This window comes from Salmo salar, chromosome ssa27 (assembly GCF_905237065.1).
Source record: "Salmo salar chromosome ssa27, Ssal_v3.1, whole genome shotgun sequence".
NCBI classification, from domain to species: Eukaryota; Metazoa; Chordata; class Actinopteri; order Salmoniformes; family Salmonidae; genus Salmo; species Salmo salar.
The window spans coordinates 13,439,290-13,511,378 of NC_059468.1; the positions used below are offsets into that span (position 1 = coordinate 13,439,290).

General features: G+C 41.2%; 2 protein-coding genes and 2 gene segments (V, D, J or C); 1 reads left to right on the plus strand and 3 right to left on the minus strand.

Moving 5' to 3' along the window:
• Positions 1 to 11,359: 11,359 nt before the first annotated feature.
• Positions 11,360 to 16,583, minus strand: LOC123730948 (uncharacterized). Its single transcript, XM_045709656.1, has 2 exons — positions 14,388 to 16,583; positions 11,360 to 14,290 (listed from the first exon to the last, which is right to left on the minus strand). The coding sequence occupies exon 1, from the start codon at positions 15,882 to 15,884 to the stop codon at positions 14,418 to 14,420; it is 1,467 nt and encodes a 488-aa protein (XP_045565612.1). The 5' UTR covers positions 15,885 to 16,583; the 3' UTR covers positions 11,360 to 14,290; positions 14,388 to 14,417.
• A 1,202-nt stretch (positions 16,584 to 17,785) lies between these two features.
• On the minus strand, positions 17,786 to 23,571 carry LOC106588301 (uncharacterized). The gene is made up of 3 exons (XM_014177136.2): positions 22,634 to 23,571; positions 22,199 to 22,261; positions 17,786 to 19,676 (listed from the first exon to the last, which is right to left on the minus strand). Exons 2-3 carry the CDS (start codon positions 22,222 to 22,224, stop codon positions 18,095 to 18,097), a joined length of 1,608 nt encoding a protein of 535 aa, XP_014032611.2. The 5' UTR covers positions 22,225 to 22,261; positions 22,634 to 23,571; the 3' UTR covers positions 17,786 to 18,094.
• Positions 23,572 to 28,859: 5,288 nt separating this feature from the next.
• Positions 28,860 to 42,766, minus strand: LOC106588303 (Ig kappa chain V-III region MOPC 321-like). The segment is given in 4 exon segments: positions 28,860 to 29,409; positions 30,762 to 30,799; positions 42,220 to 42,523; positions 42,690 to 42,766. Coding segments are annotated over 4 exon segments (723 nt in total).
• Positions 42,767 to 65,097: 22,331 nt separating this feature from the next.
• LOC106588257 (Ig kappa chain V region GOM-like) overlaps positions 65,098 to 72,089 on the plus strand; it is an 11,855-nt gene continuing 4,863 nt past the window's right edge. Inside the window, 2 exon segments of the V gene segment in view lie at positions 65,098 to 65,408; positions 71,239 to 71,279. Coding sequence covers positions 65,113 to 65,408; positions 71,239 to 71,279 — 337 coding nt within the window.

The window sequence follows — 72,089 nt, forward strand, 5'->3', positions numbered from 1 at the left end:
AGCCTATGCTGAAGTAAATTCCAGTTGACTAACCATTCTACAATAATATTACATTTAAAGATGCACTATGCAGAAATGACTGTCATTTCCTGGTTGCTAAAATTGTAGTTTGACTAATTTCAGCAGATTTGGCAAAACAAGCAAGTATAGTGAATCATTGTACCATCTAAACTGCTGTGAAATATATTTTCCATAACAAAAAATATTGTATTTTTAGCTGTTCGAAGCTGGTGTACAAAACCTAAAGTAAAAGATGCAAAAATTAAACTTAAGGATGGGAAGCATATAAATAGCTCACAGAATAATCTACTGCTTCTTAGACTTGCTTTCAATAAGAATTACAGATCTATAACATGTGAATTTGGTCTTGTTGCTGAAAAAGGTACATATTGCAGCTTGAATTTAAAATATATAATCTTTTAATGTTTTCATGATTATTAAAAGAAAAAAGTTAGAATGTCTCATAAATTACAGTATATCACAAGTTGAAACCAAAAGTATATTCCTCAGGAGGTTGGAGGCACCTTATTTGGGGATGACAGGCTAGTGGTTATGGCTGGAGCAGAATAAGTGGAATGGTATCAAACATGCTATCTCCTCCCCTCAGCAGCCTCCACTGGTGTATTAATAAGAACAGTAGGAGTTTAAGATAGCAACACTTAGCAAAATATAGCAAATACAACTGCAAAATAAGATAAAGATGGCAAAATAGCAAAACTAAGGATCATTTTTTTTAATGAGAAATTATATGTAGATAAACTTACTTCCAACATACAGTCTAGTGCCTCCACCAGAAGTGCACCACAGTGATACAAAACTCGAGTCCTTCTGCTCACCCGACCAAGAATTCCTTACAATCAAATGCTGGCCATTTTACATCAAGGGAATTCTCGTCAGTTATATTCACAGTTGTGTACATTCCCCCTCAAGCAGACACCAAGACGGTGCTCAATGAACTTCGCTGGACTCTGTAAACTGGAAACCATATCCAAAGCCTGCATTTATTGTAGCTGGGGATTTTAACAAAGGAAATTTGAGAACAAGGCTACCTAAATTCAATCAGCACATTGATTGCACTACGTGCAGGGCTAATACACTCGATTGAAGAGGCGCGACAACTTACATACACTAACACAACATTAAACAAAACTATAGACACATACAGTACAAAAAACTGAAATACCTTATTTACATAAGTATTCAGACCCTTTGCTATGAGACTCAAAATTGAGCTCAGGTCCATCCTGTTTCCATTGATCATCCTTGAGATGTTTCTACAACTTGATTGGAATCCACCTGTGGTAAATTCAATTGATTGGACATGATTTGGAAAGGCACACATTTGTCTATATAAGGTCCCACAGTTGACAGTGCATGTCAGAGCAAAAGGGGTCTAAGGAATTGTCCATAGAGCTCCAAGACAGGATTGTTTACCAAAACATTTCTGTAGCATTGAAGGTCCCCAAGAACAGTGGCCTCCATCAGTCATAAATGGAATAAGTTTGGAACCACCAAGACCCATCCTAGAGCTGGCCTTCTGGCCGAACTGAGCAATCGGTGGGAGAAGGGCCTTAGTCAGGGAGGTGACCAAGAACCCAATGGTCACTCTGACAGAGCTACAGAGTTCCTCTGTGGAGATGGGAGAACCTTCCAGAAGGACAACCATCTCAGCAGCACTCCACCAATTAGGCCTTTATGGTTCCGTGGCCAGATGGAAGCCACTCCTCATTAAAAGGCAAACCTGGCACCATCCCTACGGTGAAGCATGGTGGTGGCAGCATCATGCTGTGTGGATGTTTTTCAGCGGCAGGAACTGGGAGACTAGTCAGGATTGAGGGATAGATGAACGGAGCAAAGTACAGAGAGATCCTTGATGAAAAACTGCTCAGGACCTCACACTGGGGCGAAGGTTCACCTTCCAACAGGACTACTACCCTAAGCACACAGCCTAGACAACACAGGAATGGCGTTGGGACAAGTCTCTGAATGTCCTTGAGTGGCCAAGCCAGAGCCCGGACTTGAACCCGATCGAACATCTCTGGAGATACCTGAAAATAGCTGTGCAGCAATGCTCCCCATCCAACCTGACAGAGCTTGAGACGATCTGCAGGGATGAATGGGAGAAAAATCCCCAAATAAAGGTGTGCCAAGCTTGTAGCGTCATACCCAAGAAGACCCAAAGCTGTAAACGCTGCCAAAGGTGCTTCAGCAAAGTACTGAGTAAAGCATCTGAATACTTATGTAATGTGATATTTTTTTCATTTTTATAAATGTGCAAAAATTTCTATGTTACGCACGCCTCTAGTAAGAGGGAACGCAACACCCTGCTACAACTCAACTCTCCGTGGTGTGAAAGAGGTATGGACTGTAGGTGTGAGTAAGGATGACAAAAGGCAGAGAATTACCATTTACAGGGTCACACGGTAATTTTGGGGACAAGGGGCTGGACGGAACCAAAGCAAAAAAGTAAATATCAAAGCCCCCTCTCCTACCTTACCTCCCTATTTACCTAACTAGCACCACCTGGTGCACTAACCAAATTACAGGGGGTGGTCCGCCCAGGTCTTACCTAGTGTGCATAGCCAGAGTACATACTACGGGTATATGTATGCCCGCGGGCCTCTTGCCTAAGCACTCACTAGGTGCCTTCCCCTTCCCCCCTGGGAACAAATTAACCTGTTAGGGCTAGGGGGCAGTATTGACACGGCTGGATAAAAAACATACCCGATTTAATCTGGTTACCACTCCTACCCAGTAACTAGAATATGCATATACTTATTACATATGGATAGAAAACACCCTAAATTTTCTAAAACTGTTTGAATGGTGTCTGTGAGTATAACAGAACTCAAATGGCAGGTCAAAACCTGAGAGATTCCTTTACAGGAAGTGGCCTGTCTGACCATTTCTTGAACTTCTTTTCCATCTCTATCATTTACTAAGGATCTCTGCTCTAACGTGACACTTCCCACGTCGTCCATAGGCGCTCAGAGCCCGGGAAAAAACAGAATGTCGTCATTCCAGCCCCAGGCTGAAACACATTATCGCCTTTCTCAAGTGGCCGATCAAGGGACACTGGCTTATGCGCATGACCCCGACCGCCCCCGCCTTTGGGATTTTTTTCCTCTGTTTGCCGAAAAGGAGATTCCCTGTCGGAATATTATCGCTTTTATACGAGAAAAATGTCGTAAAAATTGATTTTAAACAGCGGTTGACATGCTTCGAAGTACGGTAATGGAATATTTAGAATTTTATTGTCACGAATTGCGCCATGCGCGCGACACTTCTTTACTATTTCGGATAGTGTCTGGAACGCATACGAACAAAACGCCGCTATTCGGATATAACGATGGATTATTTTGGACCAAACCAACATTTGTTATTGAAGTAGCAGTCCTGGGTGTGCATTCTGACGAAGACAACAAAAGGTAATCAAACTTTTATAATAGTAAATATGATTATGGTGAGTGCTAAACTTGCCGGGTGTCTAAATAGCGAGCCCGTGATGCCTGGGCTATGTACTTAGAATATTGCAAAATGTGCTTTCACCAAAAAGCTATTTTAAAATCGGACATATCGAGTGCATAGAGGAGGTCTGTATCTATAATTCTTAAAATAATTGTTATGCTTTTTGTGAACGTTTATCGTGAGTAATTTAGTAAAATGTTAGCGAATTCCCCGGAAGTTTGGGGGTTGCTAGTTCTGAACGTCACATGCTAATGTAAAAAGCTGGTTTTTGATATAAATATGAACTTGATTGAACAAAACATGCTTATATAACATAATGTCCTAGGGTTGTCATCTGATGAAGATCAAAGGTGAGTGCTGCATTTAGCTGTCTTCTGGGTTTTGGTGACATTATATGCTGGCTTGAAAAATGGGTGTCTGATTATTTCTGGCTTGGTACTCTGCTGACATAATCTAATGTTTTGCTTTCGTTGTAAAGCCTTTTTGAAATCGGACAGTGTGGTTAGATTAACGAGAGTCTTGTCTTTAAATGGCTGTAAAATAGTCATATGTTTGAGAAATTGAAGTAATAGGATTTTTAACGTTTTGAAAATCGCGCCACAGGCTGGCAGTGGCTGTTACGTTACGCAAGCGTCCCACCTAGCCCATAGAGGTTAAACAGAATAACACAAACAATTTCAATAATGAAAACACAGCATCCTATTGACACACAACAGACATAACCAATCAGTTCCCTCAGCAACAACTAACATAGTACATACCAAATCTCTTAGTAACAACCAACATGCTATAACCCTCAGCAATCCTCTCTTCTGAGCAACAGAACACTGGCTTATAAAGCTTCAGAAGGAGTTGGTAATTGGAGAAAGCTGCGTCCTGACGAGGGGCGGGGTCAGCTCTCCAATTAGCAATGGGGCTGACCTAACTAGGCGCTGAAAAGTAGCAGGTGCATTACACATTCAAAAGGGCATCAGTGTATTGTACGAAGTTATCTGGCGTAATGAAAGCTGAGATGTCAGAAGCTCGAGAGGTCAGAGGCACCTGCCAATAACCTTTTAGCAAATCTTCCTTACTAATGTAAGCAGCAGAGCCAATTCTATCAATGCAGTCACCTAAGCGAGGTAGAGGAAAAGACTCATACTTTGTAACGGCATTTACTTGACAATAGTCCGTACATAAGCGAGACGTACCGTCAGGCTTAGGAACAAGAATACACGGGGAACTCCAGGAACTGTTACTGGGTTTTGCCATGTCATTCTGTAATAAATAAGTGACCTCACTTTTCATTACCTCCCTTTTCTTTGCATTAACCCGGTACGGATGCTGACTTATAGGAGCAGTGTTCCCCACATCCACGTCATGTTCCAAGATGGACGTGCGACTTGAAACGTCCTGAAACGCAGAGAAAATTGTTTATTAATAGGATAAGATCCTTAGTTTGATCGTTATCCAAATGTTCCATTTGAGAGGGTAACTTTTTCAGCATCTCTGAATTACATAAGCATTCACACTGCTGTAACGTATGGCGTAACTTCAACCTGTCCTCCTTATTCTCTAGGTCCCAGCCAGGCTTCAGCACCACCGCAGCCACACTGGAGACGGCGGGCTGGACCGGCTTACCTGAGGAACTGTTGGGAGAATCACGCACATAATATGCTTTCAGCATGTTAACATGACACACTCGGGAAGAACGCCTCCGATCTGGGGTCTTTATCACATAATTGGTGTCACCGAGTTTCTTTTCCACAAGATATGGTCCAGACAAATGTGCTGACAGATGAGCCAGGGATTGGCAACAAAACTAAAACTTGATCCCCTGGTGCAAAAGAACGGCCAACAGCCTTTTTGTCATAATGCAACTTCATGCATTTTTGAGTAGAGGAGAGAGACTTTTGGGCTAACGCACATGCGGCGTGCAGTCTCTCCCGCATCTTACTGACATAATCCAACACATTTTTAGGGGCGCTACTGTGTGTAGGAGATAAGATATGCTCCTTCAAAACTTTTAGCAGACCCCGTGGGTTGTGCCCAAATACAAGGTCAGCAGGGCTGAACCCTAAGGACTCTTGTATTGTTTCCCTAATAGCAAATAGGACAAAGGGCACCCCCTCATCCCAATCGGTACTGGTATCCATGCAATACTTGCGTAGCATTGCCTTCAGCATCTGATGCCAGCGTTCGAGAGCCCCTTGACTCTCCGGATGATACGGACTGGAGACCTGATGGGAAATACACAGCGTCTTTAACACATTAGAGAACAGCTTTGACATAGTTGGATCCCTGATCACTTTGGATTACTTTAGGGACTCCAAACGTAGAGAAGAACGTCACCAGTGCTTTCACCAAAGTCTTAGCCGTTATAGTACGGAGAGGAATAGCCTCTGGGTATCGAGTAGCACTGCACATTGTTAGTAAGAACTGGTTACCTGACCTGGTTTTCGGCAACAGACCTACACAATCAATTATCACTTTTCCAAACGGCTCCCCCACCACAGGAATCAGGCAGAGGGGCGCACGAGGAACTGTTTGATTCGCTTTCCCAGCGAGTTGACATACGTGGCATGTTTTACAAAATTGGACAACGTCATACTGCAAACCTAGCCAAAAAAAATAAAAAATGTTGAAGGACTTGGTTATAAGTCTGATCCCCAAGTGTCCGGATCACGCCTGGTCATGGGCGAGTGACAACAGCTGCTGTCGGAACGGTGTAGGAACAACCACTTGACACACTTCACTCCAGTCACTAACGGTGTCATGTGCTGCCCATTTACACATCAAAACTCCTGCTTCCATAAAGTAGGCGGTCTCCTCAGTTTTAGCTTCCTCAGTGGAAATTACCAAAGCAAAACACTTGCGAAGACTGGTGTCTCCTGTTTGACATTCAATCACCTTCTTTGGGGGTGACAGACAAAAGAATGTCATGTAATTGGGGCGCCATTTCGCTTTCCCCTGCCTTAGTTTTTACGGGGGTAAAAACTGTCGGCATTGCAGAAGGAATACTCGGTGCATTGTCTTCTACCTCAACCTTCTCAAAAATGGAACTAGCCAAATCCACATCTCCTAGCTTGTGAGATTTTCCAGCTTGTGTGTTAACGAGGGCACACACACGTGGAAATGCTTGAACCAATTAACCATCTAATTCTGATTTCAGGGTTGTCTACTACCTCTAACACAGGAGTGACGTTACCACCAGCGATATCATTCCCTAGTAACAATGGGACTCCTTTTACTGGCAGTGTAGACACTACACCAACACGGAAACGTCCTGATACCAAGTCTGACACTAAGTGGACCCAGTGTAATGGTGCAGGTACTGTTTTTGTCTCTATCCCCTGTAATATGACATGTATGCCACAATATGTTTCAGGAGACCAGGGTAAAGCATCAGTAACGATTACTGACTGCGCCACCCCGGTGTCTCGTAAGATTCGTATAGGCTTTTGATCAGCTTGTTCTCCAGTTAAGGAAACAACTGGCAGATAAACAGAGCATAGTCAGGATCCGGTTTCTCAAATGCTGAATCAATAACTCGGTCCAACGGACGAGCCATAGACTTGACTAAAGCCACACTTCATTTTTGGGGACGGTGACAGGGACTGTTTATTTTTCAAAACCGGGTAGTCTGCAATCACATGACCCTTTTGGTGACAGTAAAAATAGTCACGGATTTCATGAAAAGGCTTAGGGTTGTCAGAGGAAAAGCGACCTGAACGAGGCACCGATGCCGTAATCGTTCGGCCTTCAAAACGAGGTGCACCAAAGACAGACTTGTGTGTCAAAGCGTACTCATCAGCCAACACTGCTGCCTGGGCCAAGGTCGCCACTTTCTGTTCATTTAAATGAACTACAATGCTATCAGGGAGGTTGCTTTTAAAATCCTCCAACAGTATCAACTCCCGAATATCAGCAAAGGTGTTAGCTTTGCTGTCTGAACACCAGCGATTAAACAGAGACTTTGTCCATAGCAAACTCAACAAAAGTACATGAGATGTTTTTTTTGTGGTTACTGAAGCGCTGTCTATAAGCTTCAGGCACCAACTCATAAGCCCGCAACAGTAGTTTTAACTGCACCATACTTTAAACTGTCTTCCAGGGAGAGAGCAGATACTACTTCCTGGGCTTTCCCAGACAATTTACATTGTCACAGGAGCGGCCAAACCTCGAGTGGCCAATGCAGCGCAGCGGCCACACGCTCAAATGCAGAGAAATAGGAATCAACTTCCGACTCTCGGAATGGAGGGAATAAAGCTATATTTTTACTTACATCAATGTGGGCTTAATGATAAGCAGCTTGTGGAGTCGCACTGGAGTCAGCGTCTAGCTCCAGTTGTTGGATCCTCACCTCCTTGTCAATTTCCATTCTCCTAATTTAAAGATCGAAATTAATCTGTCTCTCTCTTTTTGCTGCATTTCTAAACGGGCCAGCCTCACCTTCAGCCTTGCGGTCCCGTCTGAATGACCTGAAGCAGAAGATAAAGGATCGAATCGGGGCAATGTAAAGGGGGTACGAGCAACCCCTTCCTCCGCCCTGTCCTCCGACTTGGCACCGGAAGGTCTACTCGTCTCCTCTCCTGAAGCCTCCCGAGCCTCATCTTGAAATGAGAGAATTCGTTCTCTCACTAAACCCTCCCTGACTAGCACCAAAAGCTCAGCCTTTTGGTCTTTCTCAGGGACGAAGAGTCCATAATGGTCAGCTATAGCGAAAAGGTCTACTTTCCGCAACCTCACCAAACTATCAATAGAGGGCGCTTCAAAAAACTTGGAGATGGCTGTGGCAGCCATCTTGTACACAGAAGTCTACCGAACATACAAACTACACAAGTCATCCAAACTCACAACCTACCATCACACCTCAATCACTAATCACAGAGAGCTCAGTGCAGCAGGGTCCGGTGTGTTTAATGGAATCCCGGATGAGCCCCCATTATGTTACGCATGCCTCAACGCAACACCCTGCTACAACTTAACGTGGTGTGAAAGAGGTATGGATTGTAGGTATGAGTAAGGATGACAAGGCAGAGAATTACCATTTACAGGGAATTTATTCCATCGCACAGTAATTTTGGGGAAAAGGGGCTGGACGTAACCAAAGCAAAGAAAGTAAATATCAAAGCCCCCTCTCCTACCTTACCTCCCTACTTACCTAACTACACCACCTGCTGCACTAACCAAAATACAGGGGGTGGTCTGCCCAGGTCTTACCTAGTGTGCATAGACAGTAAACTACTACGGGTATATGTATGCCAGCGGACCTCTTTCCTAAGCACTCCCTAGGTGCCTTCCCCTTCCCCCTGGGAACAAATGAAACAGAATAACACAAACAACTTCAATAATGAAAACACGGCGTCCTATTGACACACAACAGACATAACCAATCAGCTCCCTCAGCAACAACTAACATAGTTTAAATACCAAATCTCTTAGCAACAACCAACATGCTATAACCCTCAGCCATTAGCCTCCTCTCTCTCAGCAATCATCTCTCTTCTGAGCAACAGAACACTGGCTTATAAAGCTTCAGAAGGAGTTGGTAATTGGAGACAGCTGCGTCCTGACGAGGGGCGGGGTCAGCTCTCCAATTAGCAATGGGGCTGACCAATCAGCTGCTTGGAGAGAATTTCAGGAAGCCATTTCCTGAAATACATACAAGAAAATACACAAATCACAACACAGAAACTGGGGAACGTAACAGTCTAAAAAAATGGTTTCTGCTAAGTCATTATGGGGTGTTGTGTGTAGATTGATGAGATTTTGTTTTTATTTCATCCATTTTAGAATAAGGCTGTAACGTAACAAAACGTGGAAAAAGTCAAGGGTTCTGAATAATTTCAGAATGCACTGTAGGTAGAAATTTTAAGATAAATCGGCATTGCTCATGAAAAAGTTTGCCGACTCCTTTGTAGCCTATTACCGGTAATTCAGGAGAGTAATGGCAGAATATGCGAAAGCCAACAGTAGGAAGATGGTCGGGTCAGGTTAAGGTTTTTTCTTCTGGTTATCTTGATCTCTGCCTCCCTCTTGAGTCTTTTGTGTCTTATTTAATCAAACAGTGTGCTGAAAGCATCGGACAAGCTCAAAGCATATAGTTGATTTTATTAAAACACATAGGGTGTGTCTATACATGGAAAAATACGTTTTTATACATTTTGACCAACAGACAACCCCAGTAGGCCTACATCCATTGTACAACCTGTGTGTACTCTAAACAAAGCCAAATATATGGAATTTGACTGCAGATCAGAATGATCATGGGTTTCCCTCCAAATAAAGTGAGTATTGTTAGATGATTTTGGATTGGTATTTACAGCAGGGAAACATGGGTTCTATCATAACCCTAGCTGTTTTGCACTAAATGACTAATACTAAACTGTAGCAAAACAAACTCTCTGGGTCTGTAGAACATTTTGCATTCACTTTAATTGTAAATAAGAATATAATATGTTTTTAAACACTTCTACATTAATGTGGATTCTGCCATAATTACAGATGATTACAGATAATAACGGGAGGTTAGCATTTTGGGGAGGTATGATATTAATGCCTCTGTAACTTTCTCACTCATCATTATTCAAGATTCATTCAGGATTATCCGTCATCATGGTAGCATACACATGAATGTAGAAGTGTTTGGAAACATATTATATTCTTATTTACAATAAAAGTGACTTCAAAATGACACAATACATGATTTACCTATTTCTATTGGACACAAAATAATCTGAAACACAACCAAAACAAACAGCAAATGCATCCAAGTTTGTACAGCCACAAGCTTAATGTAGTCAATGCATATATAGGACCAAATGCTAAGATATGGGACCAAATACTAATGTTTTTACTACTTTAAACAAATAAGTGAGTTTGTCACAATCATTTTTGGGGGACTATGGACAAAAATGCTGTAATTTCTAAACGGTTCAACCGATATGAATGAAAATACCCTCAAATTAAAAGTGACAGTCTGCACTTTTAGAGTCATAGTCATTGTATAATTTCAAATACACAGTGCTGGAGTACCTAGCCAAAACAACCAAAAATGTGTCACTGTCCTAATATTTTTGGATTTCACTGTACTTTCGAGGTATCCATAAAATGGGTACATTTGTTATTTGGGGGAACTATTCCTTCAAGCTTGCTCCAGCCCTACGTCAAGCCTATATTCCATTGCTTCCGTCAGCTTTCCATCCATGAATAAATAGATTTTGTTTTCACTTTCTCTTACAGTACATTTTACTTCTGCTTTAGTTCCAAGCAACAGTAACTTCCCATAAAGTGTTGGCATATTCCAACATACAGTACTTTTGATGTTGCCTGAGCATGTCATAGAATGTTGTCATCGGTATGCCAAAATGATTAACTACAGAACTATTTATTATATACAGGGCCTTCAGAAAGTATTCACACCCCTTGACTTTTTCCACATTTTGTTGTGTTACAGCCTGGATGAAATTGTGATTTCTTTTTTGGTCACTGGCCAACATACAATACCCTAAAATGTCAGAGTGGTATTAGGTTTTCAAAATGTTTACAAATGAATTAAAAATGAAAAGCTGAAATGTCTTGAGTCAATAAGTATACAACCCTTTGTTATGGCAAGCCTAAATAGATTCAGGTGTAAAAATGTGCTTAACAAGTCACATTATACGTTGGACTCAATCATGGACTCACTCTGTGTGCAATAATAGTTGTTTACCATCCATTACCATCCAACCACCCTCCCTCCACACAGCACATCCACCCAACCACCCTAGTCCCTCCCTACCTCTCCTCCCTACCTCAGTCCACCCACCTCGATTCCCTCCCTCCCTCCCACCACCCACCCCCTTCCAACCACACCCCTCCCAGCCACCCAACCTAATCACCCCATATAGCCAACCGCCCCACCCCCTCCCTCAATTCGGTCCTAGAAAACAACAATTCTACAGAGATATCACAACAAATAAACAATGAAGAATACAGGGGGGGGATATACAAATTAACTCAATACAGATTCAAAATACAAAAACAGAAATAAATAAATGATCAGTAAACCTTAGACAAACGTGCTTGGACTGAATAACATTATATTGATGACCGTACCTATTATGTAATGACTACTGGTAATGCCTACTGGGAAACCTTAAAGCATCTCATCAGAGGGGAGCCTCTGCAAGCCATTGAAGTATGATATAAATGGTTGCCATTTTCTAACAAACATATCATTGGAACCCTTAAGAGAATACTTAATTTTCTAAAGCTTATTGACTAAAATGTAAGAACATTACATCATTGAATCATTGAGAAGTAGAGGGGGGCTGAACAGACTTCCACTGGAGAAGAATTCTACGTCGAGCTAATAAGGATGTAAAAAGCAACAACATTGGCATGTTTGGGATCCAAGCAGAACAAGTCTCCTGGAATAACAAAAACAGCTATCAAGGTACATGGCTGCAGGTTCATTTCATGCACCTCAGATAAAGTTTTAAAAATAGAATCCCGGTAATTTTGTAGTTTAGAGCATTGAACGAACATGTGACTAAGGTCATATGGTGAGACACGACATCTATCACACTCATCATTTACATTTGGATATATTTCAGACAATATGGATTTTGAAAAATGCACTCTATGTAAAACCTTAAATTGTATGAGACCAAGATGAGCACAAGATGTAATGGAGCGTACCCTATCAATAGCCTCGTCCCACCACTCCTGTGTAAATTCAACACCCATTTCCCGTTCCCAAGCAGATATAGTTTTGTTAGTGGAGTGTTTGTCCCATGACAAAATACACAGATAGATCTGAGAAATGACTGCTTTCTGTCGAGGTAAAAGAGTCAATATACCATCCCAGGGTTGGCAAGGGGGTGGAGCAGGGAAGCCAGATAATTTGGAGGAGACACAGTGCCTAATTTGAAGGTAACGGAAAAAGTGAGATGGAGGCAAAGAGTATTTAGAGACCAGGTTGGGAAAACTAGAAAAAAATCAATTTACATATAAGTCTTGGAAGGACTTTAATACCTTTCCTCGTCCAGTGAGAGAAAGCATTATCAATTAGAGAAGCGGGAATAAGTGATTCCTATCAATAGGACCCATAGTAGATGCAGAGGAGAATTTAAAATACCGTTGAAACTGGTATCAAATCTTAAGTGTGGAAAGCACTACAGGTTTGCGAGTATAGCGAGAGGGGGATGTTGGGAGAGAAGAGCAGAGTAATGCAAGAAGAGAAGCAAAAATACAAGAATGTGCCTTTAGGTGGCACCTTGGGGTATCTGGAGCATGTAACCAGAATGGCAATTTCTGAAAGCTGGCTGCCCAGTAATAGAATAAAACGTTGGGTAGTGCCAGCCCTCCACTAAACTTGCATCTCTGAAGTAAAGATCTATTGACTCTGGGTACCTTTCCTCCCCAGATAAATGTGGTAACCGCCTGATTGATTGACTTAAAAACAAAACACTTTGGTAAAAACAATGGGATAGATTGAAATAGAATTTGGGTAAACTGTTAATTTTTACAGCATTAATCCTCCCTATAAGTGATAGTGGTAAGCTACCTCATCTCTGAAAATCAGTTTTCATTTGCGCAAGAAGGGGAGGAAAGTTTGCAGAAAAAAGAGCAATGAACGAGTTACGTTCACTCCAAGGTATTTGAAACCAGAGCGGCTAACCTGAAAGAGCAAATCTATCTGCTGGCGCTGTAGCGCTGCTGGATTGATTGGGAAGCACTCACTTTTCCAGAGATTCAGGTTGTAACCGGAGAAGGAGACAAAGTTCTCCAGAATAGAAAGGATAAAAGGTAAACAGGTTACAGGGTTATTTACATAGAGTAACAAATCATCTGCATATAATGATAACCTATGTTCAACTCCTTCCCGTGTTAAACCTTGGAAAGAGGAAGATGCCCGTAAAGCTACTGAAAGGGGCTCAATGGTGATGGCAAATAATAAAGGGGGCAGTGGGCAGGCTTGGCGTGTCCCACGTTCCAGAACAAAATAATCAGAATGGGTGTCATTGGTACAGACACTGGCCTGGGGAGATGTATACAAGAAATGGATCCATGAGCTACATTTTTCCCCAAATCCAAATGTTCTAAGAACAGCAAATAGCTACTCCCATTCAATTTGGTTGAATGGACGTCTAGGGAGTTACCACCACAGGGGAGTTGGAGAATTGTTTAGAATAGATAATGTTAAACAGCGTCTGAATGTTAAAAAATGAATACCTGTCCTTTATAAAGCCGGTCTGTTCCTGTGATATGAGTCCTGGTAAGACTACTTCCAGACTGGAGTTGGCGCCATTACCATTATCGACTGGAGTCAGCACCATTACCATTCACATTTGCCATCGCGGTTGAAACGTTAGTTACAGGTCTTCTGCTCCTCAAGTCGTGTGACATTTGCGTCAAAAAGGTAACTTATGAACTCGCCAATCAAATCTGATATGTAAGAAAGTGGAATGCAAAGTCAAATTTGGCAAAATTAACTAATGCATAGGAGCCACGTCCACGAGATTCTTCTCCATTCACATGCTAAACCGGAAGCCAGACAAAATATTTTTCTAACAAATATTATGTCAATAGAATAAAAGTATCAATGGATTATCAAACAACAAAAATATTTCACACATTACAGAAAATTTACAAGAGTAATGAAAATGTATCATTTTTTAAACTATACACACTCATATCAATTGTACTTTGAGCAGAGGATCCAATGAATGGATGGCCCCACTATGTAATTGTACATTTCATTTGACATTAGCACTATAAACATGTCTTAATAATTATTTATTATGTAGACTTAACTCTCAACTCTTCCTGTGGTGGTTATTGACAGGATACACCTCTGTAGAACACAGGAAAGCAGAACAAAATGCAGGTTAACCATTTGTTTGCCAATCATTGAGGTATTGGAGAAGACATTAAATGCAGTTTTTACTCACTTATTCATCAACCAGATTGGCGAAGTTACTCTAAAGCTTTTCTTGCTCTTTCATATCTGTCAGTGTCTTGACTCTCTCGGGGTTGTGATCCCTTTGTGCTTTTTCAATCAGGAGTTCAAGGTATTTGGCTGCACTCATTGGATTTGGTCTCAGAGCGATCTCATCCAGCTTTTGAACAATGGTGAGTATTTTAAGAATCAAGATGAAGCTGGCAATGAGTTGCAGGTGAAGTTCTTTTATAAGGAGGACGACGAACATCTTTGCTGTCAGCGATTGCCCTTCCAATTCTTCATACTTTCTCTTTAGGTCCAGGTATGTTGATTCACCTTCTTCTGTTTTAAAGACATAAATGAACTTCTCTTTACAATGATCGTTCCAGCTGCATTTCTTTATGCAGACGGTGCATCTGTCTTGCTGCATGCGTGTACACCCAAAATATTCTCTGCAAGGGTGATGGCAAGTTTCCCTGCAAGAATTACAATTTGTTGCCTTCTTTTTTACGGCACATTTCTCCTTCACACTTCCATCTAAAAGAATGGAGAAGTTTCTGTTGGCTTCCATGTCCTCTTCATGTTGTTCTAATTGGTCTCTGACCCTCCTCAGTGCTTCTACCCGCTGCATTGCAACTTGTAGCTGCTTTGTTAATGTCTGGATTTCCATTTCCAGTTGTTTGCGTTTCTCTAAAACTTGACGTGATAATACCAAGCTTTTTGCTTCCATTGTATTTAGTGATTCAAAAAACATGGCCATGTTTTTCATGCTCATTTTCCAAGATGATTGACACACCTCATCATTTTCCTCCTCCTCATCCTCTTCATCGTTATGTTCTTCATCATCTTCATCCATTTGTAAACCAGCAAACACATTGTTGAATTTGAAGTAAACAGGTGTACCAATTTCATTTCTGACACATGGAACTTCTGCCATTACCAGTGCTTGAAGGACTAAAGGCTCCCCACTGTCTGCAAAAGTACTGAGTGCCACAATGTTATTTTCTATGTCCTTTCCAAAAATTGAGAGGACAGAATCAAAAATGTACCGCTGTGTAGGTGTGAGGCGCACTTGTGCAGCTTTTACAACAAAGCACACTGCATCAATGTGGTGGACTCCTTTTGGAGATTGAAACAGCTCCTGTAGATTTTTTGTGATGAGTTTGTCTTGTTCTATTTCACTTGTGTCACCAAATCCTGGAGTGTCGATGATGGTTAGAGAAAATGGAATGTGATCACCTTCGTGACCAAAGATCTCATACACAGTGATGGCGGTTGTTTGTGAACTAGTTTGACTTTTACTCTCATCGGCAATGATTTCAAATCTGTATTTATCCTCCCACTCTACGCCAAGGATGTAGTTCACCATCACATTGATGAGGGTTGATTTTCCTGATCCTGTTTCTCCCATCATCAATATCGTTCGGTTCATTTTGCTCGGGTCCTTTTTACCAAAAGTCCATCGCCTGATATTTTCACTGTCATGCAGAATCTCTTTCTCTGTCATTAGCAGATACTTTGTTGGGAGGTCCTACATTCAGGGATTTAGGGACGTCTTCTACGTTAATCTTGATTGGTATAATCTTTTTTCTAAAAGTACATATTAAACCCTGAATATTTTGAGTAAAACAACAGTGTTATCTGATATTCAAGAAACATCCGAGAATCACTACCAAAGCTGTTAAATATGCAAATATAAAAAGTTAAAATTTCTGTTGGTTTATGGTGATCTCTGTTATGTCCTTATCTTTTCTAATTATCTCTGCTAGCATGATGACTCATGGAAAACAAGAGTGGGGAGAGTGGTCAGCCTTGTTTAGTCCCTATCTCAAATGGGAATGGTTCAGAAGTGCTTGGGGTGCTTATATTGTTTTAAGCAATTCCAAAGGAAAAGTAAATGATTCAAATAAGGTAAAATTATAAAGTAAAATTATAAAGTAATATAAAGTTTAAAAAATTCAATCCCCACTGGGCTTGACAACCTTAAAGTGCTTTCATCACGTTAGGAAAAAGGGATCCAGATCGATCACCGTAGACCTCAGCAAAATGTAGTGTAAAAGCATTCTTAATTTTCCTGGACTGATAGGCTGTCCATTAGACCTTCCAAACAGGTGGTCCCCTGCGATTAGATGCAGACACTTGCGAGGCATTTTCAGTCAAACTTCACTTGCAGTGTGCAAGATGCTCATATGCATATATGATCTAAATTAGATATAATGTTGGTTGAAAATAAAACAATTTTTAATAGAACATAGTCATGACATACCTGGACTGATGCATTGCTATACATGTGAAAACAAAAAAGACAACATTCCATGATGTGGATAGATGTGGATGTAATCCACCCGGATCTTAGGCTGCATTTACACAGACAGTCCAATTCTGATATTTTTTCCACTAATTGGTCTTTTGACCAATCACATCAGATCTTTCCATATCAGATATTTTTCAGAGCTGATCTGATTGGTCAAAAGACCAATTAGTGAAAAAAACATTGTGCTGCCTGTGTAAATGCAGCCTTGGTGATCTAATTTGAAATCACTTAAAATTATTTAAAGTTTACTAAAATTGTTTGTGCAATAACAGTGCTGATTCTAATTCCTGTCTTCACAAGACACCTCAACAGTTATGTTCCATTACAGTGCCTTTAATTGTTATGCATGTTCTTAATAGTGATTGATTCCCTACATGGAAATAACAACATTTGGTAAAAAAAACGCCTACTGAAACAAAACATACAATGACCATTACATTGCAATGTCTCCCCATCACCACTGCTCTACATCCCGTTTGACTGTTAAATATGAAGTGAAAAGTATTGTACAATCAACATTATTACTACAGTATATGAACCAATCTTAGTACTTTCAAGATACATTTTTTGACTTAGTATCTAACTAACTAATGATGTTTGATACACAAATCATTGTCAACTGTTAACCTATTTTTGCAGTCCAATGTGCTCCTATTGGATATTTTCATTATGAGCATAATCACATATTCACGTTGCAGTAAAGATGTCCCTCGACATAGTGCATCTTGTAAATATGTTGAGTTGCACCCCCTTTTGCCCTCAGAACAGCCTCAATTCATCGGGGCATGGACTCTACAAGGTGTCAAAAGTGTTCCACAGGGATGCTGGCCCATGTTGACTCCAATGCTTCCCACAGTTATGCCAAGTTGGATGGGTGTCCTTTGCCTGGTGGACCATTCTTGATACACACGGTTGAGCATGAAAAACTCAGCAGCGTTGCAGTGTCAGCGTTGCAGTTCTTGACACACTAAAACCAGTGCACTTTGCACCTACTACCATACCCCGTTCAAAGGCACTTACATTTTTTTGTCTTGCCTATTCACCATCTGAATGGCTCACATACACAATCCATGTCTCAATTGTCTCAAGGCTTAAAAATCCTTCTTTAACCTGTCTCCTCCCGTTCATCGACACTGATTGAAGTGGGTTTAACAAGTGACATCAATAAGGGATCACAGCTGGATTCACCTGGTCAGGTTATGTCATGTAAAGAGCAGATGTTCCTAATGTTTTGTGCACTCAGTGTCTTTGTCAGCTTTTGTTTGAGGACCTCTTCTGTCAAACGCTTTTTGATGACTACAGATACTTTTGAATCGGTTCTCTATCATGATTGTCTGATAACAGACAATGTGCTGGGCCAGCTGATTCTATCAATCCTTACACAATCTTACTGGTTTGTATAGCTAATCATGCAATGTCAATCCTTTCATTTTTTTAAGAACCCATCCAGTGCCTTGTTCAATTTTTTCCTTGGTCATTGAAGATATCAGCAGAGCTTTCGCCTTCATTTCCTGAAGTTTCTTTACCCTGTTGATATTTTCGGTTTCTCTATGAATCAGAAGATCAATGTATTCCTCTGCTGTCAATGGATTGGGCCTTAGTGCAATCTCCTCTAGTCTTGCCACACATTTGTATGAAGTCTCGAGCAGTTTGTTTCCTTTGTCTTCTGATTCTTGTATCTCAGACTGAATCTTCTCCTCCATATCCTCTGATGTGATTGTTCCACCTACTCCCTGTCCATACTCAAATTGTATATTATTGTATGTTTTCTTCACTACTTTGGGGGCCCTCTGGTATACCACCTTTTCTTTGACATGATCTTTCCAGGAACATTTTCCGGGGCAAATTTTACACTGCCGGTTTCTCATGGCTTCACAAAGAAATAACAGCTTCTGTGGGGCTAATGGACACCTTAGATGACAAGTCATTCCACAGTTGTTGCAGTTGGTTGCCATCTTTTCAGATTCAATTCTTACAAATGTGTTAGTGATGACCACAAATTCAAAATCTTTTTGAGCATCTATCATTTCCTTGTTTCCTTTCAAGACGTTCTGAATTTCTTTAAGTTCGATCTGTTTGTCAAGGGTTATCTTTAGCTGATCTTCTATCCCATCAATACAAGCCTCAAGATGTCTGCGTTCCGCTAGCACTTCTTGGGTCAGCTGCAAGCTTCTTGTTTCCAGTGTTGTTAGTAGGTTGATGAACTTTGTCATGCTTTTCTCTCCCATTGACCAATTTCTTTTATTATTTGTTATTATTTCTGGATCAGCTGATCTGTTTGTGAAAGATGTAATGTTGAATTTCAGTTTCTCTTTTGAACATGGAATCCCAGCTTCCATTATGGCTTTAAGAGCAGGGGGAGGATGATTGCCTCTCCTTGCAAATGTGACGAGTGCCAGGATGTTTTTTTCAATGTCTTTTCCAAATATGGAAAGGATGGACTCAAAGATGTAGCGTTGGGTGAGGGTGAGACGAACCTCATCCTCTCTAACAACAAAACACACGGCATCAATTTGGTGCACTCCATTTTTGGACTCAAACAATTCTTGAAGGTTTTTAGTAATGAGTTGATCTTGTTCAATCCCATTTGTGTCTCCAAATCCTGGAGTGTCGATGATTGTAACTGAAAAAGGAACACGGTCTCCTTCATGGCCAAAGATTTCATACACGGTGATGGCAGTAGTTTGAGATACAGTTTGACACTTTTTTTCATCTGGGATTAATTGGAATCTTTTGTTGTCCTCGAAATTGACCCCGAAGATGTAGTTGGCAATATAGTTGATGAGAGTTGATTTTCCCACTCCAGTCGCTCCCATGAGTAACACTGTTTTATTTGGCTTCACATTTTTTGTGCCTACTGTGCATCTTCTAACTGTTCCCTCCTCATTCAGGTCAACTTTGATATTGTCCACTGGATGAATTTCAATCAACTCGTGTGTAGTTAGCAAAGGGTCTACATTTGATCCAGTGCTACCGCTTGTGTCCCTGTAATGAGAGTATACATGCAGGACTATCAATCAGGAGAAAAGTATTGTCACCATGGAAACTCATACAACCATACTATGTGCCAACTTCATAAGGAATTTGTGTCATTCCATGTGTTAATTAAACTAATATTTTCTGAACATTTGATATTTTCCTGAAATACAGTACAAAAACATATCATTTAGATGAAAGATCTTTGATTAATATTCAGACTTCTTGTTCTTTATCTAAAATGGTTATCGAGAAAAAGTATAAAAGTTTGTATAATCATTACAACACAAATCGTGGAGCAAAGTATAGTGAGTTTTTTTGTTTCAACTTGGCATATCAGTGTCGGAAACACATATTTTAAGGACGGGCGTCGTTTTGCTTCATTAGTAGAGCCAAAAATTCCACAGTTGCACCTCTCACACAGAAACTTCAACACAGGAACTGTCATTGGATAATGAAACAAAACAACGAGACAAAAATTCCATAGCTGTGTGAGACGTGCAGCTATGGAATTTTTGTCTCGTTGTTTTGTTTCATTATCCAATGACAGTTCCTGTGTTGAAGTTTCTGTGTGAGAGGTGCAACTGTGGAATTTTTGGCTCTACTGCTGTTAAACCTCAGACACGACATAAAAATTCCACCCCAGTTAAACCTCTGACATTGCTTAAACATGTTGCTATTTTGCATTGGTTTATCTCTGTGTCAATTGAAGCCTTACAATGTGTTGGGAAATATAATCTTTAGCTATGCATAATTAATTTGCCTATAATGCGAAACATAGATGCTAATTGTTTTTTTAAAGTATGGTTGGATTAACAACCCATTTACTTTGAATGAAAATGTAACTTTTTCAAAAGACATGCTATACCAATCAAACGTTTGGACACACCTATTGATTCAAGGGTTTTTCTTATTTGTACTATTTTCTACACTGTAGAATAATAGTGAAGACATCACAACTAGAATGCCAAGAGTGTGCAAAGCTGTCATCAAGGCAAAGGGTGGCTACTTTGAAGAATCTCAAATATAAAATATATTTGTTTAACACTTTTTTGGTTACTACTGTACATGATTCCATATGTGCTATTTCATAGTTTTGATGTCTTCACTATTATTCTACAACGTAGAAAATAAAGAAAGGCCCTTGAATGTGTAGCCAATCTTTTGACTGGTACTGTACGTGAATATACTGACTTGATATCTTTATTTATTTTACCTTTATTTAACTAGGCAAGTCTGTTAAGGATAAATTATTCTTTACAATGACTACCTACACTGGCCAAACCCAGATGACGCTGGGCCAATTGTGCACCTCCCTATGGGACTCGCAATCACAGCCAGTTGTGATACAGACTGGAATCGAACCAGGGTGTCTGTAGTGATGCCTGAAGCACTGAGATGCAGTGCCTTAGACCACTGCGCCACTCGGGAGCCCTAATATACCTGAATATAGCCACATAATGTTACTTGCTCTTAGAACATAGTTCAGATTTTACAGGTTTCACCCTAATTAGGTGTGCAGCCAACAAAAAAACAGTTTTGCGAAGACAGGAAGGTAAGCTGAGTGACTCATCAGGCAGTGACTGTGGCTGCCATTGTAAAAAGTATTCATAAAACATCTGACTTAATTTTCTTTGCAAATGCAAGGGCTGATTAAAATACTAATGATTATTAGCATTCACTGGCACAACTGTTTTTTTGTAAAAAAATTTATCCGGTCGGATAAACACTCCAAACAGCCTACCCGACCGCTCAGAGATGTCCGCATGGTCCTAAAGCACACCGTTGCCTCATTTTGTATCACATTCCAATGATAAAACTGGGGGGGACAATGATGTAATTTTAGAATGTGGGGGGGACGTCCCCCCTGTCCCCAGTGAAAGTTGCGCCCCTGATAGCATTGCTAAATATTACAGGACCTGTTAATTTCAAAACCAGTTCGCAAATCTTGTGTTAAAGAAATACAGCTCCTAATCAATCCGAACGTTTTTTTCTATCAGGGAAAAAGTATGACCTTACTTCAGTTTGTTATTTGAACCTTAACTTTCAAATAGAATATTTAAGAAGTATATTACTTTTCACTGTAAATGTATATTTTCAAACATATTTACAGTATACTCTGGCACACATTGCTTTTTTATAATACTAATAATTTGCTTTCAAAAAGTAAACTTGGAGCATATTGTTTATTCTAAGTTCTAAGTAGGGGTAGGTATTCTGCAATTTGGACAATGTGGGGAAAAGTACTAAAACATATTTAAATGTAAGCAAAACATACATCCTTTCTAAAGTATTGTGAAGCACATATAAAGTATCAAATAGTACAAAGGAGTGGGTCCAACATTTCTTACATTTAATTGAGTTCAATACCATCCTAAAAATTATGTTTTTTATTCAAACATTTATGTCCTCTTACCTTTATTTACCATTGATCTTATTACAGCATCTCAAAATACTAGACACACAACTGTGGTGCACTGTGAAACCCATTGACTTAAAGAAATATAAATAGTTAATTAAAGAAATAGTACCTCTCGGTCATGGAAATGGAAGCCATTTTCCTCTCTTCTGGTCACTTCTGTACTTTATTAAGTCTGTTTTTGACAAGATGCATTGTTTGTATTTCATAGGTTGCTCATCAACATCTGATTAATTAATGAACGTTCAAAGATGAAGTCATAATTCAAAATATAAATCATATCTGTATTACACACTTGAACGAGTCATGCAAGTGCTTCTTCTACATATAATCTGATCTTTCGAGCATTATCTCCAAGGTGGTTTAATAAGCAGAGACATTTCTTTGTAAGCGTAAGGTATTTGCATTTTTACAGTAATTGCCAGGAAATGAATTAATTAAAGTAGAAATCGTCTAATTTTGCATGTTGATCTCGTTAGGATATGTACCACTATGAATGCCCACTATGAATGCCCATCTCAAGCATTTCAAATAAAGAAAAACATACCTGGGCAAGTTGATTATGCCATGACTTTGACTTTGATAGTTTTGATTTCTTCTCCTCACTTTGGATATTGCTTTACTTGAGGCTTTTATAACAATCAGCGAGCATCATTATCATGAACACACCCCTCACAGCTTAATGCTTCCAAGTGGGAAATACGAGCTTCAGACTAGGACATAACCACTTGAATGACCCTTCCAGGAGAACAAGACCCTTCCAGGAGAAGAAATCAGAAGTGGGAAAATCAAAGATTGAGATGCCCGAGTTAAGTTGTCAGATTTCATCATTCACCATTCACCTTTTAACCAAAAGATAATAAAGCAAATCCATTTTCACAATCTGTTAACTTGTGAATATTTTATCAATTACTCTCCCTAGACTGGTATGAAGAGGAGAGAAACACAATTAGAGTTTGGTTCTATCTTGTCATGTGGCCTGAGGCAAAGAAAGTAGCCCAAGACTGGTAACATTAGAAAACATTTGTTCCTCCAGCAATCTTGGCAAATATCTACCTGCGTAATGTAAGATAACAGTTTAGTCTTTAAACAACCCATAAACCTGAAGGACAAGATATCACAACGTTGACTCGGTGACAATGTCACTAGACTGGCATGGTGGGTGACATTTGCGAAGTTTCATTACAACATTGACTAAGGTATTTGTTATGCGGACATCTCTGAGCTACTCTTCCCAGGGTACATTTTTGTGTCCCAGCTTGCAATTAAAGACATTTTGAGATCATGGGAATGTATGTCGATGAGATGACAATCTACTCACATAGTCTACAATTTATACAGTAAATTCGGAATGTATTAATACCCCTTGATTTTTCCACATTTTGTTATGTTACAGCATTATTCAAAAATTTATAAAATTGTTTTTTCCCTCATTAATCTACACACAATACCCCATAATGACAAAGAAAAACAGGTTTTCAGAAATGTTTGCTAAAAACAAAAAACTCACATTTACATAAGTATTCAGACCCTTTATTCAGTACTTTGTTGAAGCACCTTTGGCAGCGATTACAGCCAAGAGTCTTCTTGGGTATGACACTAGAAGCTAGGCACACCTGAATTTGGGGAGTTTCTCCCATTCCTCTCTGCAGATCCTCTCAAGCTCTGTCAGGTAGGATGGGGAGCGTCACCGCACAGCTACTTTCAGATCTCTCCAGAGATGTCCGATCGGGTTCAAGTCCGGGCTCTGGCTGGGCCACTCAAGGACATTCAGAGACTTGTCCCGAAGCCACTCCTGTGTTATCTTGGCTGTGTGCTTAGGGTCGTTGTCCTGTTGGAAGGTGAACCTTCGCCCCAGTCTGAGGTCCTGAGCGTTCTGGAGCAGGTTTTCATCAAGGATCTCTCTGTACTTTGCTCCGTTCCTCTTTGCCATGATCCTGATTAGTTTCCCAGTCCCTGCCGCTGAAAAACATCCCCACAGCATGATGCTGCCACCATCATGCTTCACCGTAGAGATAGTGCCAAGTTTCCTCCAGATGTGACGCTTGGCATTCACGCCAAAGTGTTCAATCTTGGTTTCATCAGACCAGAGAATCTTGTTTCTCATGGTCAGAGTCTTTAGGTGCCTTTTGGCAAACTCCAAGCGAGCTCTCATGTGCCTTTTACTGAGGAGTGGCTTCCGTCTGGCACTGTACCATAAAGGCCTGATTGGTGGAGTGCTGCATAGATGGTTGTCCTTCTGGAAGGTTCCCCCATCTCCACAGATGACCTCTAGAGCTCTGTCAGAGTGACCATCCCCCTGACCAAGGCCCTTCTCCCCCGATTGCTCAGTTTGGCCGGGCGGCCAGCTCTAGGAAGAGTCTTGGTGGTTCAAAACTTCTTCCATTTAAGAATGATGGAGGCCACTGTGCTCTTGGAGACCTTCAATGCTGCAGAAATGTTTTGGTACCCTTCTCAAGATCTGTGCCTCGACACAATCCTGTCTCGGAGCTCTACGGACAATTCCTTCCACTTCATGGCTTGGTTTTTGCACTGACATGCACTGTCAATTGTGAGACCTTATACAGACAGGTGTGTGCCTTTCCAAATCATGTCCAATCAATTAAATTTACCACAGGTGGACTCCAATCAAGTTGTAGAAACATCTCAAGGATGATCAATGGAAACAAGATGCACCTGAGCTCAATTGCGAGTCTCATAGCAAAGGGTCTAAATACTTGTAAATAAGGTGTTTCTGTTTTTTATTTTTAATACATTTGCAAAAATGTATAAAAACCTGTTTTCATTTGGTCATTATGGGGCATTTTGTGTAGATTACTGAGGAATTGTTTTTATTGAATCGATTTTGGAATAAGGCTGTAAAGTAACAAAATGTGGAAAAAGTAAATGGGTCTGAATACTTTCCGAAGGCACTGTTTATGTATATTATTACTTTTTCTATAATAATATTTATAGTTTTTATTTCACTTGGTATCCACACCCCCTCAATGGTAGTGCTGATCCCCCAATGGTCATTCCCCCCCACCCCCTCAACTGTCTTTACTCTGCCTCAAACCCAATGGACATTTATTTATTAATCACTGCTACTGATGTTATGATGTATATAGTGCTTTTTATATTTTATTACCATTTTCATTTTTTTATTTCACTTAGACCTGCATGTTGACGCTCAGAGCCAAATATTTTTACTGTACCCCACAATCACACCTGCAACACTGTACATGTGACTATTTAACACTCTGAATCTTGTCAGGTCCAGGATTTTTAGTGAGTCCCGCTTATCATCTTTATTCTATCCTGACAAATATTGACCAGCATAACGTGAGAAGCAGAGAGTGAGAAAACACTTTAGTGTTTACTGTCATACAATCAACTCATCTACCTACAGGAGAGATAAGATATCCCACCACATGACTTTTTATCTCAAACATCCTGTAGGGCATGAACAATGTCTTCTCATTGATGACGTTGACTTGTTGACAATACCAAGTTTCATTACAACATTGTGAGGTATTTGTTGTGACATAGGGCTACTCTTCTCCGGGTACATTTTTGTTCCAACTTGCAATGAAAGTTCATTTGGGATCATGAGAATGTATTATAGTGGAGATGAAAATGTTATACTGTCTATTTATAGGTGTCTCAAAAAGCACAAGTAAAACCCAAGCTGATCTTCTGCTCTTAGATTTTTTTGAAGGATTCAAAAACCCCATCTGGAACATATTTAAAGGTCCATTTATATTGGAGAAACATGGGACGATTCAGTACCATAGTTTATATGTGAACAAGAGGTTGGAGCAGTCTGACTGAGTCGAATGCCTTTGTATTCTTGAATCCTCCATCAGCTGAGCTGCTATCATGCTACATTTGCCTGTGCCACAGGGGACCATTAATCACACCGATATAAATTGCGTGTCAGCCCGTGTGGGGATAAACTCTGAAGTGTCTGAAGTTTGTACTTTCATCCAGAGTCGTTTCATTTGAAATTCAGATTGAAACTGTCATAAGTGTGCCAGGCTCATACCTCTTCCTGTTTCTTAAACAAACAAACACACCTCTCCCTCTTTTCTTTTTGTTTCTTTTTTTCTATTCCGACAGTTGGGTACACAGATAAAGGAGGAGAGGGGGTTCAGAAATAAGGAAGTGAACTCTGGTCTCCGGCTCAGGGACAATATGTGGACTAGAGTTGTGGTGTTACCGACTCAGCTACACTCTGTATCTGTTTCCTAACACAAACACAGTTAAAGGAAACAGTGTAAACAAGCGCTGTATTCTCACTGAGTCCAAGTGGTTGTGGCTTTACAAACTCATGAAAAATGTATGACACACTATCAATCATAAAATGTATTTGGTTTTACTTATAGAGTTTTTAGCCCTTTTTAGCTTTGGTTCCGAGGAGCTCCAACTTCCCATAAAGTGTTGGACGTTTTCATCATACCTGTGAAGTTGACTAATTTAAGCAGTATGCACAATGGAGAAACACACTGGAAGTATGCAACAACATTTGTGCCTAAATAGATCAATAAAAGCATGCATTTCAAACCTTACACCACTCTGATGCCCAACATGGGTTCAACCATGTCCGTTTCAGTCTAAGCCACAACAAGAAGTGAGACAACTTGCCAACACTGCCAAACAAAATAGCTCTGCACAACACATTTAGTACAAAGACAAACAAATTCATCGCAACAGGACCATGCCTTTAGATAAAACATTTGAAAAATCCATTAAGAACACCTTCCTAATATTGAGTTGCACCCCCTTTTGCCCTCAGAACAGCCCCAATTAGTCAGGGCACGGACTCTACAAGTTGTTGAAAGAGTTCCACAGTGTGCCTGGCACCGACTACCATAACCCGTTCAAAGGCACTTCAATCTTTTGTCTTGGCCATTCACCCTCCGAATGGCACACATACACAATCCATGTCTCAATAGTCTCATGACTTAAAAATCATTCAAGTTTCATCAATAGGGATCATAGCTTTTACCTGGATTCACCAGTTCAGTCCATGTCATGGTAAAAGCAGGTGTTTTTCAATGTTTTATGATTTATGATAGTGTGGTAAAAAGCATGAGCTGACTGACACATGCAAACAAAACAATGTTTGTAGAGGTGCTGACCAATAGAAAAGTAAACTGTATAAAGATATTTTTAAAGTCACACTACATTATGCTCCAGACAATTGAATGGGTATATAAAGTGTGTGACTTTCTTTTTATATAGTTCTGGGAGAACTTTGTCTTAAAGTAAAACACTATTACGCAGTCTGGTCGGAGGAGGGCGACAGAGCACAACTACTGTCCCTCATGAGAAGGTTTGAAACACAGAGGCAGCAATTCTACTGTTAAACTTAATTTACCTTCTCCTGGGACTGGGAGTGACATCCACTATTGAGGGACATCAAACACTGTGTGGGCAAGTCAAACTAGGCCCCATTTAAGTTAAACTATAGTTGTTACATTGTGTGGTTTATGATTTTAATATTCTCAAATATGACACACGGTAGGCCTACTTTTGGAAACTGCTGACATCATTTATCTGTGTGTTCACATGTACAGTGGTGTAAATGCGTAAAAAAGGAACGCTTTGCATAGCTGTCCTGACTCATTCCTCCACGTACTTTTAAAACCCCAGTGTTGATCAGTGACTGTTCACTCCTTTCAGAGCCACTGACACGCAGCACAATGATGATGTCACTGATTCTACTGCTGGGGACACTGGGGCTCCTTGTTCAGGGTGAGAGACACTTTGACAACTGTGATTCATGTTTGGTTTAGCCTCAGATTTAAACTTAGTTTGTGAATATTGCTGAATAAAAAACAAAAATCATGATTTTGCCTGATATGTTTCATGATAGGCTTTGGAAGATGTTTATTTGTTGTGATAACCTTATTAATCAGTCATTCTTCACTTTTGTTTTATCTCTGGAGCTTCATTCACAAACACACTGGGACACGGAGGATACTGAGCTGTAGAGGATGCTTCTCTTTAGAAGAAGATGCTGAACAAAGTGTTAGAAGTAAAGATTGGGATGTTTTCTCTTATGTTCAGGACATCAGGTTGTGATTTACACCACTGTTTATGATTGACCTCTGAAAGTTTAACCTGTCTGACCCAATTCAACTACTCATCTCACAGTCCATATTCAACTTCTATACCCCTTCAAACCTGAAAGAGTGAAGTAAGTCATATTGATTCCAATATAAGAAGCACCCTTTTCATTTGACTTAACAGTACATAGTAGTAGTCATAAATACACAGTTAACCACACAGTATAAAACCCATAAAAATACCCTTGAGTAGAATACCCCATTTGAACGTTATGCAAAGTCCAGTGTAAAGTCTGCTTCCCCCACCCATGTTCACAGCTGCCCCAGTCCCAGAGGATTTGACTTCAGGACATTGTGAGCTGTAGTGCAGTGGAACTCAGATTTGCATGACCAGAGTGATTTCCACGCTCCCAGAATACAGCAGAACAGTGGCCAGATGTTCACCTCCCCAGAGAGTTTCAGTGAGTTTTTCGGTATTGGTATCAATGATGCCTTCAGTATTAGAATCATCATGAAAACCAGTGGGTTTAGAGCACATGGCTTCAGTATCACTGCAGGTAACATTTTGACAGGTACCAAATTTGGCCCAATTAGCCATGCACCCTACGAGAGGTTCATTGACTGAAATGTATAAGGATTCTTTTGTACATAATATACATTATACATACATATCTCCATGTATAATGGTAAAACTAATTTTATAAGGATATCCAGGCAACAATATTAAGGATGGAAAAAGTATTTATTATCTCAACATGTCAGATCTAACAGCATTACAGAAATAAAGCTTATAACAAATGTAAGAAAGCCAAGCAGATCTATGACATCAGAATCAGACAGATATTCTGGAGTAAGGCCCAGCCCAGCACCAGACCAGTGTGGTAGTAGTGCTGGATCAGTACGGAAGAGAGATAAAAAAACTGTGGAATGTGGGGAGGAGCTCATTAATCAGAACACTGGTCTCTCCTCAGTGTCTCAGAAAGTGGAGACTGGGAGCCCTGGGTGGCCTCACAGACCACAGAGCCCACCTTCTTCCACTGGTCGACAGGGAGGGTCAGGGTGCTGCTCCAGCTGTAGTGGCCGTCCTTCTCCAGGACCCCGGGGCTCCCGGTCACCTCCCATGTGCTGCTGCTGCTGCTGCTACCGTCCACCTTCCAGCCCAGCTTCCAGTCTGAGGGGAAGCCCTTGTTGGCCAGGCACATGAGAGTGGCCTTCCCCTGCTGCAGCTCCACACTGGAGGGGGGCAGGACTGTCAGGGTGGGACGAACGTCACCTAGGAGACAGGTGGGAAGTTATGGAGAGGGGAACTATCAATCAATCAATCACCAGATTGATACGACAATATTGATGCAGTAGTTTAACATCTTAGCCGTAAATGAAGTTTTTTCCATCCGTAGGTTTCTGTTACTCAAACAGACAGTTCATCATTCTTTCTGTCACTCTTTCACTTCCTTTGAGTAGCTACTGAAGCCTATTATAACTACATGAGATGACTGAAAATACATTCAACTATCTTCAAAATGTAACTATTTAAAATGTGAAATATTTCAGTATACTTCTCACTTATTGTAATGGAATAAACTCTTAAGAATCAAACTGCATTTCAATATGAATTATTATTTTTATTTTAAAGAACAATTCTTAAATTATGAATTTATTTAAAATTTGTTTAAAATATGCCTACTGTATGCTGAGGAAGTAAATTCCAGTTGACTGCAACCATCTAACAATGATATACATTTAATTTAAAAGACACACTAAAACATTTAAGTTTTAATTTATCGAAAGGAGGTGAATGAAGTTGTGTAATTTACATGATATTCAAACACAAATTTAAAATAAATGTACATTCATATGAACAGCAGAACAGCCGGACTTCGCAAGATAGCAAGACTTTTCAATAGATAGCGAATAGATAGCAAAGCTAAGCAATACATTGCAGCTGAATGCTGAAGGAGTAAATTTAAGTTGAATATAACCATCTTACAACAATCATATACATTTAAAAGACACATTCAAATAAAATGAATAGTGATATTATTTACGAGAAAGGGTCACTTAACCAAAAACAATAGCTTCAAATTTGAGGTCTAAACTAAAGGTATTTGGTGACTCTTATGAAGAGAATAACTATTTTACGTCAAACATAACCATGCATAGCATTTCATTCAATTTTAATCTTTCTCACAAGATCAATGCATCTATATGCAAGGTCAGAACATTTTCTTTATTAGAGGTAGGTAAACTTACTTCCAATATCCAGTCTAGTGCCTCCACCAAAAGTGTACCACAGTGATACAATCTCATTCAGCGGCCGTACAAAAACCTCTGACACTATAGAGACACTGCTTTTGCTCTTTGTAAAGCTACATTTATCTAAACCACTCTGATTTGAACAGTATCCCTGTTCCAAATGAATACACACTGTATAACCTTGTTTGATATATTACATCTTGAATAGGCATTTTAATTTAACTATATTTACATCTAAGGAAAATAAATGCAACAACAATTCTCCAAAAATAAATACACATTTCTACTTTCTATTTAAGGGAGTTGTAATATTGTTAAGACAATGTATTAGATTTTGATATCAGAAGTCAAGGTCTAGAATTGAATACTTACTGCCAACACTCAGTTTGGTCCCTCCACCGAAAGTCCACCACTGTGATAGAGTCTGATTGACTGGCTGTACAAAAACCTCCAGACAGACACAGAGGGGAATGGTAACAGAGGCATGATGCCCCCTACTGGTACACTCTGGAACTCCAGTAGACTAGACACATTCATGTTCGCCATTGATCTTTCAACAGTATGAATACTGCTTTGGACTACGTTGATACACAGTGCCTTCAGAAAGTATTCACACCCTTTGTATTCACACCCTTTGACTTTTTACACATTTTGTTGTTTAACAGCCAGAATTTAAATTTGATTAAATTTAGATTTTGTGGAACTACACAAAATACCCCATATTGTCAAAGATGAATTATGTATTTTAAACATTTTTACAAATGATTTAAAAATGAAAATCTGAAATGGTGTGAGTCAATAAGTATTCAACCCCTTTGTTATTACAAGCCTAAATAGGTTCAGCAGTAAAAATGTGCTTAACAAGTCACATGACAAGTTGCATGGACTCACTCTGTGTGCATAATAGTGTTTCAAATGTTTTTTGAATGAGTAGCTCCTCTCTAACTTTATGTCCTGAATACAAATCGTTATGTTTGTGGAAAATCCAACAAAAAACATTACTCTTCATTACTCTACAAAAAACACTCTTCATATTTTCAAGCATGGTGGAGGCTACATCATGTTATGGGTATGCTTGTCATCGGTAAGGACTAGGGAGTTTTTTGGGGGATAAATGAAATGGAATAGACCTAAGCACAGGCAAAATCCTAGAGGCAAACCAGGTTCAGCCTGCTTTCCGACAGACACTGGTAGACAAATTCCCATTTCAGCAGGACAATAACCTAAAACACAAGATCAAATATACACTGGAGTTGCTTACCAAGACGACATTGAATGTTCCTGAGTGGCCTACATATAATTACAGATTTGACTTAAAATTACAATTAAATCCATTTTTCACTTTGACTTTCACTTTTTACCCGTTGACAAAAATGGACAATTAAATCCATCTGAGTCCCACCATGTTACACAACAAAATGTGGAAAATGTCACAAGTCCAAATTCTTACATAGTTATTTATAAAAAAGATCTGTCAGCAGTATTTTGCGGAGGAGGCACTCTGACAACAACAGCCAATAGTCCCCCCCCCCCTCCCCACCACCATTGTCCCTAGTAAGTTGTTCCTGCACGACGGAGCAAACATATGCTAGGCAGGACCCTAGATTCTCTACTGCGTGAAAACAGTATCGACATCGTCTTATTCGATTTTAGCTCTCCTGTGATGGGCAGGACTCGCAGGATATATGTTTCTAAATTAATTTGATCAAGCTATGTAGCCTTTTGATTCCTTCATGGATTAATAAATACAACTAAAATGTTGTATTGTTTCTTGGTAATACTAGCCACCTATCAATTTTATTAAGTTAGCTTCAGCTAGCCAGCTTGACGGGTTCCTAATCTCCCAACCTCATAATTAGCTACCAAGCCAGTTCAGGCTATCAATGAAGTTAGAGCAGCTAGTCTAACTATCGTAGCTGGCATGCCTGCTGGCAAGGTTGCTGGACATTAGAATTGCTTTAATTCTTGGCTTATGACACTATACACTGAGTGTACAAAACATTAAGGACACTTTCCTAATATTGAGCGGTAAGGCGAAAGCAACCAACTGTAAACAAAAGCCAAGGGGATTGTTCGAGAGGATCAAAACCGTAATGTATCATGGGTAAATTGTGACCTACAAATAATAACGAGACATTATTTATGGTGGAAGGTGATTTGTAGATCAGTCAGTCGGCATGTCGCCTAAATGTCGAACAAGCCCAAGGAGTGAAGTTGGGGAGAGGTGCATCTGCAAAAGTTTTTCTTCATAATGTCGAAATAAACATGTCTCTAACCCACATATCACAGTCACAACCTGAAAATGTACAATCAATTGGTGAGAGAGAGACTCAAATATCACATGAATTGTGGAAATGCTGTTTCAGTCATGTCTTTGGTCACGTTCGTATGGGTCAAACAAAAACACCATATTGATTGGTTGACAATAGAGCCTCCCACAATGCAGGGGATGACTGCAATTTGCAACTGGTGAGGAGAAACTGCAGAAACTTGCAGTCAACTACAGTCAAAACTTCATGACCTTTGATCACATGGTTTGTGTAAAGTCGTCATGTAGGCGGAAATCAGATTTTTCTATCCCCATAATACAACACACTTTGGATGGTCACCGAGATCACAAAAGTTTTCCGCTCGAACACGCAAATGTTCTCTTTTCTGTCTTCTGCATTGTTAGCCTAGAACGACAGACCCGCCCATCCATATTGTATAGTCGTCTGTGGATCTGATCGCCTTCATACAGACTCAGTGAGACTTGATAAGGATTATGAATTCTGGTTGGAAAGAATGGACTGGCTGTTTGAGATGTTGACAGTTACAGTTAAAGGTTAAGGTTTTAACTGACAAAAGATAATATTTGGACAGTGAAACTAAATCATTAAATAAAGGAGAGAAAAAAAATAGGGGGATAGACGAAGGAAAGGTCAATGAAGAGATGAAGGGATAATGCCTGTAGGCTATATATGACAACTGATAGTCGCTTCCCCCTAAATGTGTATCTGCAAATAAATGTGCTTTATGCAAATGTACAGTTATTGTCAATAGCTTCCCAAATTAAGATAACAATAGATAGCAGTCATGGTTGATTTATGCTAGAATCTGTGGCAGGGAGGACATTCTATCATCCCACTGGGCACAGATGTCAATTCAATGCCTGTTCCACATTGGTTCAACATAATGTCATTGAAATGACGTGGAAACAACGTTGATTCAACCAGTGCGTGCCAAGTGGCATGTTTGAAATGTTCTTCTACCCTTATCACCCTTATCTTACCACTAGATGGCAGCACTGAAGCATGTCCATACATTCACAGACAGATGGATGAAATGCATGAAGAATTCATTACTCATCCATTTATCCATCAAAAGTTCAAATCAACTTTTTACACACTGTTAAAGTCAAAGGAAAATGATGAATTCATAATGGTGGTAAAATATACAAAACGTAGAGGCTGGCCCCTAGACACATCCACAATCTGCGGTAGAAGTTTTGCACATATACTGTATACTGAACAAAAATATAAACGCAACATGCAAAGTCCTGGTCCCATGTTTCATGATCTGAATGAAAGGATTACAGAAATTGTCCATAAGCAGAAAAAGCTTCTTTCTCTCAAATGTTGTGCACAAATTTGTTTACATCCTAGTTAATGAGCATTTCTCCTTTACCAAGAGAATCTATCCACCTGACAGGTGTGGCATATAAATAAGCTGATTAAACAGCATGATCATTACACAGGTGCAGCGTTTGCTGGGGAAAATAAAAGGCCACTCTAAAATGTGCAGTTTTGTCACACAACCAAATGTTTCAAGTTTGAGAGACCGTGCAATTAGCATTCTGACTGCAGGAATGTCCACCAGAGCGTTTGTGAGATAATTAAATGTTAATTTCTCTACAATAAGCCGCATTCAATGTAGTTTCAGAGAATTTGGCAGTACTTCCAACCAGCCTCACAACCGCAGACCACGTGTATGGCGTCGTGTGGGCGAGCGGTTTGTAGATGTCAACGTTGTGAACAGAGTGCCCCATGGTGGCAGTGGGGTTATGGTGTGGGAAGGCATAAGCTACGGACAACGAACACAATTGCATTTTATCAATGGGCATTTGAATGCACAGAGATATCATGATGAAATCCTGAGGCCCATTGTCTTGCCATTCATCCGCCAACATCACCTCATGTTTCAGCATGATAATGCACTGCCCCATGACGCAAGGATCTGTACACATTTTCTGGAAGCCCAAAATGTCCCAGTTCTTCCATGGCCTGCATACTCATTCGCCAAACAGGTCACCCATTGAGCATGTTTGGGATGCTCTGGATCAACGTGTATGACAGCGTGTTCCAGTTCCCACCAATATCCAGCAACTTTGTCAGTCACTGAAGAGGAGTGGGACAAAATTCAACAGGCCACAATCAACAGCCTGATCAATTCTATGTGAAGGAGATGTGTCATGCTGCATGAGGCAAATTGTATTTTTACCACATACATACATACTGACTGGTTTTCTGATCCACTCCCCTACTTTTTTTAAAGGTATCTGTAACCAACAGATGCATATCTGTATCCCTAGATTAGGGCCTAATTTATTTCTTTTAATTGACTGATTTCATTATATGAACTGTAACTCAGTAAAATCTTTGAAATTGTTGCATGTTGCGTTAATGTTTTTGTTCAGTGTATATATAGCTTGAAAGTATCTTCTCAGTGTCCTATGTTGGGCATAAAATGAACACCAGCCACCTGCCAAATGTGGGTAGATTAACGCAAGAATGTCTATTTCACCAGTCACATTGGCGGGTGGTTAATTTGTTGGGCCTGTCATGCCAAATAATGTCCCCCAGCCAAATAGTGTCCCTCTCTACGTCACAATGGGATTCGATAAACTATTAGCGTCCGTTGCTATATCAAAGGTGTGATTACTTAATGATTCAAATTTTGGAGATCATTACAGCCTAAATGACGTTCTTTTCATCATCGCTATGCAAACAATGCTGATTTTTTCGCCGTTTAAACAAGTTTTGTTTAAACTAATAAAATGAAAACATTAATTCTAACTACTTTCTGGTACCTTGTTAACATTACAACATGAAATCCATGTCTTAAACACGTTGCTACGTGACGCATGGTTACGTTTCGGAAATGGCAAAGTAAACGTGTGATCTGCTTGACACATTAAAGTTGCAGATCACGAAGTCAGTTAATTTCCATTCCATTCATATGCAAATCTATTTGATTCATATACTGGCTTGTCTTTTTTATGAGCTCAGCATAACAACCATTTATTGCTTTCTCAAATGTCAACCAGAGCTTAACATACTTTGTCTCACGGGCTTCACCGAAGTGTAAGGCGTTAGGGATTTCAGTGGTTGACCGTTGATTTTGGCAATCATGCGATTCACTCCAAAATGTCCAGCATGCATCTCTGTCAGCACGGCCTCCATTTCCTCCTTGGTGAAAATCACTCTCCTGTGTGGCTGGCCATCCTTCCCCGGTAGGTATATGTGATTGCCTAACAAATTGGAAGAGAAGAGTTGTTGAAATACTAAAGTCTAAGTAAGTTTGCACTGATGTCTTTCTCTTTCTGTTTCTCTCGCTCTTCATCTCTCTCTGTTTTTCACTCTCTTCCCACCTCTCTCTCTCTCCCTCTGTCACTTTCCTTCTCACTTTCTTCCTCTCTCTTTCTGTATGGGTCTCGCTCTGTCGAACAAAGACACCTAAATTTAGTTAAGGGCAGTTGGAGTTACCATAATTGTTTACACCTATCCATTTGATTGATCAGGGTTAACTTATAGCTAGATACCTCAATCTGACAGACATATAACTAAATGTATAGCTAGCAACATGTAGATGACCAACTAACGTTAGCTAGATGAAAAATAAAATTGTTGTTAAATGGTTGTTCATAAATCCTTCCAGTTATCCAACAGTAACAGAAATTAACTGCTTAACGTTACCCTGAATTGTGCATTTTTCTGCCCCCCTACGAATGATGCGCCTCTTGTCGAGATCAGTGCCTTCATAGTACTTTGCCTGGTTGGAAAGATAAAATAAAATATTTTCAAGGATGCCATTAAAGTGCAAGCTACATACAAACAGAAAGCAGCTACAATAACAGTTAGCTAGCTAGAAAATAAAAAAAAGTTAGCTAGCTAGCTAGACAAACAGAAAGTGGCTACAATAACAGCTAGCTAGCTAACTTAGATAACGACTTTAGCTAAGTAAAACTGTCTGGCTGTGGTAAATAAGTAGCTAGCAATGTCACTATAAAATCTATCTAAAAACACCTTAAAAAACAGCTTTATTCCTATTTAACAATATGTACTTATATAAAGACAAATATATGGTAAAGAAATAGTGTTCTCTTTCCAGTCTCTTCGGTCCTCTGAAGCAGCAGGTAGTCAGCAGGTTGTCACCGTCAAAAACACCGGAGGTAATAATTTTCCACGGACTGGGCGAGCGCTTCTGAGGTGAAATAGAACTAGAACTGCCGGCGTCCTCCTTCCTTCGCGACCGCTACGAGGTAACCAAGCAACCATCATAGCAACGGACGCTTTGATTCATTAAATAATCTGGTCAGAATGTTGCAAATTCGAGCAACACTCCTAGCAACAGAAGCTAGAACTCATCGAATCCCATTGTGACGTCGAGCGGGACACTATTTGGCATGACACGCCCTATGTTAGGGTTAGAAAAATGCTACAGTAGCTCTTTTCAAAGTATTTCTGCTGTTTCGTTTCATAGCCGGTTGATTTTGCGAATACGGGCACGTTTGGATGTTAAATGTCTTTGAAAATGAAACCTATTGAAACTGCTTTTTATCTTTCTGAAAATGTTCGTCACTCTGTCTGGAAACAAGATCTAATAGTGGCTGAGACCATACTATTTAAAAATATAATTTTTTTATCAGTTTCCCCAAATACCAGAGGGGAAACGTCATTACCACCACGTCATAACATTTTCTATTTTAGCCGAAAAGGAATTTACAGAAATTGTGCCTAAGGTATTTTATATATTTCACACAAATTAGATTTTTTCATGTATATTTTTACTATTTGGAAGTTTTCTTAATTAAATGTATTCATCATTGTCATGTCCATATGTGCCTTAATGATTCTCAGAAACCTGAATTTACCACATTAAAATCTTAATATTTATTATCTTAAGAACAAGCATATACGGTCCACATATGGGAAAAATAGTCAATATCAATTGTAATTTAATAAAATATGTACTGTGATGGTGATGACTTGGCATTGGGGTAGTGACAGAGTGTGGTGGAAATTACATTTCATATAAAACAACTGATGAAAAAGACCATTAAACATTGTAATGTCACAGTTGTACATGTTTAATTTGATTGAAGATATAGAACAAACCATTCGTTCCGATTCATCCCAAAAGTGTTCGATGGGGTTGAGGTCAGGGCTCTGTGCAGGCCAGTCAAGTTCTTCCACACCGATCTCAACAAACCATTTATGTATGGACCTGACTTGTGCACAGGGGCATTGTCATGCTGAAACAGGAAAGGGCGTTCCCCAGCCTTTTGCCACAAAGTTGGAATCACAGAATCGTCTAGATGTAATTCTATGCTGTAGCGTTAAGATTTCCCTGGAACTAAGGGGCCTAGCCCGAACAATGAAAAACAATCCCAGATCAGTATTCCTCCTCCACCAAACTTTACAGTTGGCACTCTGCATTGGGGCAGGTAGCATTCTCCTGGCATCCGCCAAACCCAGATTCGTCTGTCGGACTGCCAGATGGTGAAGTGTGTCATCACTCCAGAGAACGCTTGGAATTGCGCATGGTGATCTTATGCTTGTGTGTGGCTGCTCAGCCAAGGAAACCCATTTCATGAATCTCTCAACAAATAGTTATTTTGCTGACATTGCTTCCAGAGGCAGTTTGGAATTCGGTAGTCAGTGTTGCAACAGAGAAAAATATGATTTTTACGCACTACGCGCTTCACCACTCGGTGGTTCCGTTCTCTGAGCTTGTGTGGCCTACCACTTCACGGCTGAGCTGTTGCTGCTCCTAGACTTTTCCACTTTACAATAACAAAACTGAGTAATCGTGGGAGAAGGGCCTTGGTCAGGGTGGTGACCAAGAACCAAATGATCACTCTGACAGACCTCCAGAGTTCCTCTGTGGAGATGGGAGAACCTTCCAGAAGGACAACCTGTCACGTGGAATGACGCTGGAGATACGAAGCAGGTACTGGGAGTAAAACATTTAATGATAACGGACAGAGACAAGGCAGGAACAGCGTCAGAAGCAAATACAAGAGACAAAGACAATACAATGAAGCAGCAGGGAACAGAGCTAGGGAACTGACAATTATAGGGGAGGAAATTAACAGGAGATAAGTGAGTCCAGGTGAGTCCAATAATGCTGATGCAAGTGACGAGGGAAGGCAGGTGTGCATGATAGATGGCAGGAGCGTGTGATGCAGGGTAATCTGGTGCCCTCAAGCGCCAGAGGAAGGGAAGAGCGGGAGCAGACGTGACACAACCATCTCTGCAGCACTCCACCAATCAGGACATTATGGTAGAGTGGCCAGACGGAACCCACTCCTCAGTAAAAGGCACATGACAGCCTGCATACAGTTTGCCAAAATGCACTTAAAGGACTCTCAGACTATGAGAAACAAGATTCTTTGGTCTGATGAAACCAAGATCTAACTCTTTGGCCTGAATGCCAAGCGTCACGTCTGGAGGAAACCTTGCGCCATCTCTACGGTGAAGCACGGTAGCGGCGGCACCATGCTGCGGGGATGTCTTTCAGCGGCAGGGACTTGGACACTAGTCAGGATCAAGGGAAAGATAACTGGAGCAAAGTACAGTGAGATCCTTGATGTAAATCTGTTCCAGAGCACTCAGGACCTCAGACTGGGGCGAAGGTTTATCTTCTAACAGTAAACAACCTTAAACACACTGCCAAAACAACATAGGAGTGGCTTCAGGACAAGTCTCTGAATGTCCTTGGGTGGCCCAGCTAGAGCCCGGACTTTAACCCGATAGAACATCGCTGGAGAGACCTGAAAATAGCTGTGCAGTAACCCTCCCCATCCAACCTGACATAGCCTGAGAGGATCTGCAGAGAAGAGTGGGAGAAACTCATTATGGGGTATTGTGTGTAGATGGATGAGGAAACAAAACAATTTAATCAATTTTAGAATAAGGCTGTAACGTAACAAAATGTGGAAAAAGTCAATGGGTCTGAATATTTTCCGAATGCACTGTAGCCCGTTTATTGTTATTTTATTGTGTTAATTTTTTTACTTTAGTTTATTTAGCATTTTCTTACTCTGCATTACAATAAGTGAGAAGTATGCTGTAATATAACATTTTAAATAATTACATTTTGAAGATAGTTGGTTGTATTTTCAGTCATCTCATGTAGTTATAATATGCTTCAGTAGCTAGTCAAAGGGAAGTGAAAGAGTGACATAAAGAATTATAAATTAACTGTCTGTTTGAAGAACAGAAACTTAAGGATGGAAAAACCTTCATTACAGCTAAGATTTTAAACTGCTGCAACAATATTGTCGTATGAGTCTGGTGATTTGATCGTTATCCCCCTCATTCTCCCTAACTTCATACCTGTCTCCTAGGTGATGTTGGTCCAACCCTGACGATCCTGCCCCCCTCCAGTGTGGAGCTGCAGCAGCGGAAGGCCACTTTCATGTGCCTGGCCAACAATGGCTTCCCCTCAGACTGGAAGCTGATACTCCAGATACACATCTAGTCTAAAGAAGGCCTGTTTTATTGCTTCTTTAATCAGCTAAACAGTTTTCAGCTGTCCAAACATAATTGCAAAAGGGTTTTCTAATGATAAATTAGCCTTTTAAAATTAGAAACTTGGATTAGCTAACACAACGTGCCATTGGAACACAGGAGTGATGGTTGATGATAATGGGCCTCTGTACGCCTATGTAGATATTCCATTAAAAATCAGCCGTTTCCAGCTACAATAGTCATTTACAACATTAACAATGTCTACACTGTATTTCTGATCAATTTGATGTTATTTTAATGGACAAAAAAATTGCTTTTCTTTCAAAAACAAGGACATTTCTAAGTAACCACAAACTTTTGAACGGTAGTGTATGTTTTTTCAGCAATAGGTTATGATTAATGAGCTCTGCACTCAAGCACCTGTCCTTCTTACTGATCCAGCACTACCATCACACTGGTCTGGTGCTGGGCCTTACTCCAGAATATCTATCTGATTCTGATGTCATAGATCTGCTTGGCTTTCTTACATTTGTTATAAGCTTTATTCCTGTAATGCTGTTGGTTCTGACATGTTGAGATATTAAATACTTTTTCCATCCTTAAAAATGTTTACTAATACATTTCAGTCTATTAACCTCTCTCAAAGAATGCATAGCTTATTGGGCCAAATTTGGTACCCCTCAAAATGATATCTGCAGCGATAGTAAAGCTATGTGCTCTAAACTCAATGGTCATGATTATACCAAAACATAAAGCCATGTGCTTTAAACTCACTAGTCTTCATGATTTTACAAATACGGAAGTCATGATTGATACCTATACTGAAAAATTCACTGATTACTCTCTGGGGACAGGTGAACATCAGGCAACAGTGCTGCTCTTTTCTGGGAGTGTGGCAGTCACTTTGGCCATGCAAATTTGAGTTTCCACTCCACCACAATCCCCTGAAGTCAAATCCTCAGGGACTGGGGCAGCTGTATATTTGACTAGAGTTCTGAACATGAGGGGAAGCAGACTTTACACTGGACTTTGTATAATGCTGAAATGGGGAACTTTATTCAAGAGTATTTTGATGGGTTTTATACTGTGTGGTTAACTATGTGCATTTATGTATGTACTGTTAAATCAAATGAAAAGGATGCTTCTTAAATTGGAATCAGTATGACTTCCTTCACTCTTTCAGGTTTGAAGGGGTGTAGAAGTTGGGTAGGGACAGTGTGATGAATAGTTGAGTTGAGTCAGACAGGTTCAACTTTCAGAGGTCAGTCATGAACAGCGGTAAATCAGTACCTGATGTCCTGAACATAACAGGCAATTTATCCCAATCTTTACTTCTAACACTTTGTTCAGCATCTTCTTCTAAAGAGAATCATCCTCTACAGCTCAGTATCCTCCGTGTCCCAGTGTGTTTGTGAATGAAGCTCCAGAGAGAAGAGTGTTCCAAACTAGAGTTGCAATCCAGCAGGACTCCACTGGAAGTCTCCCTTACTCATACTGACCAGAGATCAGAGGACCCCCAGTCATGAATACAACCTCCAATAGGAGATAGAAACACACAGACAGAGACAAAAACACAGACACTTTACTACTCACAGTTAGGACGTGCTAACATTAGGAGATAAAATGTATCTCATAACTGGCTATAGTTGTGAATACAAAAACATAAAAGACTTACTTGTTTTGTTTTCAAATTCAAATATTGATTCAATTTGTAGGACCTATCTGGGTTGGGGTCAAATAGATTTCTATGTATTAAATTCAACACTTCTATTCTTTACATTTTATAATTAAATTATTATTTTTTTAATTCACGAGATATGCAGTATTCATATTCATTTACTAAATTATTCCATTATTGAATCTATGAAAATAAACGGACACTTAGCCTGATTGCAATGGTTTCAATTCTTTTGCATAATACCTTGAAAGCGAATTCTTTATAGTCTAGATTATAAACCAATTATATAGTATGATTGATAATGTGTCATATTTTGATGAAGTTCTCTAAAGTTTTAGTAGCTCTGCAGCTGTTGAGTCAGAGCAGTTCCTCTTTAGCTGAAGGAGGTTTTTGTACGACGCTCTAACACTGTGTGAACGGAGTGCTGTAACCCTGCTGACAGTAGTAATCTCCTGCATCTTCAGCCTGGACTCCACTGATGGTCAGAGTGAATTGAGTATATGAACTACCAGACCCACTCCCACTGAAACGACCTGGAATCCCAGACTGACGGTTTGTAGTAGAATAAACCAGGAGTTTAGGAGCTTCTCCAGGTTTCTGCAGGTACCACTGGAGATTATTATAAGTACTTGAACTGGCTGTACAGCTGATAGAGACAGTCTCTCCTGGGCGAACAGACTGAGATTTAGGAGACTGAGTCAGGATTATATCTCCTGATGATTCTGAGAAATAAAATAAAAGTGAATAAAGCTGATTAGTAAGGTTATCACAACAAACAGACATTGATAATCTTCCCGAAGCCTATCATGAAACATATCAGGCAAAACCAGATGATTAAATCTGAAGCTAAACCAAACATGAATAAAAGTTGGTCAAAGTGTCTCTCACCCTGAACAAGGAGCCCCAGTGTCCCCAGCAGTAGAGTCAGTGACATCATCATTGTGCTGCGTGTCAGTTGCTCTGAAAGGAGTGAACAGTCAATGATCAACACTGGGGTTTTAAAAGTATGTGGAGCAGTGAGGCAGGACAGATATGCAAATGTCCCGTCTTTTACACAAATGCACACACTCTAATGTCCTCATGTGGTTACATATGCAGCTTGCTTGATTTGAGCAAAGCAATTCCAGACAGAGGTATGAAGCGGGCCACTTAATGTTGCCTCGTCCTTGAGCTACCTCTCTAGCGTGGGTCCATTGGTCAATCTTTAGCCTTGCATATAGAGGTTATGTGTTTTAACATAGATTTTTCATGAGTTATCGTAAAGCCACAACCACTTGGACTCAGTGAGAATACAGCGCTTGTTTACACTGTTTCCTTTAACTGTGTTTGTGTTAGGAAACAGATACAGAGTGTAGCTGAGTCGGTAACACCACAACTCTAGTCCACATATTGTCCCTGAGCCGGAGGCCGGAGTTCACTTCCCCATTTCTGAACCTCCTCTCCTCCTTTATCTGTGTACCCAACTGTCGGAATAGAAAAAAAGAAACAAAAAGAAAAGAGGGAGAGGTGTGTTTGTTTGTTTAAGAAACAGGAAGAGGTATGAGCCTGGCACACTTATGACAGTTTCAATCTGAATTTCAAATGAAACGACTCTGGATGAAAGTACAAACTTCAGACACTTCAGAGTTTATCCCCACACGGCCTGACATGCAATTTATATCGGTGTGATTAATGGTCCCCTGTGGCACAGGCAAATGTAGCATGATAGCAGGTCAGCTGATGGAGGATTCAAAATTCTCCAGGGGAATCGGATACAAAGGCATTCGACTCACAGTCAGACTGCTCCAAACTCTTGTTCACATATAAACTATGGTACTGAATCGTTCCATGTTTCTCCAATATAAATGGACCTTTAGATATGTTCCAGATTGGGTCCTTAAAAAAAATCTAAGAGCAGAAGATCAGCTTGGGACACCTATAAATAGACATTATGATATTTTCATTTCATCTACATTCTCATGATCTCAAACAGCCTTTAATTGCAAGTTGGATCACACAAATGTACCATGAGAAGTGTAGGCCTATGTCATAACAAATACTTCACACAATGTTCTAATGAAACTTGGCATTGTCAACGAGTCAACATTTAGAAAGTTATAATATTTAGATAAAACATCACCAAATAACTGATTAAAACAAGCTGTTTTGCAATGGCCTACAGTAGCCTCAGTAGCACCATTGTGTAGCTGGAAGACAGCTATTTTCTGTCCTCCTCGGGTACATAAACTTCCATAAAAACCTAGGATGCTCATGGTTCTCGCCTCCTTCCATAGACTTATACAGTAATTATGACGACTTCCGGAGGACGTCCTCCAACCAATCAGAGCTCATGCAGCATGAACTGACATGTTGACCATCTAATCAAAGTATCAGAGAATGAATATAGTATTGAAATTATAAGCTACAACTAGCTACCTCTGCAGTGAATAAAGTGTGGTGAATAGTTGACTCAAAGAGAGAGAAAGAGAATAGTTGAACAGTTTTTAAATGAATTTATTCAAAATTAAGGAGAAGCAGAGACAGAGAGAGAGAGCGAGCAAGAGAAAGATAGCTATATTTCGTTGTACTTTAGTTTACCTCTCACTTACTTAGCTAGCTAATGCAGCTAATTTGGCCTTCTCAACAACCTGACTTAAACAGAGAGGAATGCTATGTATGCTAGCTAGCTGGCTAAGGCTATCCAACACGGCAACTCTTCCAAGTCAAGGTAAGCTTTAGGTTTTATAAATGTATTGCCACTGGGGCCCGCCAGTGTAACTGCTAAACTTCTTGCTGTACTGCGTGGTTGTACACATGGATTGCATTGTGGGTTTACTAAGTAGTTTTGTTAACTATGACATTATCTTTTACGATTACAATGATGTAGTCTGTGTAGCAGTTATGGTATAAAGGTTTGGCTTGGAGAGGTCTTTTTGGCCTGGTCACAGACAGCTGTTTTGTAGTGCACTGAACTCCACAAGCGAAGGGAAAAGGTGAGAGGAAGAGAGCGCGTAGATACGAGAAGGAATTATACAACGAGCAAAGTGATGATGCTGTATGGCTGCTGCTGTATGAAAGTGAACTGTATGTGGGGGTTATCAGGGGTGTATTCATTCTGCTGATTGTTGCAAAACGCTTCTGAAATGAAACGAAATGCGGATGGACCTACCTGAATTTGTCCAATAGAAACTCAGTTTGGACGAATGATTATATCCCAGATCAGCTAGATGCAAGCAAGAGGTATTGAATGTGTCACTGTCTGTTATTTCCCAGTTGGAATGTTGTATTTCCCACTTCCGAGGAGCATTTGAAGGCAGCATAATGCTGCGTTCATGACATGTTGGAAACTCTGTACATACTACTTGAACTGGGAGCATTCATGTGCATTCATGTGCTTTGAACTCGTTGAGAATGCCGATTGGCTAATGACAAACAAGCTGCGTCTACCATAAAGGTAAAGTACAGCTGTCATGCTAGTGCAAAAAGTATATTGTTCAAAAACCATATAAATAGGTAATTTCCTTACAAGGTGATGTCAGAGTTCAGCATGTGGGGGAAGTCGGAGCATTTATCCCGATGCATTAATGGTCTCCTGTGGCTCCGGCAAATGTAGCAATGGAGGTAATGGAGGTTTCGAGATACTCCAGGGGAATCGGATACAAAGGCATCTGACTCACAGATGTTATTTCTATGTAAAATTTTCTGTAACAACTGTTGTTTTTGTGCTCAATGGTGGATCTATTCATAATTATTTAAGAGAGAGAATCTTATTCACATATAAACGATTGAACTAAAAGTGGAACTGACAGCATTTTAGCAACATGAAATCTTATTCAAATCTGTTCATATACACCCCCAGGAAGAATATGACACTTTAAAAAAAAAATCTGACAAGCGAACACTTAAATATGCTCATTTTCACGTTTTCATAATGATTTATAGTGAGGCATTTGTGAAAATTCTATAGCAATATCAAAGACAGTACACTCTTAAACATTTTTTTGGTTGTCCCCATAGGAGAACCCTTTTTGGTTCCAGAGAGAACCCTTTTTGTAGGAAAGGGTTCTACATGGAAACCAAAAGGGTTTTACCTGGAACCAAAAAGCGTTATTCAAGGTGTTCTCCTACGAGGACAGCCGAAGAACCCTTTTAGGTTCTAGATATAACCTTTTTTTCTAAGTGTACAATATAAAGATAGGCGGAAACTGCTTCTCCAATAGAAATACCCAATCCCGCTTGTAGGCAATTTCATGGTGAAATTGCAGAAACACATCATCGGGTCGTCACGCACCGAACTGTGCATTTGCATGCCGTCAAATCAAAGGCACTTCAATATAAAGTAGTTTTTGACGAAAATGAAAACGTGTCCGTTTGTCACTTTCACAAGGTTGGAGTAATAACATGTTGAACTACTTAAAACCTGTTGTGGATAGGGGGCAGTATTTTCACGGCCGGATGAAAAAAAACGTACCCGATTTAATCTGGTTACTACTCTTGAATATGTAGAAACTAGAATATCCATATAATTAGTAGATTTGGATAGAAAACACTCTAAAGTTTCTAAAACTGTTTGAATGGTGTCTGTGAGTATAACAGAACTCATATGGCAGGCAAAAACCTGAGAAGATTCCAAGCAGGAAGTGGCCTGTCTGCGAATTTGTAGTCCTGTTGCATCTCTATCGAAACTACAGTATCTGAGCTGTTACATGACACTTTCTAAGGCTTCCATTGGCTCTCTAAAGCCTTCAGAAACCGGATTGAGGCGTCTCCTGGGCAGATAACAGGAGTACAGTTTGTCAGTGGACTGCCTGGTGACAGAGAGATTGGAGATGCACGTTCACAAGATCACGCCATTTTTTCTTTTCCTCTTTGAATGAATACAACATTGTCCGGTTGGAATATTATCGCTATTTTACGAGAAAAATAGCATAAAAATAGATTTTAAACAGCGTTTGACATGCTTCTAAGTTCGGTAATGGAACATTTTGAATTTTTTTGTCTGGAAATGCGCTCGCGCGTTACCCTTTGGATAGTGACCTGAACGCACGAACAAAACGGGGGTATTTGGACATAACTATGGATTATTTGGAACAAAAACAACATTTGTTGTGGAACTAGCAGTCCTGGGAGTGCATTCTGACGAAGAACAGCAAAGGTAATCCAATTTTTCTAATACTAATTCTGAGTTTAGTGAGCCCCGAACTTGGCGGGTGTCAAAATAGCTAGCCCTGACGGCTGAGCTATGTACTCAGAATATTGCAAAATGTGCTTTCGCCGAAAAGCTATTTTAAAATCTGACATAGCGATTGCATAAAGGAGTTCTGTATCTATAATTCTTTAAATAATTGTTATGTATTTTGTCAAAGTTTATCATGAGTAATTTAGTAAATTCACCGGAAGTTTTCGGTGGGAATACGATTTCTGAACATCACATGCTAATGTAAAAATCTGTTTTTTGATATAAATATGAACTTGATTGAACAAAACATGCATGTATTGTATAACATAATGTCCTAGGAGTGTCATCTGATGAAGATCATCAAAGGTTAGTTCCGCATTTAGCTGTGTTTTGGGTTTTTGTGACATATATGCTTGCTTTGAAAATGACTGTGTGATTGCTGGGTACTCTCCTAACATAATCTAATGTTTTGCTTTCGCTGTAAAGCCTTTTTGAAATCGGACAATGTGGTTGGATTAACGAGAGTCTTATCTTTCAAATGGTGTAAAATAGTCATATATTTGAGAAATTGAAGTTATAGCATTTTTAAGGTTTTTGTATTTAGCGCCACGCTCTCTCATTGGATATTGGCGAGGCGTTCCGCTAGCGGAACGTCTGTCCTCAACAGGTTTTAAGACATTGGCTCGAATCTAGGTTGTGCCTTTAGATTTTGAGAAAATGAACAACTAAGGAATAATTTTTCACTTCTCTCACTGACATCTCAAACCCCAAACCCTGACCTGGTCTGCTTGGTCTGCTTCGCAAGTGTTCCCAGAAGTCTTGCGACGTTGCGCCTCTGGGTTTAGAAAGTCTGTGGCTGTGTGTTTGGACAATTAATAGACACTGCAGCAAATAAAACCTAATTAAAACATCTTGTCCAGGACCGGAGTCTACGCAGACCGATGCACCATAGCCAATCAGAGTTACAGTAGGTCTATATGCAAATAATAATAAATGCCATACGGTCCTGCCATCATTCACTTTGAACTGGACTGTGTGTTTACAGGCAGTAGCAACAGCATGACTTTAGATCACTACAACACGTTTGCCAAAATACACAAAATACACCTGAATGGATTTCTGCAAATATGTAAATAGCACAGAAGTCCTCCTACATTTGGGAACTTCACAGTCCTATTGATCAAACAACCATGAAAAGGTAGGCTCTCTCTCCCTCAGTTACCTATGCACATCAACAACAAGATCAACAACTAATGCTAGAGAGAAAGATGAGCTAAATTCTCACGAGAGAACATTAGATAAATCCTCTCAAATTTTATCAGATAGTTGGCCGTCAAAATTGCACTGATACACAAATCAAATCAAATGTATTTATAAAGCAGTTCTTACATCAGCTGATATCTCAAAGTGCTGTACAGAAACCCAGCCTAAAACACCAAACAGCAAGCAATGCAGGTGTAGAAGCATGTTGGCTAGGAAAAACTCCATAGAAAGGCCAAAACCTAGGAAGAAACCCAGAGGAACCAGGCCATGAGGGGTGGCCAGTCATCTTCTGGCTGTGCCGGGTGGAAATTACAACAGAACATGGCCAAGATGTTCATAAATGACCAGCATTGTCAAATAATAATAATCACAGTAGTTGTCGAGGGTGCAACAAGTCAGCACCTCAAGAGTAAATGTCAGTTGGCTTTTCATAGCCGATCATTGAGAGTATCTCTACCACTCCTGCTGTCTCTAGAGAGTTGAAAACAACAGGTCTGTGACAGGTAGCACGTCCGGTGAACAGGTCAGGGTTCCATAGCCGCAGGCAGAACAGTTGAAACTGGAGCCAGGTAGTCCTGAGGCATGGTCCTAGGGCTCAAGTCCTCCGAGAGAGAGAGAGAGAGAGAGAGAGAGAGAGAGAGAGAGAGAGAGAGAGAGAGAGAGAGAGAGAGAGAGAGAGAGAGAGAGAGAGAGAGAGAGAAAGAAAGAAAGAGAGAAAGAGAGAATTAGAGAGAGCATACATAAATTCACACAGGACACCGGATAAGACAGGAGAAATACTCCAGATATAACAGACTGACCCTAGCCCCCCAACACAAACTACTGCAGCATAAATACTGGAGGCTGAGACAGGAGGGGTCAGGAGACACTGTGGCCCCATCCGATGATACCCCCGTACAGGGCCAAACAGGCAGGATATAACCCCACCCACTTTGCCAAAGCACAGCCCCCACACAACTAGAGTGATATCTTCCACCACAAACTTACCATCCTGAGACAAGGCCGAGTATAGCCCACAAAGATCTCCGCCACGGCACAACCCAAGGGGGGGCGCCAACCCAGACAGGAAGACCACGTCAGTGACTCAACCCACTCAAGTGACGCACCCCTCCTAGGCACGACATGGAAGAGCATCAGTAAGCCAGTGACTCAGCCCCTGTAATAGGGTTAGAGGCAGAGAATCCCAGTGGAGAGAGGGGAACCGGCCAGGCAGAGACAGCAAGGGCGGTTTGTTGCTCCAGAGCCTTTCCATTCACCTTCACACTCCTGGGCCAGACTACACTCAATCATATGACCTACTGGAGAGATGAGTCTTCAGTAAAGACTTAAAGGTTGAGACCGAGTCTGCGTCTCTCACATGGGTAGGCAGACCATTCCATAGAAATGGAGCTCTATAGGAGAAAGCCCTGCCTCCAGTGCCTCCAATCCATTAACAGCAGAGGAATACATTTATCTTTTCATTCATCAAGAGTCAGAAAATATCAACAGGGTAAAGAAACTTCAGGAAATGAAGGCAAAAGATTTGCTAATATCGTCAATGACGAAATAAAAACTTGAACAAGGAACAGGATGAGTTCTTGAGAAAATGAAAGGATGAGAAATTCATGAATAGATATCATACAAACCAGTAAGAGTATGTAAGTATGGATAAAATCAGCTTGCCAGCACATTGTCTGTTGTCAGGCAATGAGGATTATCAAGGGTGTGTACGGAAACGAAGTCAGGTGCAGGAGATCAGAATGTAGTAAATAGGCGCACTTTAATTCCGGTCAAAAATGACAGCACAAAACAACATAACTGTGCCAAAAACACGGAACTTAACAAAAGTATAGCGCCTGACAATACCCACATAACAAGAAACAATTACACACAAAGACATGGAGGGGAACAGAGGACTAAATACATGCAGTGTGATTATGGAATGAAAACCAGGCCTGTATGGAACAAGACAAAACAAATGGACATATGAGAAATGGAGCGGCGATGGCTAGAAAGCCGGTGACGTCGATCGCCGAATGCCGCCCGAACAAGGAGAGGAGCCGACTTTGGTGGAAGTCGTGACAGTGCCCCCCCTTGACACGTGGCTCCAGCGGCGCGCCGACACGGTGAAACTCTCGCAGCAGTTCGGGGTCCAAAACATCCGTAACCGGAACCCAGCACCTCTCCTCCGGACCGTACCCCTCCCACTCCACGAGGTACTGAAGCCCCCCTGCCCGACGCCTCGAATCCAGGATGGAACGAATGGAGTACGCCGGGGCCCCCTCGATGTCCAGAGGGGCCGGAATGACCTCCCGCACCTCAGATTCCTGGAGCGGACCAGCCACCACTGGCCTGAGGAGAGACACATGGAACGAGGGGTTAATAAGGTAATCAGAGGGAAGCTGTAATCTGTAACACACCTCGTTACCCCTCCTCAGGACTTTGAATGGCCCCACAAACTGTGGATCCAGCTTCCGGCAGGGCAGGCGGAGGGGCAGGTTTCAGGTCGAGAGCCAGACTCGGTCATCCGGTGCGAACACCGGGGTCTCACTGCGGTGACGGTCCGTGCTGTTCTTTTGGCGAAGCGCGGCTCACTGGAGGTGAACATGGGCGGCCTCCTATGTCTCCTCTGCACGCCTGAACCAGTCGTCCATCACAGGAGCCTCGGTCTGACCCTGATGCCACGGCGCCAGAACCAGCTGGTACCCCAATACGCACTGAAAGGGGGAGAGGTTAGTGGAGGAGTGGCGAAGCGAGTTCTGTGCCATCTCAGCCCAGGGCACGAATGCCGCCCACTCCCCCGGCCGGTCCTGGCAATAGGACCCCAGAAACCTGCCCATATCCTGGTTGACTCTCTCTACCTGCCCGTTACTCTCGGGGTGAAAACCCGAGGTAAGGCTGATCGAGACCCCCAGACGTTCCATGAACGCCTTCCAGACTCTCGACGTGAACTAGGGACCCCGATCAGACACTATATCCTCAGGCACCCCGTAGTGCCGGAAGACGTGAGTAAACGGGGCTTCCGCAGTCTGTAGGGCCGTAGGAAGACCGGGCAGAGGGAGGAGACGACAGGACTTAGAGAAACAATCCACAACGACCAGGATCATAGTGTTTCCCTGTGAAAGAGGTAGATAGGTTAAAAAATCCACAGACAGGTGTGACCAAGGTCGTTGTGGAACGGGTAAGGGGTTTAGCTTACCTCTGGGCAGGTGTCTCGGAGCCTTACACTGGGCACACACCGTGCAGGAGGAAACATAAACCCTCACGTCCTTAGCCAAGGTGGGCCACCAGTACTTCCCAGTCAGACAGCGCACCGTCCGACCAATCCCCGGATGACCAGAGGAGGGTGACGTGTGGACCCAATAGATTAACTGGTCACGGACAGCAGACGGAACGTACATACGCCCGACAGGACACTGGAGGGGAGCAGGCTCTGTATGCAACGCCTGCTCAATGTCCGCGTCCAGCTCCCACACGACCGGCGCTACCAGGCAAGAGGCCGGTAGAATGGGAGTCTGATCCATGGGCCGCTCCTCTGTGTCATACAGCCGGGACAGTGCATCTGCCTTCGTATTCTGGGAGCCTGGTCTGTAGGACAGGGTAAACACAAAACGGGTAAAGAACATGTCCCACCTTGTCTGACGAGGATTCAGTCTCCTCGCTGCCTGGATGTACACCAGATTGCGGTGGTCAGTCCAGATGAGAAAAGGGTGTTTAGCCCCTTCAAGACAATGTCTCCACACCTTCAACGCTTTAACCACAGCCAACAGCTCCCAGTCCCCCACATCATAGTTACGCTCCGCTGGGCTGAGCTTCTTCGAGAAGAAAGCACAGGGGCGCAGTTTTGGTGGCGTACCCGAGCGCTGTGAGAGCACGGCTCCTATCCCAGCCTCGGACGCGTCCACCTCCACTATGAACGCCAAAGAGGGATCCGGATGGAACAGCACGGGAGCCGAAGTGAACAGAGCTCTTAGCTGCCCATAAGCCCTGTCCTCCTCAGCCGACCACTGCAACCGTACGGGACCCCCCTTCAGCATTGAGGTAATGGGAGCAGCCACCTGGCCAAAACCCCGGATAAATCTCCGGTAGTAATTGGCAAACCCTAAAAATCGCTGCACCTCATTTACCGTGGTGGGAGTCGGCCAATTACGCACGGCTGCAATGCGGTCACTCTCCATCTCCACCCCTGATGTGGAAATGCGATACCTTAGGAAGGAGACGACCTGCTGAAAGAACAGGCATTTGACGTACAGGTCATGCTCCAACAGTCATCCAAGTACCTTGCGTACCAAGGACACATGCTCGGCGTGTGTAGCGGAGTATATCAGAATGTCATCGATATACACCACTACACCCTGCCCGTGCAGGTCCCTGAAAATCTCGTCTACAAAGGAATTGGAAAACTGATGACTAAGTACTCATAATGCCCTGAGGTGGTACTAAAAGCTGTCTTCCACTCGTCTCCCTCCCAGATGTGCACCAGGTTATACGCACTCCTGAGATCCAGTTCGTGAAGAAGCGCGCCCCATGCATTGACTCAATCGCCGTGGCGATAAGAGGTAGCGGGTAACTGTACCTCACCGTGATTTGATTGAGACCTCTATAGTCAATGCACGGGCATAGACCTCCATCCTTCTTCATCTTCACAAAAAAGAAACTTGAGGAGGCAGGTGAAGTGGAGGACTGAATGTACCCCTGACGCAGGGATTCAGAGACATATATCTTCATAGCCACCGTCTCCGCTTGTCTCAGGGGATACACGTGACTCCTGGGAAGCGCAGCGTCTACCAGGAGATTTATCGCACAATCCCCCCGTCGATGAGGTGGTAATTGAGTCACCTTCTTTTTACAGAAGACGAGAGCCAAATCGCCATATTCTGGGGGGATGCGCACGGTGGAGACCCGGTCTGGACTTTCCACCGTGGTAGCACCAACGGAAACCCCTACACACCTCCCGAGCACTCTCGCGACCACCCCGTGAGAGCCCTCTGTTGCCAGGAGATAGTGGGGTTATGATGAGCTAACCAGGGAAAGCCTAGTACCACGGGAAACGCAGGAGAGTCAATGAGGAAGAGACTGATTCTCTCCTCGTGACCCCCCTGCGTCACCATGCCCAAGGAGATGGTGGCTTCCCTAATTAGCCCGGACCCTAATGGTCGACTATCCAGAGTGTGAACCGGGAAAGGTCTAACTACAGGAATAATGGGGATCCCTAAGCTAAGGACTAATGCCCTGTCGATAAAATTCACAGCTGCGCCTGAATCGACGAGCGCCTTATGCTGGGAATGTGGGGGAAAAAAAATCAGGGAAACAAACAGGTATAAACAGGTGGTCAACAGAGGACTCTGGATGAGTGTGGTGCAGACTCACCTGGGGTGACGCCAGAGTGCCCTGCCTGTTGCCTCGACTCCCAGAGGAACCGACACGGCACCGACCAGCAGTATGCCCTCTGCGGCCACAGGCTCCTCCTCCAGTCTCCCTACGCGCAGCCCCTCCCAACTCCATGGGCACCGGAGCGGGGGTGCTGGAAGATGGCACCAACAGAGCCCCCTCTTGACGTCCGCGGGTGACCAGCAGGTTATCCAACCGGATGGACAAATCCACCAGTTGGTTCAAGGAGATGGTGGCATCCCTGCAGGCCAGCTCACGTCGAACGTCCTCGCGCAGGCTGCACCGATAGTGGTCGATGAGGGCCCTGTTGTTCCAGCCTGCTCCGGCGGCCAAGGTCCGGAATTCCAGAGCGAATTCCATGGCGCTCCTTGTCCCCTGCCTCAAATGAAAGAGTCGTTCCCCCGCTGCTCTACCTTCGGGCGGATGGTCAAAGACGACCCGGAAGCGACAGGTGAACTCCCCGAAGTGACGTCTCTTCTTCTTATTGGTGTCCTTCAGTAGTGGTTTCTTTACAGCAATTCGACCATGAAGGCCTGATTCACGCAGTCTCCTCTGAACAGTTGATGTTGAGATGTGTGTTACTTGAACTCTGTGAAGCATTTATTTGGGCTGCAATTTCGAGGCTTGTTACTCTAATGAACGTATCCTCTGCAGCAGAGGTAATTCTGGGTCTTCCTTTCCTGTGGCGGTCCTCATGATAGCTAGTTTCATCATAGTGCTTGATGGTTTTTGTGACTGCACTTGAAGAAACTTTCAAAGTTCTTGAAATTTTCCTCATTGACTGACCTTCATGTCTTAAAGTAATGATGGACTGTCGTTTCTCTTTGCTTATTTGAGCTGTTCTTGACATGATATGGACTTCGTCTTTCATCGAAGAAGGCTATCTTCTGTATAGCACCACTACCATGTCACAACACAACTGATTGGCTCAAATGCATTCAGAAGGAAAGAAATTCCACAAATTAACTTTTAACAAGGCACACCTGTTAATTGAAATGCATTTCAGGTGACTACCTCATGAAGCTGGTTGAGTGAATGCCAAGAGTGTGCAAAGCTGTCATCAATGCAAAGGGTGGCTACTTTGAAGAATCTCAAATATTAAATATATTTTAATTATGTGTAGATTGCTGAGAAAAAAAATATATGTAATCCATTTTAGAATAAGTCTGTAACGTAACAAAATGTTGAAAAAGTCAAAGGGTTTGAATACTTTCCGAAGGCACTGTATATACCGAGTGTACAAAACATTGAGGAAACCTGCTCTTTCTGTGACTTAGACTGACCATGTGAATCCAGGTGCTATGTTACTTTATCACCTGTTAAAACCACTTCAATCAGTGTTGATGAAGGGGAGGAGACAGGTTAAAGAAGGATTTTTACGTCATGAGACAATTGAGACATGGATTAGTATTAGTATCATTAGTATCATTCAGAGGGTGAATGGGCAAGACAAAAGATTTAAGTGCCTTTGAACGGGGTATAGTAGTTGGTGACAGGCGCACCAGATTGATTGTGTCAAATACTGGGTTTTTCACACTAAACAGTTTCCTGTGTGTATCAAGAATGGTCCACCACCCAAAGGACATCCATCCAACGGCAGGCCAGTGGTCGAATATGGTAATTGATGAAAGAGGACAAAGGAGGCTGACACGAATTGTGCAGAGCAACAGACGGGCTACAGTTAGTCAACTGACTGTCCAGTACAACAATGGTGCCTAAAGACCCATAAAAGAATGCACAACTCGTCATACCATGACACGAATGGAGTATGGCAGCCGACGACGTTACAGAGATCCACTTCTTTCAGCTAAAAAACAAGAAACTGAAGTAGTAGTGGGCTGAGGAATGAAAACACTGGAGAAGTGGAAAAACTGCTGTTTCACTCTGATGGGAGGACTAGGATATGGAGAAAACCACATGAATACATGCATCCATCATGCCGCTTGTCAACATTACAGGCTGCTGGTCGTGTGATGGTGCGGAGTGTGTTTTCATGGCACACATTGGGCCCCTTGATAAAAGTGGAGCAATGTTTTAATGCCTCACGATATCTGAACATCATTGCCAAATCAGGTGCATCCCTTCATGGCAGCAGTGTATCCATCTGCAAATGTATTTTTTAAGCAGGATAATGCCCCATGCCACAAAGCTAGGATTGTCCAGGAAGGGCTCCATGAACATGACACTGAATTCATCTTACTGCAGTGGTCTGCCCAGTCACCAGATCTCAATCAGGTTGAGTTTCTGTGAGACGAGTTGGAACGAGCTATTCGGATTAGGGATCCACTACCAGCCGACTTGACACAACTCTGTGAAGCATTGGAGTCAACATGAGCCAGCATCCGTGTGGAGCGCTTTCGAACACCTTGTAGAGTTCATGCCCCGACAAATTGAGTTGATTGTGATGGAAAAGGGGGTGCAACTCAATTTTAGAAAAGTGATCCTAATGTTTTTTACACTCAGTATAGATCCACACGGGCACCGTGGCCAGGCCACAGGATGTCGGTGGACTCCAGGTTCGGCATGAGGCACAGGGTAAAGTTGGGGCATTGGGACGAGCGGAGCAGAATGACAACCAGGACAACTACGTTACCAAGGAGGACCAGTGCACAGCACAGCACAGCCCCAGGCTCAAAATCAGCTGGTCCTAATCCGGGGTGATGGTGTCCAAGCTGGAGGTGTTGGAGGAGTTGAGGTTCTCCACAGTCGGTGAAATAATAAGATAAGAGATGTAAGAGCTATCTGGAAGACAGTAGACTTTAGACATCTAATTCTTTGTTTCTCAATTTTTTGCAGGTGCTTGACACCCCAAAATAGATACAGTTAAAACAGTCTGTACACTAGAAAAGTCTGTACACTGCTTGAAATCCTCTCAAGTTTCTTCTCTTCTCTTACCATAGGAATGATGTGGGTTAACTGCCTCTGGTCAACTTTCTTCTAATGAGGTGTGTGTGCGTGAGAGAGAGAGAGAGATTTGTTTGGTATCTAACCATAAACAGTTAGATGCATCCTATTTTGTCATTCAGGCTACGGCCAACCCGATTCTCACAAATAGATATTTTAAAATGTAGCACACGACACTGAGACCCCCCCAAGAGGTGCGCGTTTCGGTTTTTTCCCTAACACTAAACAGCTAAGTCAAAATATGAAAGCTTGATGATTAGTTGATTATTTGAATCAACTGTGTAGTGCTAGGGCAAAAACCAAAACGTGCAACCCTCGGGGTCCCGAGAACCGAATTTGGGAAACACTGACATAGGCTAAACTTCTACTGCAGATGATCTAGGGGCCAGCCTCTTAGATTTTGTTATATTTTACCCCCATAGAAACATCTAAAATGTTCAGTGATTTTAACAATGTGTAAAAAGTTGATTCAAACTTTTGAAGGATAAAAGGATGAGTAACGGATTCTTCATGCATTTAATCCATCTGTCTGTGAATGTATGGACATGCTTCGATGCTTCCATCTAGTGGTAAGATAAGGGTGATAAGGGTAGAAGAACATTTCAAACATGCCACTTGTCACACACTGGTTAAATCAACGTTGTTTACATGTAATTTCAATGAAATTATGTTTAACCAATCTGGAATAGACATTGATTTGACATGTGTGCCCAGTGGGATGATTGCACTTTTAATTTCCTCCCTGCCACAGATTCTAGCATAAATCTACCATGACTGCTATCTTATTTTATCTTAATATGGGAAGCTATTGACAACAACTGGTCAATTGTATAAATCACATTTATTTGTAGTTCAACATAGAGAGTTCTCATATATAGCCTACCGGCATTCACCTTCATCACTTCATTGACCTTTCCTTCTTCTATCCCTCTATTTTTCTGTCCATTATTTCATGTTTGAATTAGTTTCACTGTCCAAATATGATCTTTTGTCAGTTAAAACCGTAACCTTTTACAGTAACTGTCACCATCTCAAACAGCCAGTCCATTCTTTTCAACCAGAATTCACAGTCCTTTATAAACTTGATCAGATCCACAGACGACTATACAATGTGGGCGGGTGGGTCTGTCAATACTAGTCACAGTCAATCGAGACCAGTGGAGCCTCCTCAGAGGAGGAAGGGGAGGACCATACTCCTCAGTGAATTTCATAAAAATAAAATTGTAAAGCATACAAAAAATAGTGCCTTTTAAGATAAAACTATACTTCACCAAATAATTGATTAAAACACAGTATTTTGTAAAGAAGTTCTACAGTAGCCTCAACAGCACTCTGTAGGGTAGCACCATGGTGTAGCCGGAGGACAGCTAGCTTCTGTCCTCTGGGTATATTGACTTCATTACAAAACATAGGAGGCTCATGGTTCTCACCCCTTCCATAGACTTACACAGCTACTATGGCAACTTCCAGAAGATGTCCTCCAACCTATCGGAACTCTTGCAGCATGAACTGACATGTTGTCCACGCAATCAAAGGATCAGAGAATGAATCTCGTAGTGAAAGCATAAGCTACAGCTAGCTAGCACTGCAGTGCATAAATTGTGGTGAGTAATTGACTCAAAGAAAGAGAAAGACAGTAATTGAACAGTTTTGAACAAATTAATTTCTTCCAAAATGAAGGAGAAGGAAGAGAGAAGTAAGTGTCACTTACTTAGCTAACAAATGCAGTGAACGTTAGCTAGTTTAGCCAACTGAAACACCCTGCTCAAACTGAGGGATGCTATGTTAGCGAGCTGGCTATGACTTTCTAACACAACACTGGAACTCTACCAAGTCAAGATAAGCTTTTGGTTTTACTAATTTATTGCCACTGGCCCGCTTGTAACTGCTTACTGACTGTACACTAACGTTACTGCATGATTGTAGTGGGTTTACTAATGCCTTAGTTCTATTAGCTATGCTGACTATGAGGTGACTTTAGCTAATATGATGACAACGATGTAGGCTGTGTGTAGTGGTTTGGGTTGGAATGTTCTTTTCGCCTGGTCACATACAGCAGATGTGTTGTGCATTGGAGTCCACAAGAAAAGGGAAGAGGTGAGAGGAGGAGAGCACATAGATGCGAGAAGGAATACAACGTGGTTGCTATGAAAGTGAACTGTGTTCAGGCATGATCAGGGGTGTATTCATTCCACCGATTCTGTTGAAAAACGTTTCTTAAAAACAGTAGCAAATGGAACAAAACAGGGATAAACCCACCTGAATTTGTCCAATAGAAACTCGTTGGACTAATGATTACACCCTATATCAGCTAGATGCAGGCAAGAGTGTGCAAGGCAGTATTGAAGGTCACTGTCTGTCCCTCTGTCTGTGTCCCTCTGTCTGTCAAATTTGTCTCTCGGCCTGTATGCACCTACGTTGTAAACTCTCATTCATAGGCTAGGTTGTAGCAACCTCATGATGGGTATAGGGACAATTTGAGTATCATATAGTAACCTAAACCTATCGCTGTTACATTGACAGTCATCCAATTTGAAGTAATAATGCCATGCTCATGAAAAACAAATTGTCCTCCCTCATCTTAAACAGCACTGACCGCCACTGATCGAGACCCATCTATTCAGATGGTATGCAGGGTGCGGAATCGTTCCAGGCTAACAATGCAGAAGACATAAAAGAGAAAATGGGCAAATTCGAGTGGATCACAGTCGTTGGGCAGCACCTTCCAAACTGTGTTGCATTATGGTGATAAGAATTGTCTGACTTGCACCTACATAACGACTGCATGAACTTTACAAAAAACATTTGATTGAAGGTAATTAAGTTTTGACTGTAGTTGACAACGAGTTTCTGCAGTTCCTCCTCATCAGCGGAAACTTGCAGCCATCACCTGTATTGTGTGAGGCTCTATTGTCAAATAGTCATTAGGGTGTTTTTGTTTGACCCACGTGAATGTGACCAAAGACGAAACTGAAACAGCTTTGCCACAATTCATGCATATGTACTGTACAAATGAATGTGATATTTGAGTCCCTCTCTCACCAATTGATTGTACAATGTGCACACACCTTTTCAGTTTGAGTGTGTGATATGGGTGTTGGAGACATGTTTATTTCGACATTATGTGACACACGGGCTCCGATGCTGAAAGAGTAGCGGACCTCATCTTGGAGACCCTTCTGGGTTTTGTGGTCCCGTTCTCTGTGCTGGTCACATCCTACTGCTGAGGGTGCTGTTCTGCGAGCCAGCCGAGTCAGTACTCGACGTCCATCCATGTCTGAGAACGTCAGGAGATTACATGGAAACCGGCCACTAGGGGCAACAGTGAGAGCTGTTACCTTGAAGTTGGTTTCAGTTTTGCTAGGGCGTTGTGGATGGGGATGGCAGATGCGTGCAAACATCTGCCTCTGAGGATCTGATCACATAAGCATCTGCCTCTGATTCCAAAGGTTGCAAGTTCAAATCTAGCAAACAAATGTTGTTTTCGATATTTTTGTTTTAAGCCTATCCCAAAACCCTAACCTTAACCGTTCTGAGTTTATGCCTAACCTTAACACATGGCTTGGTTTTTAGAGCTTGCTGATGTGGTGGCAGAATTTGGGGTGAGCCGTTGTAACTTCTCAAGGCATATTTTCTGTGTTGAACTGTGATTTTATGCCTTGCGTAGACTCCTAGATGTCTGCACCCTAACACAAGGCCATTGTGTTCTGGAACTGTTGCGTTCAGAAAATAACTGTTGTGTAACAATATGATTGTGTTATCACCTCCCACTATATAAGGGACATATAACCATTTAGTCTTCAAATTCTTCCCTTGTGAAATTAGAGACAGATCTCCCTCACAACTGCTTGATTATAGATTGTTCTATGACACTATTAAATAGTCTCTGCCTTATTCTTTGGATCGCGTTTTCCACAAGATTTGGGGGCGTGAACCGGATGAGAGCGACCTGACTATTTTGATCCGTTTTTCTAGGCTTGGACCTAGACATCCCTCTGGCCACAAAAAGAAAATCTTAAGAGACCTTATTCAAAAAGCTCCGTCAAGGACTGTCTGTTTGGTGAAAGATCTCTTATCCTCCTCATCTTCAATTTGGCAAAACTATTTGAGTCTCTCCGGTTAACATTGATCAATGGGAGCACAGCAGTGTCTCCAATAGTAGGGATTGGTTACCTATTAACACATGAAATATACTGTTGGACCAGTACATTAGCAGGAATTGGATAACCTGCAAGTAGGAATTGGATAGCCTAAAAGTCGGATTTGGGTAGCCTACAACTAAATAAGTATTATAATATATATATAATCGGTTTGCACACATGAGAGAGTTACCAAGTCGTATGTGTGTGTATAATGGGTTACTAGAGATTTGTTGCAATAATACGGGACTTACAACTTGCACACCCACACATACAGTACCAGTCAAAGGTTTGGACACACCAACACATTCCAGGGTTTTTCTTCTTTTACTATTTTCTACATTGTATAATAATAGGGAAGACATCAAAACTATGAAATTACACATATGGAATCATGTAGTAACCAAAAAAGTGTTAACCTGTTTAGGATAGGGGGCAGTATTTTCACGGCCAGATAAAAAACATACCCGATTTAATCTGGTTATTACTCCTGCCCAGAAACTAGAATATGCATATAATTGTTTGATTTGAATAGAAAACACCCTAAAGTTTCTAAAACAGTTTGAATGGTGTCTGTGAGTATAACAGAACTCATATGGCAGGCCAAAACCTGAGAAGATTGCATACAGGAAGTGCCCTCTGACCATTTCTTGGCCTTCTATAGCCTCTTTATGGAAAATAGAGGATCTGTGCTGTAACGTGACATTTTCCAAGGCTCCCATAGGCTCTCAGAAGGCGCCAGAAGGTGGAATGATGACTCTGCAGTCCCAGGCTGAAAAACAGTAGCGCATTTGGATAGTGGTCGATTTGAGAACAATGAAACAGTCGCGCGCGTGCACGTGAAGAGTCCATTTTACATTTTCAGTCTTTGAACGAAAACGACGTCTCCCGGTCGGAATATTATCGCTATTTTACGAGAAAAATCGCATAAAAATTGATTTTAAACAGCGTTTGACATGCTTCGAAGTACGGTAATGGAATATTTTGAATTTTTTTGTCACGATACGCGCCGGTGCGTCACCCTTCGGATAGTGTCTTGAACGCAAGAACAAAACGCCGCTATTTGGATATAACTATGGATTATTTGGAACCAAAACAACATTGGGTGTAAACTAGAAGTCCTGGGAGTACATTCTGACGAAGAATAGCAAAGGTAATCCAATTTTTCTTATAGTAAATCTGAGTTTGGTGAGTGCCAAACTTGGTGGGTGTCAAAATAGCTAGCCTGTGATGGCCGGGCTATCTACTCAGAATATTGAAAAATGTGCTTTCACCGAAAAGCTATTTTAAAATCGGACACCGCGATTGCATAAAGGAGTTCTGTATCTATAATTCTTTAAATAATTGTTATGTTTTTTGTGAACGTTTATCGTGAGTAATTTAGTAAATTCACCGGAGGTTTTCGGTGGGTATGCTAGTTCTTAACGTCACATGCTAATGTAAAAAGCTGTTTTTTTAATATAAATATGAACTTGATTGAACAAAACATGCATGTATTGTATAACATAATGTCCTAGGAGTGTCATCTGATGAAGATCATCAAAGGTTAGTGCTGCATTTAGCTGTGGTTTTGGTTTTTGTGACATTATATGCTAGCTTGAAAAATAGGTGTGTGATTATTTCTGGCTGGGTACTCTCCTGACATAATCTAATGTTTTGCTTTCGTTGTAAAGCCTTTTTGAAATCAGACAATGTGGTTAGATAAAGGAGAGTCTTGTCTTTAAAATGGTGTAAAATAGTCATATGTTTGAAAAATGGAAGTTTGGGATTTTTGAGGAATTTGTAATTCGCGCCACGCCCTATCATTGGATATTGGAGCGGTGTTCCGCTAGCGGAACATCTAGATGTAAGAGGTTAAACAAATGAAAATATATGTTATATTTGAGATTCTTCAAAATAGCCACCCTCTGCCTTGATGACAGCTTTGCACACTCTTGGCATTCTCTCAACCAGCTTCATGAGGTAGTCACCTGGAATGCATTTCAATTTAACAGTTGTGCCTTGTTAAAAGTTCCTTTGTGGAATTTGTGGAATTTCTTTCCTTCTTAATGCGTTTGAGCCAATCAAATGTGTTGTGACAAAGTAGGGGTGGTATACAGAAGATAGGTATTTTTGGTAAAAGACCAAGTCCATATTACTGCAAGAACAACTCAAATAAGCAAAGAGAAACGACAGTCCATCATTGCTTTTTAAGACATGATGGTCAGTCACTCCGGAAAATTTCAAGAACTTTTAAAGTTTCTTCAAGTGCAGTCACAAAAACCATCAAGCACTATGATGAAACTGGCTATCATGAGGACCGCCACAGAAAAGGAAGACCCAGAGTTACCTCTGCTGCAGAGGATAAGTTCATTAGAGTAACCAGCATCAGAAATTGCAGACCAAATAAATGCTTCACAGAGTTCAAGCAACAGATTCATCTCAACATCAACTGTTCAGATGAGACTGCGTGAATCAGGCCTTCATGGTCGAATTGCTGCAAAGAAACCACTACTAAAGGACACCAATAAGAAGAAGAGACTTGCTTGGGCCAAGAAACACGAGCAATGGACATTAGACAGTTGGAAGTCTATCTTTTGGTCTGATGAGTCCAAATTTGAGATGTTTGGTTCCAACAGCTGTGTCACTTTGAGACGCAGAGTAGGTTAACGGATGATCTCCACATGTATGTTTCCCACAGTGAAGCATGGAGGAGTAGGTGTGATAGTGTGGGGGCGTTTTGCTGGTGACACTGTCTGTGATTTATTTAGAATTCAAGGCACACTTAACCAGCATGGCTACAACAGCATTCTGCAGCGATACGCCATCCCATCTGGTTTGCGCATCCCATCATTTGTTTTTAAACAGGACAATGACCCAACACACCTCCAGGCTGTGTAAGGACTATTTGACCAAGGAGAGTGATGGAGTGCTGCATCAGATATATTTTGATTTGTTTAACACTTTTTTGGTCACTACATCATTCCTTATGTGTTATTTCATAGTTTTGATGTCTTCACTATTATTCTACAATATAGAGAGTAGTAAAAATAAAGAAAAACCCTTGAATGAGTAGGTGTGTGCAAACTTTTGACTGGTGCTGTAGATGTAATGTAGTTCCACTTACTGAGGAAGTAGGTTAAGTATACACATTGTGATTCTTGAGTTGATAACGTATTCCCAACGACATGTTAGTGTGGAATGTTCCATTTCTCAACAGTAAAGGCAGGGTTATGTTATTGTAGACAGAAAGGTTATACTTACATTGACTTTCCCCGAACTAGAGACCGGTTCCATTTGCTATATTACACAAATAACCTGGGGGAGAGTAGGCCATGGTGACGGGTTGCTTCGGCAGAGAAGTGGGATTATTACAATCAAATCTTCTGATATAAAACACCTTGTCCTCCACCCAATCAAACCCTCTGTCTGTAAGATTCCCTGCTTTGGTCCACATCAATATTTCATTAAGAAACGAGGGGTAATAAGTAGTAATGGCATAGTCTCAGCACTGGCTGGTAACAATCCACAAACCCAACAATCTGATACATTCTGGAGTACAAAGACATTACTAGCTAATTGTAAGAAAGTGTTTGACCCAGGGAAAACTCCACAATGTTCATGTCCTCTTTTTCTTTGCTTTCCAACAGACACTGGGAGGCAAATTTGCCTTTCAGCAGGACAATAACCTAAAATAAAAGGTCAAATATACATAGGAGTTTCTTATAAAGATGAGATTCAATGTTCCTGAGTGGCCTACTTAAATATTCTACTTAAATCGGATTGAAAAGCTAATATTGTACAATCCAGGTGTGCAAAGCTCTTAGAGACTTACCTAGAAAGACTCACAGCTGTAATCACTGCCAAAGGTGAATCTAACACGTATTGACTCAGAGGGTTGAATACTTATGTATTTGCAGAAGCAGCAATTCTACTGTTAAGCTTCATTTACCTTCTCCTGGGACTGACAACCACTGTTGAGGGACAAACTACTGTGTAGGCACATTTGTATTCTCAAATGTGATATACAGTTGGCCTACCTTTGGAAACTGCTGACTTCATTTATCTGTGTGTGTGCGCGTGCGCCGTGCGTGTATTTGCAAAAAATACATAGCATATCTGTCCTGCTTCACTGCTCCACATACCTTTCAAACCCCAGTGTTGATCAGTGACTGTTCACTCCTTTCAGAGCCACTGACACGCAGCACAATGATGATGTCACTGATTCTACTGCTGGGAACACTGGGGCTCCTTGTTCAGGATGAGAGACACTTTCACCAACTTGGATTCATGATGAGTTTGGCTTCATGAATATTGAAGATAATAATAAAAACGAATCATCTGGTGTTAACTGATCTGGTTTAACTGAATCATCTGGTTTTATCATGTTTCATGTTAGAATGTGGAATATTTGCAATGTCTATTTGTTGTGATAACCTTATTAATTATTTCTTCTTCACTTATGTTTTATTTTTCAGAATCATCAGCAGATATAATAATGACTCAGTCTCCTAAATCTCAGTCTGTTAGTCCAGGAGAGACTGTCTCTATCAGCTGTACAGCCAGTTCAAGTACTGGTAATAATCTCCACTGGTACCTACAGAAACCTGGAGAAGCTCCTAAACTCCTGGTTTATTCTGGTACAACCCATCAGTCTGGGATTCCAGGTCGTTTCAGTGGGAGTGGATCTGGTAGTTCATATACTCATTACACTCTGACCATCAGTGGAATCCAGGCTGAAGATGCAGGAGATTACTACTGTCAGCAGGGTGCCAGCTTTCCTTTCACACAGTGTTAGAGCATCGTATAAAAACCTCCCTCAGCTAAAGAGGAACTGCTCTGACTCAACAGCTGCAGAGCTACAGAGTCTCCCGTATTCTAAAGTATTCTAAACACCAATTCATCACAATATGACACTTCAATACAATAATGTAGCTTATTGGTTAGACTTGTCTATAGACTATGACTGTCCATACAGTATCTCTCAATATATTCTGCAAAAATCTTTGTAAACACACTGGGACCAGTAATGATACAGAGCTGTAGAAAATTATTTCTTTTACAGGACATGTTGAACCTGTCCAAACCCATCTTCCAAAATATTCATGCCCTACTTCTATACCCCCCCCCAACTCTGAAAGTGAATAGTCATATCGATTCCATTCAAGAAGTACTACTTTGATATCATTATTCTACATATATGTCACAAATAAATGTAGTTTACATACTGTATACTGTATACTGTATACACAGAGGGTTCTACATGGAACCACAAAAGGTTATCCTATGGGGACAGTTGAAGATTCATTTTGGAAAACGTTTTTTTTTAAGTGTAAAGTCTGCTTCCCCAGCCCATGTTCAGTTCTTTAGTCAGACACACAACTGCCACGGTCCTAGAAGATTTGAGGCTGAGCGATTGTGAGCTCTGGTGGGGTTGAAACTCAGATTTGCATGGGCAGGGTGACCACAACACTCCCAGAATAGAGCAGTACCATGGCCAGATGTTCACCTGTTCCCAGAGAGTTCCATTGAGCTTGGAGCACATGGCTTCAGTATTAGTACCATGATAAAGAACAGTGTGTTTAGAGCACATGGCTTCAGTATTAGTACCATGATAAAGAACAGTGTGTTTAGAGCACATGGCTTCAGTATTAGTACCATGATAAAGAACAGTGTGTTTAGAGCACATGGCTTCAGTATTAGTACCATGATAAAGAACAGTGTGTTTAGAGCACATGGCTTCAGTATTAGTACCATGATAAAGAACAGTGTGTTTAGAGCACATGGCTTCAGTATTAGTACCATGATAAAGAACAGTGTGTTTAGAGCACATGGCTTCAGTATTAGTACCATGATAAAGAACAGTGTGTTTAGAGCACATGGCTTCAGTATTAGCCTTCTTCCAAAACTTGATTTTGTAAATATGTGGATAAAAACCACAGACCCCGGATGTATTTATGCTTTCTGAAACCTAGCTCAAAAAAATCTATCACTGACAAAGACATTGGCATTGATGGTTACAATGTTTTTCGAGCAGATCGCAAATCTAAGGGTGGTGGTGTTGCTGTATGCATAAAATATATGTTTTTATCAACCATTCTGACTTCTGTTACCGAACCCAAGCATTTTGAATATCTGTCTTTGAATATAAATCTCTGCGCATCCTTGAATCCTGTTATTATAGACCCCATCTGCTATTGCTGGCTCTCTGGGTTGTGTTTTTTTTTTTATTATTACCACAGAATGTCAAATCTGAATTTGTGCTTATGGGTAACCTGAACCTAGACTTGTTGACAACCAACTCTGATCAACTCAAAAATCTATGTAACACCTACACTCTTACTCAGATTGTAAACAATGTAACAAGGTTGAATGCAAAGTGTCCTCTAAAATCCACTTTGATTGATCTTATTTTAACTAACACTCGACATCGTTTTAATGCTTCTGGTGTTTTTGCAAATCATATAAGTGATTACTTGCCTAGTTAAATAAAAGGTACAAAAATTAAATAAGAAAATGTTTAAATTACTGCGCTGTGGCCTGTGTAAGGGATGGTAAAATTCCTAAACTACATTATCTCCACATATCCTCATGAAAAGAAAATGGAAGCAGTTTCATACTCAGGGTTTTTTACATTATGTTTTTTAACATTGCCTGGAATAGAGTTGAATTCATCCCTGATGTTGAATTAGCTTTTTCTTTACTTCCATATGCAACAAGTATGCAACAATGTATGCAACAAGCATGCCCCTTTCAAACAATACAGAATTAAGGGCAGAGACAACTCTTGTTTCTCAGATGAACTAGCTGAAATCATAAGGAATGCTATGTAGGCTAAAGCAAGAACGTCTGATTCAGTTGATTGTATGGCTTTTAAAAGCCTTCAGATTCAGGGTGTGGCTGTGACCTGAAAGCAGACCACTACCTCAAATCTACTGCTGAGCATCTGAATAATCCTTCAACATTTTGGCATGTTGTGAAAGGTTTAGAGTGCCCCCCCCCCAAAATGCACAGCTCTCTAAACAACTGCTGGTTGACTCACAGGTGGTAACAGAGAGAACCTCTATTCTGAACTATTTTAATCAACATTTTCTTGATGCAGGCTGATTATTTGAGAGGGTTAAAGATCAACATGAGCTCCCTGTGAAATGACCTTACGCTCCCAAGCACTGTCTCAGAGGTGCGTAGAACCCTGAAAGCAATTGATTGAAAAAAAGAAAAATCCCCTGGCCCTGATAATCTAGACCCCCTACAATTAGCTGCAGACATCATAGCTCCCCCTTTAACATGCATCTTGAACCTCACTCTAGAATGTAATGAAATCTCCAGATTGTGAAAATCAACATTTGTCCTACTTCTTTTGAAATGATTTGATCCCACTTTACCGAATAACTATCGGTCCATATCTAAATCGTCCATTCTGGCAAAGGTATTGGAGTCAATAAGCAGCTTAAGGCCTATCTCTAGGAAAACAATGTTTTGAGTGGTTTGCGATCAGGTTTCAGGTTTGGCCAAAGCACTGTCACAGCAAATTTGAAGGTTTTGAATGATGTTCACTGTGCCCTGGATAGGAAGCTGCATTGCGTATTTGTATTCATACACTTGTCAAAGGTGGGGTAGCCTAGTGGTTAGAGTGTTAAACTAGTAACTGAAAGGTTGCAAGTTCAAATCCCTGAGCTGACAAGGGACAAATCTGTTGTTCTGCACCTGAACAGGCAGTTAACCCACTGTTCCTAGGCTGTCATTGAAAATAAGAATTTGTTCTTAACTGACTTGCCTAGTTAAAATAAAAAGGTGTTTGACACTGTGGACCTTGGTGCAGAGATTTAAGTGTGTTGGGATTACTGGTTGTGGTCTGTGAACTACCCGTAAAATCAAACCCAGTGTGTTAAGGCAGATGGTTGTAAGTCAGACACTGTAGAGTTGTGCTCGGGTGTGCCTCAAGGATAAATCTTAGGTCCTCTGTTGTTTATTATCTATATCAACAACATTGGGAGACATATTGAGACAGCAATAGCAGATGTGGAGGATGCTGTTCTCTAGTCAAGTGGCAGCAGTTTGACTTCGGATTTTGAAAAAGATCAAAAAGCTTTAAACATCAACAGAATCTGTACAATTTGTTGGCCAGGCACATGATCTAGGTAAGTCAGTTAAGAACAGATTCTTATTTACAATAATGGCCTACCCCGGCCAAACCCGGACTACGCTGGACCAATTGTGCGCCGCCCTATGGGACTCCCAATCATGGCCGGATGTGATACAGCCTGGATTAGAACCAGGGACTGTAGTGACGCATCTTGCATTGAGATGCAGTGCCTTAGACCGCTGCGCTACTCGGGAGCTCTTGAGAGTGGCCTTCCCCTGCCGCAGCTCCACACTGGAGGGGGGGCAGGACTGTCAGGATTGGGCGAACGTCACCTAGAAGACAGGTTTTTTGATATTCCAGCAAATGTATTAAATAACAGAAATACCTTGCTTACATAAGTATTCAGACCGTTTGTTATGAGACTTGAAATTGAGCTTAGGTGCATTCTGTTTCCATTGATCATCCTTGAGATGTTTCTACAACTTGATTGGAGTCCACCTGTGGTACATTTAATTGATTGGACATGATTCGGAAAGGATCACACCTGTCTATATAAGGTCCTACGGTTGACAGTTCATGTCAGAGAAAAAACCAAGCCATAAGGTTGAAGGAATTGTCCGTAGAGCTCCGAGACAGGATTGTGTCGAGGCACAGATCTGGGGAAAGGTACCCAAAAAATTATGCAGCATTGAAGGTTCCCAAGGACACAGTGGCCTCCATCATTCTTAAATGGACAACGTTTGGAAAGACAAGTCAGGATCGAGGGAAAGATGAACGGAACAAAGTACAGAGAGATCCTTGATGAAAACCTGCTCCAGAGCACTCAGGACCTCAGACTGGGGGCGAAGGTTCACCTTCCAAGAGGACAACAACCCTAAGCACACAGCCAAGACAATGCGGCAGTGGTTCGGGACAAGGGTCTGAATGTCCTTGTGTGGCCCAGACAGAGCCCGGACTTGAAACCGATCAAACATCTCTGGAGAGACCTGAAAATAGCTGTGCAGCGACGCTCCCCATCCAACCTGACAGCGCTTGAGAGGATCTGCAGAGAAGAATGGGAGAAACTCCCTAAATACAGGTGTGCCAAGATTGTGGCGTCCTACCCAAGAAGACTCGAGGCTGTAATCACTGCCAAAGGTGCTTCAACAAAGTAATGAGTAAAGTGTCTGAATACTTACGTAAATGTTTTTTTTTCTTCTTTTATACATTTGCAAAAATGTATAAAAACTGTTTTTGCTTTGTCATTATGAGGTATAGTGTGTAGATTGATGACAATTTTTTTAAATCAATTTTAGAATAAGGCTGTAACACAACAAATTGTGGAAAAAGTCAAGGGGTCTAAATACTTTCCCGAATGCACTGTCCTTCCAAGATCCAGCCTAGTGCCCCCACCAAAAGTATACCACAGTGATACAATCTCATTCAGCGTCCGTACAAAAACCCCTCACACTGTAGAGACGCAGGTCTAGCTCTTTGAAAACATACATTTAGCCAAACCACTCTGAGTTCAACAATAACCGTGTTTGAAATGAACGCACTGTATAAGCACCGTTTGATATATTACAACTTTAATATACATTTTCATTTTAAGTGTACTATTCTAAAAGGCAAATAAAGGAAACACAAATTCTCCCAAAATAAATGGAGCCTACATTTCAACTTTCTATTTGAGGTAGTTGTAATACCATTAAGAAAATGAATTGTGATGTTGATATCAGAGGTCAAGATCTAGAATTGAATACTTAGAGCCAACACTCAGTTTGGTCCCTCCACCAAAAGTCCACAACAGTGATAGAGTCTGATTGACTGGCTGTTCAAAAACCTCCAGACAGACACAGAGGGGAATGGTAACAGAGGCATGATGCCCCCTACTGGTACACTCTGGAACTCCAGTAGACTGGACACATTCACGTTCCCCATTGAACTTTCAACAGTATGAAACTGTTAATATAGCAAATCATATTGTTTCATCTAATCATACTATTTCATTATGGGGACCATATCATCAGTTAAGACTTGGATAGATCAACTGTGAGTTGAACACTTCGTGACTGAGAGCTGTCCTTCCTTACAACAGAAACCCACGACAACAACGTCTTTGACCACCATCTTTCATGTGTTGTCTAAAAATCATAACAAAAAACATATGTATACAGACAAGATGTATCTCTTTATGCAGAAAAATTCAGAAGGACGTGGATTCCCTCCTTGAAGTATCACATGTAAGCTCCTTTTGATGATTTGATCAAGTGAGTTGGAACTGATATTCATTGAATGGATATTGTTCCATTATAAAATACAATATATGTTACAGATATCAACATAATGCTGAAATGTTGAAAGTTCAACAGCAAACATGAATGTGTCCAATCTACTGGAGTTTCATACCAGCAGAGGGCATCAGTTATAAAGCAGCATTCGGTGAGCTGTTATTGTTGAGATCTGACTGGTTTGGCTAAATGTAGCTTTACAAAGAGCGAGAGTAGTGTCTCTATAGTGTTAGGGGGTTTTACGGCCTTTGAATGAGATTGTATCACTGTGGTACACTTTTGGTGGAGGCACCAGACTGGATGTTGGAAGTAAGATCATCCACATCTTATTTCTAATTAGATCATTTGTTCTGACCATTTTGACACTTTCAACTTTTTGGAATATCGATCATGAAGGTGTACTTTCTAATTTTCTTGTTGATTGATAGATTTTCTGCATTTGCATCTATGATCTCGCAAGACAAGGAAAAAAATGCATTCTATAGTTTTTTGGTTATGCATGATTTAAATGTGTTATTTCATAGTTTATGTCTTCCTTATTATTCTACAATGTAGAAAATATTACAAATAAATAAAAACCCTGGAATGAGTAGGTGTTTCCAAAGTTTTGACTGGTACTGTGTATATATATATTTATACAGTTTAAGTCGTAAGTTTACATACACCTTAGCCAAATACATTTAAACTTAGTTTTTCACAATTCCTGACATTTAATCCTTGTAAAAATTCCCTGTCTTAGGTCAGTTAGGATCACCACTTTGTTTTAAGAATGTGAAATGTCAGAATAATAGTAGAGAGAATGATTTATTTCAGCTTTAATTTCTTTCATCACATTCCCAGTGGGTCAGAAGTTACAATACACTCAATTAGTATTTGGTAGCATTGCTTTTAAATTGTTTAACTTGGGTCAAACGTTTCTGGTAGCCTTCCACAAGCGTCCATAATAAGTTGGGTGAATTTGGCCCATTCCTCCTGACAGAGCTGGTGTAACTGTGTCAGGTCTGTTGGCCCCCTTGCTCGCAAATGCTTTTTCAGTTCAGTTCAAATTTCTATAGGATTGAGGTCAGGGCTTTGTGATGGCCAGTCCAATACCTTGACTTTGTTGTCCTTAAGCCATTT

Coding starts and splice junctions, on each gene's coding strand:
- LOC123730948 (XM_045709656.1), bottom strand. CDS start 15,884: ATGACAGAGAAAGAGATTCTGCATGACAGTGAAAATATCAGGCGATGG.
- LOC106588301 (XM_014177136.2), bottom strand. CDS start 22,224: ATGGCTTCCATTTCCATGACCGAGAG. Junction 19,677..22,198: donor TCCATTTCCATGACCGAGAG/GTACTATTTCTT, acceptor CTCTCATTACAG/GGACACAAGCGGTAGCACTG.